Source organism: Gossypium hirsutum, chromosome D09 (genome assembly GCF_007990345.1).
Source record: "Gossypium hirsutum isolate 1008001.06 chromosome D09, Gossypium_hirsutum_v2.1, whole genome shotgun sequence".
Classification (NCBI taxonomy): Eukaryota; Viridiplantae; Streptophyta; class Magnoliopsida; order Malvales; family Malvaceae; genus Gossypium; species Gossypium hirsutum.
Genome location: NC_053445.1, coordinates 34,214,513 through 34,286,601, shown reverse-complemented (window position 1 = coordinate 34,286,601; position 72,089 = coordinate 34,214,513). Strand labels below are relative to the sequence as shown.

Sequence of the window (72,089 nt, the reverse complement as noted above, 5' to 3'; positions counted from 1 at the left end):
ATTCTGACATTGTCTCACTAAAATTAAAATATCTCATAATATAAAATTCATTTGCATGCACTGTTTCTTTCATATGAAAATAGGCTCAATAAGATTTTGATTATATATCTTATTAACTCTCTAATTCCTTTCCCATTAATTTTGGTGATTTTTCAAAATCACATCACTGCTGCTGTCCAAAAACTGTATCATTCTAAATTTTTACTCTTTTATAATTTCTTGGTATTAACCAACATTTAAACATCCATCATACCAAACTTGTTTTTAATTAGCCATTTCAATAGCAAATCATTAGCCATATCATATGAACACACTCAAAATGACTAAGTCCCTATACATGCCATAACTTTACACGTTTCAAAATCACATAATACGGAGATGTCTATAGATAGTGTGAGACGAACTCCGACGTCCTTGTGATCCTCGAACTGACTTGGTGATACTATAAAAATAAGGAAAATAAAGAAAGTAAGCATAAAGCTTAGTAAGTTTACAAGTAAATAAATAACAACATTTATCATAAACAATCATACTCATAAATTTCATCAAACATTAGAATCTTTACTCGCTTCTTTACTTACTCACTTACTTGTTTACTTACTTGCTTACTTAAATAACTCATGATTATAACTTACTCCCCCCTTGCTGAAATTTCTTTCTCAACTGATAACTAATATATTCTCAATCCTTATAACTCATCTGAATTTATTATTATGCTTTTATCTGAACTTTCATGTAACATGGTCTATTTACTAGCCCGTTGAATCACTTGGAATACTAAGGATACTCGGGTCTCTTGTCTGATAATACATGCCAAAGCTATGTCCCAGACATAGTCTTACATGGGATGTTTTCTGTACTGCCAATGCCATATCCCAGATATGGTCTTACATGGGAGTTCTCATATCGGTGCCCATGTCATGTCCCAGACATGGTCTTACGGGGGACCTCTCATCTCGGTGCCAACGCCATGTCTCAGGCATGGTCTTACATGGGACCTCTCATAATCTCAATGATGCCAATGCCATGTCCCAGACATGGTCTTACATGGGATCTCATTCCTTTAATGTCATGACATTTGTATCTGAAACATTCCCAATGTTTCAACGGGGTTTTTATCACTGATTCTCTGTCACCTCATACTTAAGTCAACATTAGATATTTTCATGAAATAAATACATAATTGCTGAAAAATAACAACATTAATAATAATTATCAAAATATTTCATTTATTTACCGTAAACTTACCTCGGTACAAAATATGATCAAATCTAGCACTTTAGTCTTCAACCTTTTTCTTTCCCTGGTCTAACTCTGGATTTCGTTCTTCTTGATCTATAATAGAAAATTTATCTTATTTAATACTCACATTCATAAAAACAATCCTTCACTCAAACTTTAGAAAAATTATGATTTTACCCCTAAACTTTTGCATAATTACACTTTTGCCCCAAAGCTCGGAAATTAAACTTCATCCCTTATTCTTATGTTTTATGACATGCTGAACATTTTCCCTTCTATGAAAACATCAAATTTCCACTCTAACATTTACTTATGAACATTAGGTATTTTTACCGATTATGTCGTTTTACTCGTTTTCACTTAAAATCGGCTAGTAAAAGCTGTTTAACATAATTTCAAGCTTCATATTCTACCATAAAACATCAAAATAAACACATTTCACCTATGGGTATTTTTCCAAATATAAACCCTAGGTTAAATTATTGCTAGAATAAGCGAAATCAAGTTACCGAAACTCCAAAAACGTAAAGAACATTAATAACGGGGCTTGGAATCACTTACTATGGAGCTTGGAAGCTTTAAAACCCTAACTATGGCTTCCCCATTGCTATTATCATTCACCATGGAGAAGATGAGCATATTTTTTCGTCATTTTCCCTTTTTAATTCTTTTTATTACTAAATTACCAAATTGACCCTAACTTAAAAATTTCCTATTTCACTTATCTCATGTCCATTTTTGTCTACCAACTTAACCAATGGTATAATTACCATATAAGGACCTCCAATTTAAAGTTTCATAACAATTGGACACCTCTAACATGTAGAACTCAACTTTTGCACTTTTTACAATTTAGTCCTTTTGACTAAATTGAGTGCCCAAACGTCGAAATTTTTGAACGTTATTTTCACATAATCATTCCGTGAAATCGTAGACCATAAAAATATAAGAAAAATAAAATTTCCCTCATTGGATTTGTGGTCCCGAAACCACTGTTCCGACTAGGCCCAAAATCGGGATGTTACAACATATCTTAGTAGCACCTGATCCTTTCTTCTTTTGTATAGGATCTCCCCATCTAGGATATAATCATTGGCCAGTCTTCTCAACATTCTTTTATCATTCTCGATCTCTTGATCAGGATATTCACGATTCTTTACATATCGTAGTATACCGTGGTACCAAGGGTGGTCATCTTTTTCTTTTTCCTCGATGTTGTAACAATGGACTTGAGCCTCATAAATACTTATCTGTAGGGGTGAGCATTCGGTCGAATCGAATCGAAAATTTTCGAGTTAATCAAGTTTTCGAATCTCATTTTATCATCCTAACTTTATTTGAAGTTTTCTCGAATCGAGTCGAGTGAGATGGAATTCGAATCGAATCGAATATATTTGTTCGAGTTAAATTTTAAAAAATAATTTTGGGTCCTTGTAACCATTGTCACCCATCGTAATAAAATTTGTTCACATTAATCAATTTTTTTATTAACTTTCATCACTTCATAATTTATTTATTAATTTTTTATATATTGGTTAGCTTCTTTGCTTGCTTAGTTGTTTCAATTATCTTCAGATTCTTGTCACTATGTATTTTAGAATTAAAAAATATATTAAATGTAAAAATATGATTTTTTAATAAAAGTTATTTTAAAAATAAAATGTGAAATTAATACCAATATAAAATTTTAACACGAATATTTTATGGCATAATTAATAATTCAATTTTAATATAAATATTTAATATGACTAAACAATTCAATAATATAAATAATATAAAATGTGAAATTTAATTTAATAATATAAATAGTAGATATAAATAAAATTATTACTATTTATGTTTAGTGATTTTTTTTGGATAATTTTGATTTTTTATTTGAGAGTAAAGGGTGAAAAGTAAAAGTTTAGGGGAAAAATAAAAAATTTTGGGGAATAAAAGTTTGAGGGAAAGTAAATAAGCGGAGTAAAATTTTGGAGGGAAAATATTAAAAAAAAAATTGGAGGGGGGAGGGTTTGGGATAAATGGGAGGTGGGATGGGAAGGGAATAAAAGTTTTAGGGGAAAAGTGGGAGGGAGTAAAAATTTTGGGGGAAAATAAAAGGTTTTGAGGGGTTTTGGGAGTAAAATTTTGAGAAAAAATAAATGGGAGAGTAAAATTTTGGTGGGAAATGGATTTTGGGTAGATTGGGGGGTTGGGAGGGGAGGGGAGTAAAAGTTTTAGGGGGAAAGTGGGAAGGAGTAAAAGTTTTGAGGGAAAAGTAAAAAGGTTTGGGAGTTTGGGATAAAAATGTAAAATATTATAGTTTGATATTCGAATTATTCGAGTTATTCGAATTCGAAAACTTAACTCAATTCGAACTCGAAAATCGAAAAAAAAATTCGAGTTGATTTGAATAACTCGATTAACTCGAATAACTCGATTCGTTTAACTCGAAATTCAAATTTTTTTTTGATTTTTTGGAGTCGAATCGAGTTTTGCTCACCCTTGCTTATCTGGATAGGTTTTACATCCTCTTATTTGTTCACTTTGACCATGAAAGCTAAGATAGCCAGGGCGTCAGCTATCTGATTTTCATCTCACCGGAGGTAGCAGAAGATGATGTCATCAAACTCTTTAATTAACTCCAAGACCAACCTCCTATACTCGATCAACTTGGGATCTCTTTTCTCCCATTCACCTTTGAGTTGATAGATCACTAATGCAAAATCTCCATATACCTCCAGTACTTTGATTTTGGGTTCTATGGCTGCACAGATGCCCATGATGCATGCTTCATATTTTGCCATATTATTCATGCAATAAAAATCCAATTTACTAGTAAAGGGATAATGACCCCCATTTAGGGATACCAAGACTGCCTCGATTCTGTTACCTATAGCGTTTGAAGCTCCGTTAAAATTTAGTTTCTAAGGATGTCCTTCTTGAGCACATTATTCAGTAGGGGTGCCCATGATGCATGCTTCATATTTTTCCATATTATTCGTGCAATAAAAATCCAAATTGCTAGTAAAGGGATAATGATCTCCGTTTAGGGATACTAGGACTGCCCCGATTCCGTTACCCATAGCGTTTGAAGCTTCGTCAAAATTTAGTTTCCAAAGATGTCCTTCTTGAGCGCATTCTTCAGTAGTCACAACATACATCAGATCGTTATTCGAGAAATTAAAGTTCAAAAGCTCGTAATCTTCTAGAGCTCTATTGGCTAGAAAATCTGCTATTACACTCCCTTTTACTGTCTTCTGGTTTACGTAGACTATATCAAACTCGAAAAGTAGAATTTGCCATCGGGCCATCCTTCTATTTAGAGCAGTCGACTCCATCATGTACTTTAGAGGGCCTATTTTTTAGATGAGCCAAGTTGTGTGGTACAACATGTATTGTCCCAGTCTTCGGGTTATCCTGATTAAGGTGCAACGCAACTTCTCAATTGGCGAGTATCTTGTCTCACATTCAGTGAACTTCTTACTGAGGTAGTATATCACTCTTTCTTTCCTTCTTGACTCATCATGTTGGCCAAGCACGCATCCCATGAAATTCCCAAATACTGCCAAGTACAATATCAATGGTTTATCTAGACTAAGTGACATCAGTACTGGGGCATTGGACAAGTAATGTTTGACCTTATCTAAGGTCTTCTGGCATTCTCCATCCCATACACCTGGATTATGTTTCTTAAGAAAATGGAAGATGGAGTCGTATTTCTCGGTTAGTTGTGAAATAAACTGGGCAATGTAATTTAATCTCCTTAAGAAACCCTTGACCTCCTTTTAAGTACGCGGCGGAGGCAACTATTATATAGTCTTGACTTTGTCTAGGTCGATCTCGATCCCCTTTTCACTGACTATGAATCCTAGAAATTTTTTTAAACTATCCCCGAAGGTACATTTTGCTGGATTAAGCTTTAGCTGAAATTTTCTCAACCCCAAAAACAATTTCCTCGGGACTTGTATATGCTCTTCTTCTGTTTGAGATTTTGCGATCATATCATTGACATAAACCTCGATTTTTTTATGCATCATATTATGAAAACAGGGTTACCATGCTCTTTGATGCGTCACTCTTGTATTTTTTAGTCCGAATGGAATCACTTTATAGAAAAATGTTCCCCACATGGTTACGAATGTGGTCTTTTCCATGTCTTCAGGATGCATCTTTATCTGGTTGTAACTGGAGAAGCCATCCATGAAGGAGAACAGTGAATAACCTACCGTATTGTCTACTAAGGTATCGATATGAGGCAACGAAAAATTACCCTTTGGGCTGGCTTTGTTTAAATCCTTGTAGTCTACACACATTTGTACTTTTCTATCTTTCTTAGGGACGAGGACTATATTGGCTACCCACATCGAGAATTTAACTATTTGTAGGAAACTAGCGTCGAATTAATTTTTGACCTCTTCTTTTATTTTTAGTAGGACGTCAGGCCTCATCCTTTGGAGTTTCTATTGAACTGGCTTGCATTCTTTCTTTACAGGGAGCCAATTTACTACGATATTAGTACTTAGCCCAGGCATGTCTTGATACGACCATGTAAAGACATTTTTGAATTCTTGGAGTAACTCGATGAGGTTTCACTTTGTCTCTGCAGTGATGCAAGCTCCGATCTTCACCTCTTTATTTTCTTGTTTGTCTCCTAAGCTCACAACTTCTACTGACTTGTTGTAAGGTAGAATTTGTTTCTAATCTTGTTCTACCATCCTTAACAAATTAGGAGATAGGTTACAATCTCAATCATCTTCAAAGTCCTGAGGTTCCTCTGGACACATATATTGCTCAAAAGGAGACTCTGAGTTAATAGCAGCGTCGCTCGTATCATTGATATCTAGAGACCTATTATAGGAACGAAGGAAGACCCAAAGAACAAATGAATCTAATAATAATTATCTGTGTGGTATGAGTATGAATGGAATGGAAAGAATAGAAGAATATTTGCCAAAATGAGACGCAAATGTGCATTTTATTAAAATAAAAATAGTGGACATATGCCTATTTCACAAAGGATTCTTATTGCTCCCAGGCTTAGAGCAATAAATGTGTTTTAAACATTACTCTGAATTGGTTCTAAAAATTATAGGGATTTATTCCGCAATCCAATTGTTCAGAACACTTCTGAAGATATAAGAACGAATGCCTAACAGGTTTTCCCCAATTCCTTCTTTGGATATAACATTGATGCTCAAGTTCCCTAATATTTCTTTCGCAGTTTCTTTTCTTGATGTCTTTCGTTCAGGATAAATGATTTTCCCTGACACGAATGTTTTAGATATATGGATAAAGGTCATCGATTCCCATTTGACCTCTCTCCCACTCAGTCGCACTCTTCTTCTTTCTTGTTTGCTCTTCAACTCTTTATTTCTTTGCCTCGCATTTGACTTGTATCCTAAGCCAAAGTGGTTTCGTTTGTCCATCAGCATTGGTGCCTTGACTTTCCCTTGGAGGTATTTCCCGAGTCCCCTTCCAAGTAAGGCTTATTTTCCAACCGTCAACTGCAGACCATCCTCGTAGTTTTGGATATTTTGGGCACTGGGATCTTATTTCCTTCGACAATGAAAGTTGTGTTAACAAATTCCAGTGATCGGAAGGAACATTCTATTGCCTCTTCATTCGCTCATATGTATGGTGCGTCACTAGTTACGGATGCAATGATATCGTCTTCAGCGTTTATCGTCACCAGTCAACCCTCTGTTATCAACTTCAACTTTTGGTGTAGTGACGATGGCACTGCCCCAACTAAGTGAATCCAAGGCCTCCCCAATAAGCAATTATAAGAGGGCTTGATATCCATCACAAAAAATTCTATCTCATACGTGTTCAGACCAATTAAAAGAGGTATCTCAATCCTTCCCATTACCTTCCTTTCTATACCATTAAATGCTCTCATTATGTTTTGGCATGTCTTCATATGTGAGCTGTCCACTGGCAATCTATTCAGTGTGGATAGAGGCAAGACGTTTAGCGTAGATCTATTGTCAATTAACACCCTTGGCAACGTATATATTTTTCAGCAGGTAGTGATGTGTAAAGCCTTTATGGATCACATGCCTCTTAGAGGTATTTCATCGTAATTGGAAAAGATAAAATTGTCGGCACCCAGATTGTTAACCAGACGGTCTAGCTTGTTCATAGAGATATCATCAGCGGCATAAGTTTCATTTAACACCTTCATCAGCGCGCTACGATGTGTCTCTGAGCTCAAGAGTAAAGCTAGTACTGATATGCGAGCTGGTTGCTCGTGTAGCTGTTCTACAACACTATACTTGCTATGTTTTAAGAATTTTAAGAATTTCTTAGCCTCGTTCTCAGTTACTGGCTCGTTAACAAGTGATTCAAGCTTAGCCGTCTTTTATTTCTTTTGCTCAGCTGCTAGTGTTTTTCCTTTAGTGGGCTCAATTTTTGCACTTGCAAGGTCATAACGCCTTCCACTATGCATGTAGAAACCGATATCTTGGCCCTCTTAGTGCTAACTGAGTTATCTTTTCCTGGGATCATCACGTTGCAGTCATAGTTCCATGGAACCCTTTTGTTGTCCTTATAGGGAAAAGCCACGGGTTTTTGAATAATGACTCTCGGTGCAGCTTATGTTCCTGCTTCATTATTTCTCGACCGTGAAATAATCACCACCGGGTGGTTGACCTTGTAGACCTTCTCCTTCGATCCTTCCTCTGAGGCGCAGATGTCTCCTCCTTCTGAACCTTTGACATCTTCAAAGAATTTTAGCTCATTGTTATCCATCAGACTTTGCACCAGAGCTCTGAATTCAATGCACTATTGGATCTCATTACCTTCTTCAGTGTGGAACTCACAGTAGCTCATCATCCCTTTAGTGGGGGTTTTTACTTCCGCCACATTAGTTTTGGTCTTCTTTCCTCCACTCTCAATTATCGCTTTCACCCATTGATCTGAATGACTGGGTAATAGGTTTCCTGCTACATTAGGTCCCGACGGATCATCGAACCTTATGATCCCCATCTTGATAAACCTTTCAATTAGCTTTTTGAATGCAATACAGTTCTCAATTGAGTGTCTCGTTATTCCTGCATGGTACTCGCATTGAGCATTCGTATCATACCATTTTGGGAACGGAGGTTGCATGGGTTTCAAGTAAAATAGGGATACCACATGCGCATCAAATAAATTTTGATATAACTCCCTATATGTCATTGGGATGGGTGTGAATTAGAGTTTTTCTGTATTTGGTCTTGAGTTAGATTTTTGCCTTGAGAGGCCTTGATGGCTGGTTGTTACGGTCCTTGGTTGGCCTACAGTGACCGGTTTTGAATAACCTTTATTATACATACTCGCATTATTCACTTCATTTTATTTCTTTCTTGGGGCTGATCTTTTGGCGTTTTCCCCTGCGTCTATTTTCCCACTCTTTACTACATTTTCAATCATCTCACCAAACATTACTAATCTGAGAAGCTCTTGGTAGCACTTCCCAACATATGGTTAATGAACGGAGATTTCAAAGTATTAATGAAACGCATTGTCGTTTCTTTCTCCAGAAGAGGTGGTTGGACTTGTATTGCCACTTCTCTCCATCTTTGAGCATACTGCCTGAAGCTTTCACTTTGTTTCTTTTTCATATTTTGCAGTGTAATTCTGTCGAATTTTATGTCGGTCATATGGCTATATTATTTCATGAAAGCCTGTGTCAAGTCTTTCCAATAGTTGATTTTGGCGCCGTTTAATTGGTTGTACCACTTGGAAGCTGACCCGATCAGACTATCTTGGAAGTAGTAGATTAATAATTGGTCGTTATTGACGTATCCCGTCATTTTTCGGTAGAACATTGTGATATGGGCTTCAAGACAACTAGTCCAATTGTAATTTTCAAATTATGGAGTTTTGAATTTTGGTGGGAGTACTAGGTCTGAGACTAAGCTCAACTTCTTAGTATCATCCCCGCAAAGGTAGTCAACATTCTCTATAGCTCTAAATTTCTCCTCCAACCACTTGTACCGATCTTCTAGCTGTTTCGACAATTCTGCTCTTGCTTTATCCATTTCAGCCATGTCGTCTAAATCAAGAACAACTGGGTTAGTCAGATTATCCCCGGGATTAGAACCTGAACCTGTTGGGTAGTTCACCGGTGATGTGGTACTGGCTTGATATTGTTAAGGTCTTCTGGTAATGGGTACCCTTCGTGGATATGTATTTGGTTGGGCTTGGACATTTATCGGGGTAAAGCCTGGGGGTAGGTAGGGTCTTTATTATCATCCCCCGAGTTAACCACAGTGTTTTTCCCTTTTTCAATCCCTTCGGTCAGCAACTGGTCAACTTGCTTATCATACTTCATTGGGATTCTTGTATTTGATCCCTCATGTCTGGCTGTACTTTAGCTAATTGTTCCTACAGCTGCGCTTGCAACTGATCTTGTATGTCCTTCTGAATTTGTTCTAATCTTTCTAATTTTTGATCCATTGATTTGGTTTTGTCGCGGGTACCGTAACGATATTCAATTGGTCGATTGTTGTTGGTTTCCAGGGTAACTGTTATAATTTTGATTAATTAGGGTCTTTTTATGAATCTTAATGCATATGATGAAATGTAATGCAGATGAATGAAATGAATGCGAAAAGAAGCATTGATTCCGATTCAATTCCATTAGAACAACTTTACTAGAAAACAAATCTCTTTACATAAAACGAAAATTTTACATATACAGCCTTGCCCTAATACTCAAAGCCTTGACTTTCCTAAGAAGTCTAGCTAGTTATCGGCCCCGATTTGACTCTGACTTGTATCTCAAGCTTAGCATGTCAGACTGAACTGCTAGAGTTTGTAAATGATCGGCTACTTCCCGTACTTGAGTCACAGCTTCGCCATGATGTGATCTCTACCCCTAATCTGACCTTTAGAGCATTGGAGTTGCTCTTTCCAGTGTTCATTTTTCGTTTCAAGAACCTCACTCGAAGTTCACAATTTTACAGTGCGGTCTCGAACTCTTCTATCTTTCTCTTCAGCTCTTCAACATTATTTAGGCTTGCTTTCAACTCAATCATGGAATTGCGACTTCGATATTGATGCAGTGACCTTTCCAATTCTGCTACCCGAGCTCTTAACCCAACCTTTTCATTTCGGCTTTCTTACAAATCCCTTTCTAGAGCATATTCTCGAACTCGAGCATCTTGGAATTTCTTTTCCCCCTGATCAGCTTCAATATTTTCTTCTTTGATTTCTTTTCGCCATTGTTCCGATGTTTTACCCAACTCGACAGTCCTCATCGACAAACGCAACTTCTTATAATCTATTTTTAGACTGTTCAAGTCTTCCTCAGCATTGTTCTTTCCTTTTCTCATTTTCTTGGCTTCTAATTTCTAGACATCAACGTCTAAACCTAACTAAATCTTTTCCTCTTCCAACCTTTTTATCTTTCTCCCCAGCTCCGAACTCCTCTTTTCAAAGTCTTGCTTTACGATCTTTAGCTCAGACAGGATCACTTGTAAGTGTTCCTCTATTGATCGAGTGTTTTCTTGATTTGACACAGGGACATTGTCATTGACTCTTTTACCCCACCACCAATCATATTCGGAGGTCGTTATAGGATTTGTGATAAATCTTTTCATTCTGTGGGTTTGGTTCCAAGCGTTCAATATTTCATGAACCTTCTTTTTGTAAGTATCACTCTTGTACGTAAACTCATACCGAGTCAACCCTTACATTGCCGATATAAACTGCCTTGACATATACTACCTCAATACTAGTAAATGGGCATATCCAATAACTCCCCATATCCCAAGTAGAGGAACCCAGTCGAAGTCTCCACATCGATATAAAATCTCATTAGGGATCATCCAAGGGGCTCTCCATTCGACGTCTTCATCTTAGAGACTCTGGAGAATTGTCATCCACTTTTTCTCAGAAATGTTGTCTCGCTGGTGTAGCCACGAATTCTTTCAATGGAGAGTAGTTTTCGGAGAATATTTGATAAGAGACCTTTTTTACCTTCCAAAAGTGGCTGTGAAACTAGGCTAGCAAGAGTTGTGCACACCTGATAAATTTCGGCATGCACTTAAAGATCTAAAAATTTCGGCCAAAATTGTCGGAACGAGTGTGACCCTTTTGTCAAGCCAGTCAAATAGATCTAAAACTATCTCATCTATGTGCCCTAATGCTTTGGGGAAGATGACCAACCCAAAAATACTCAAAGAGGAGACATCGACCCTTTTCTTCGTATCCGGATGTGCCAAGATTAAATCTCGTAAACTTTCCCAGGGATACATTTACTATCTCCATTTTGTTTAATCTGGGACGCGACCCATTGCTCACTCATCCCCGTTATGCTCATTAGCCTCTTTAAGAAAGTAGAGACGTTGGCGGCTCTTGAATACACTTTATTGGCTTGGATCTTCAGGAAACAGAGCAAAGTTGTGTAGCCTTCTACGATGGGCACCAAATCTACCTTCCCTAAAGTAAAGTAGCTATAGGTGGGATTCTAATACTGCGCCAAAGCTAGAAATAAGTGCTTATACTTTGACATTGAGTAAATAAGGCAAATCATCATAGTTACAATAGAATAACTGCTTGGTTTCATCATCCCATTAATCTCATACCTCTTTCAACTCTTGGAGATTATTCTAAGCCACACTGATGCGAGTGAAATCCTATAATTCTGACACGTACCCCTTCGTCAGACTGTCACCCTTCTCTTGTTGTGTTTTCTCAGACCATATCTGGACAGTCGTATTATCTTTCACTTTATCAAGAAATCAATTTTCAATGACAAGCTCTCTATTTAGCAACTGAATATGAATCAACACTCTTTTCTATGATGAAAATGCAATGCAATCACAGCCAAAACAAAACGAAACAGGTCAGTACATTTCATACAAAGCTAGAATTTAAAGCAAGCAAGAAATAATAAATAGAGCACCCATTCGGGCGACCACTAGAGGTTTGGTATGGTTCTACCTAGGGTAAGCTCTTAAGGCTCATTATATACAGTTCGGTTCTAAAATAAGGGTACCTGAACCAGCAGATTAGTCAATTCCCACCCATTATAGGCTCATACGAATCGAGTTCAGTTCAGGGGAATAAATTTCCCTATGGCTATACGGAGATGAAGATTTCACGAAGACGTAGGTACGGATGTATCCCGAAAGCGATTCACTATCCTATACGGAGGCGAAGACCTCACGAAGGAATAACTTCTCACTCTTACTTAAAAAGGGCAAAATCCAATGATTATGCAATGCAATATGCGAAAAACACACAAAAAGAAACTTTCGAATCAATAAAACAGATATACTAGATTGCTATTTAACCTGATATTAAAGACAAAACATGAAGGATGAAATACAATAAAGGGATCGTTAATTTAAACCAAATTATCAATTTTCGACAAAAAGACCAAAAGTAATCAACTCGCGGCTTGACTCTATTATTTAGTTTCGCTAGTGGAGTCGCCAAGCTGTCGAAACCTTTTTGAAATCGACTTTTATTTTTTTTAAAAACGAAAAAAATAGAATTGCCACCAATCACTTTCAGGAGGCGTGATCGGGTCACCTCGTAATTTGATCGTTTTAATAAGAGGTTTGATTTACTAAAACAATATTTTTTTGGTCTATAAATTCAGAAAATGAGTTTGGGAGTCGGTTACGCACGAGGAATGATTAGCACCCTCGTTACGCCCAAAATTGGTACCTAGTTGATTACTTATGTCTTTAGTGTCGAAAATTGAAAATTTGAAGAGAATTTAAGATGAGACCCCTTTGTATTAAGATATTTTAATAGAAAAGGCTTTATTCCGAATTAATCGAGAAGAATGATCATGCCTCGTGAGTTAGGACACGACGCATTTTGTTTTCGAAAACCAGAATAATCGTTGTTTTAATTGTTACTTAAATCTCATTTCAATATTTTTGAAATGGATATTCGACTATTTCGGTTTTAGAATGAAGCCATATTCCATAAATTAGAAACACGACTCTTTTAATTCCAAAATGATGAACATTGCCTCTTTTTATGTACTTTTCGTACGTTAGATAAACGACAATATATTTTTTGATATACGTTTAATTTATTTAAGCATAGTGTGAAAATAAATGTATGATGGCATGGTAATTAGTAAGATAAAACAAAATAATTATGGGTAAAATAAAATGAAATTAGAGAGATAAACGAATCAATAAATGAAATAAAAACGATTGAAAGGTAAAATAAAAATTCCATGCTAGCGAATAACAACTATGCAACCAATTTTTAGTAATAATGGTAACAATCATGTCGTATCCATTATCGTATCACTAATATGCATAATAATAAGGTCAAAAAGCACATACAAGGAATATAAATAAATTTTAATTATGGAAGAAGGTTGAAGAAATAATAAATAAACAAATAAAATAATAAATAAAACAACTTATAAAAAGGATTGAAATTAAGTAGACTAAGGATTAAATTGAAATCAGAATGAAATTAAGGGGTATGAATTGTAAATAATAAAAAAGAATTAATAAAACAAAATAAGGATTAAAATGAAATGCACGAAAAGAAATAGGGGCTAAATAGGAAATTATCCCAAACTCCCTAAGCGCGTTGTTCCATAGGGACCAAAATGAAAGAAAAATAAAATTAAGGGTAAAATTAAGAAAAAAAAGAAACGAGACTGGATTGAAAAAAGTTGCAAAAGCGAAAGGATCAAAGGCTCAAATATCCACCCAAGAAAAACACGCGGATCCTAAGGGTGGTTCGGGTTGGATCTCGGGTCGGCCCCAAAACGGCATTGTTTAGCTTCAATTATATAAGTTAAAAATATTAACAAAAAAATTATTTTCATCTGCTTAAAAAAAAAAAGAGGTTCCTTTTCTTTTTTTCTCTCCAGCCTCTCCCATGTCCGGCCAAAGGAGCCACTGTGCTCCATCGACAGCCACCGGTCTCCAGCGACGGGCTCTGCCGTTCCTGGTGGCAAAAAAAAACCTTTTGGTTTCCAATCGTTCTTGACGAGGATTCAGGCGCACCCCAAGGGTTTGACAACCCTCTAGGCTAGAAGAGGCTACGACAACGGCAAAAAAAGGTAAGGACGTTTCGTATTTTTTATATATATAATACTCAAAAAAATAAATATATATGCAAAAAAAGAAAACCTTTAGAGAAAAAACTGTTGTAGTTTATTTTTGATTCTGTCTTCTCTCCTTTTTTTTAATACATGTTTTTTTGTGGCTTTTATAGCTGAACGTTACATCAGATTGCTATTTTTTTGCTATTTATTTCTACTGTTTTTACTCTATTTTTTTTGCAACTATTCTTTGCGTGTTTGTCTCTATCCTTGTGTTTCCCTTTTTTGCAGGTGGTGGTGGAGTCGACGGTGGGTAGAGAGGCTCCCGAGACGTCAGACCTCGGGTAACGAAACCGCTGGCAAGGTGGAGGCGGCGGCACGTAGAAACCTTAGGGTTTCTGTCCTTCTGAAGACATTTAGGTTTTTGGGCTTATCGGGCTTTGGGTAGTGGGTTTTAAATTTGGGCCTAACATTTGTAAATGGATTGTTTTTGGATTTTGATATCTTTTATTTTTATTATTTAGTTTGGTTTATTTTTATACGAGCCGGATAAAATTGGCCCTTTACATTCGGTATTTTATCAAACTCTCTCCTAATATCCTATAAAATTATTTCCACATATAGAAATCACATCTTTTTCGTAAATATAAACATTAAAACTTATTTTCTATTAACAAAGCTTATTACTTATATAAATTAATAAACTTAATCACCAAATAATCTTTGTATACACTTATAATGCCAAATAATATCGTTCCTTGCAAGTAGGCAGTGGTGTAGCCAGGGGTTGGCAAGGGGCTGGTCCACCAAAAATGATTTTTTTTATTTAGGTCATTTTATAATTTATAAAATTTTAAATTAATAATAATAAAATTATATTTTGACTTTTCAAAATGATAAAAATTTGATTTAATTCTTTAAAAATTATAAAGGTATAGGTTATTAAAATTGTGAAATTGTATTTTTACTATCGTAAAAATATACAATTTAATTTTAGCCCTCCTTAAAATTTTTCTGACTTTGCCCTTGCATGCAAGAGCAAAATGTAAGAGGAGCTAGAGGGGGCACTGACCCCTCAAAAATTAGAAAAATTGTTATTGAGACTTTTACAAATTTTAGAAAAATGTACGTAAGATCTATAAAAGTTTTGAAAATTTTAATTAGATCCCTTAAATTTTTTTTTGAAAATTCTTAATAAATCTAATTTTTTTTGAAAATTTTAAATTAAACCTGAAAATTTTAGTTAGATGATCTAAAACTTCATGTCACGTACCGCCATTGTTTGCAATTAGACTTTGGATATATTGCTCTTGGCAGCAACTATTGACAACACTTTTACTTAATAACAAATGTAGTACATCTCAAAAAGGACTTTTGGGAAAGTTAGTAGGAATTTTGGGTTTGTTTCACTGTTGTGATGTTTTGGAGGCTCAATTACAAGTATTATTTTTGAACTTTTTTGAGGAACAAAAATGCTACCTCTTTCTGTTGAAAAAAAATGGTATACTTGCACCTAAGCATGCCCAATTAGTTGCTTAAAATATTCAAATGTTAAGAGTTTTAGTCCGACCTTTAAAGAAAACTAATGCCCAATTAGATCACACCACACCAGCTGTTTTATTTTTCTTTTCTTTCATTTCCTTTCATAATTTTATTTTTATTAAGAAGATTAAATGTATTACTATTAATTATTTTTACTTTCTTCTTTAGTTCATCTTTTTCGCTGCATTTAATATTAAATAAGTCAACCCTGCGAATGAAGTCTTAGCTCAGTTCACAAAAATGGAGGCCCTAAATATTGAATACTCAGGTTTGAGATCTATCATATATAATTTTATATGTAGGCCTCCAAGTTTCTTCTTGTGCGACTACCATGAGTAGGTTTTAGTTTAGTTAGTATATTAACTTTAATTTGGATTGTATCAGTTCTTAATTTGTTTATAATGTAATGATTTGATTCTGTATTGTGATTACTCATATTGTCCGTTTATAATAATTTGATTCTTGTAATTATTCATATCGTACTTGTTATATTTCAAAAACAAGCATGAACCTCAATTTTCTATGTCCATTGGATTGGTTTAGCGGAAATTTTGGTTGCTATTTGGGTTGGGTGTTAGGGCTTGTTCAAGCTTTAATGGGGTCAACAGTGGTGGTTTATGGAGGATTTAGAAGGCAGTTTAGGGTGTGGGATGATGAAGATTCAATGGGATGAATTGGGGTTTTGGTTTGGTGTTAGTGGTTATGGATTTTTTGGAGTGGAAATTTTGGTTGCTTAAAATTTCTTTTGAGTGAAAATGGTGGATGGGAGAGAAAGGAGGAAAACGGCAGAGATTGTGAAATGGTTTTCCGGGACTGCCTTGAGACAAGACAAATTGGTTAGAATTTGGGGTTATGATGAACACCAACTTCACCTTTGCAATGGAATGAAAAGCAATAGAAATTTGGTTTAGTACCAAGTAGATTATTAGCTCTGGGCATGGCTTTCATTTCATGTGAGATTGATGGTCAAATGGTCTTAGGTTTGCAAATTTTTGAAGAATGATGATTTTTTTAACCAAAAGCAATTAAGAAAAACAATTAATAATAATTTAAAATTTATAAATTCTTTCTTTCTTTCTATATATTAGATTATATATTTTATTCTAAATTTTTATATATTTATTTCTATTTTTCTGAAGAGTTTATATTTTTTTTAATAAAAGATTTTTTTTTCAATATTTTGATCATATTTGTTCTTTATCTATACTAGTCGAGTTAAGACTCAATCGACATGTTTCACTAATTTTTTTATATTTAATTATTCTATAAATTTATTTACATCTTATTTTGTTTGTATTATGAAATAATAATATAGTTTGCCGTTTTTTTGCTTGCAAAATTAGTGTTCACATATTTAGTTCGTTAAGTGTTTTTGTTATATAGATAATATATATCATATATATAAATAGGCTTAATTGACAAATCACACCTTAAACTATACCCGTTTTTTCAAATTGGTACTTAAATTTTTTTTTGGTCAAAAGTGTCCCTTGAACTATTCCACCATTACCCAAATCAAACCAAGTTTTAACACTGTTAGAAAAAAACTATTTACCAATCACATCGTGCCACATAAGCACTTATTTTTTATAAATATTAATATTAAATAAATAATAATAGTTTCTCTCCCCGTCTTTCTCCCCTCTCTCTCCACCCCCCACTACTCTCCCCCCAACACTGAGTAGAGAATTAACACAAAATATCATAAATTAAAGCAACTTAACTGCAAGTGTGATAAGTCAGTTGTAATATTTTTAAGTGTTATAATGGAACAATAAAAATATTCTAAGGATCGAACCCGAGAGATATCGGGCGATAAGGTGAATGACAATGATAACGCTTGCAATTAAGACATTTAACTAGCTAATCACTATGTAACACCCTACACCAGTCCAGTCACCGAACCCGAGCTATAGGATGCTACAATAGAAAATTGAAACATTCACAAGCAATTTATTCAATAATAATCAATAATCAATAAATACAAGTTAATTCCATGTTAAACATGCATTACAATCAAAACTAAGTCTTAATCGAGTTTACGAAAGCCTTTGAACAAGTTCAGAACTAAATCAAGACCAATCTGAAACATTTACAAAATAAAAGATACAAATGCAAAACATGGGACACACGGCTGTGTGACAAGGCAAAGACCGTGTGGTGCAGGAACATGGCTGTGTGACAGAGCTCAGATCGTGTGGAATGAGACACACGGCCATGTCTCCAGACCATGTAACTAACTTATATCGTGTGGACCTAAAATGATCCTGAATGTGTAGCACATACGGCCGTGTCAACCACCCGTGTGTAATACACGGCCGTGTGGTAACCCGTGTGGAACATAAATAACCTGTTTCAAGCAATTTCCATACCATTCATACCCAATGACCTATAGTGCCATTTAACACCATTCGGACCGACTCCAAAAAATGTACATTACAAGACCAAAACATCAATTTACTAATCATACAAACAAACAACCAATATGCCCTCATTGGCACCAACAATTCAACCATTAAACAATAAGGAAACTTTACCGTTCTTGAAAAATTAATCATACCTAAACATTCATATGCAAGCATTACTTCTTTAACTAGAATATAAATAGGCAAAGTTCAAAATATAACTTAAAACTTTATACCAATATCATCAAGCAAAACATACTATAACTACCAATGCCTTCAATCATTTCCTATCACAACCCAATTACACCAAATGTAAACATTTAACTAACATACCAAAGTGACTTTGCCATTTCATGCTATCAACTAAACAAATACTTAATACTGTTCATGTCTTTGCCATAATCATCTATGTGCTAAATTACCATATGCATATATTAAAATATTTATATTTATTCAAACACAACCGTGCCAAACCACAAACACAAGCTTTACATTTCAATATTTAATCCTCCTAAGTACATGCCATAAATAACCAAGCTCGAAACATCAAAAGTCTACAGAATCGGGAGACAAAAGGTGTATGTTTCTTGCTGATCTGATCGACATATTCTAGACAGTTCAAAATCTATAAAAAAATTAGTAACTCGAGTAAGTATATAAAATACTTAGTAAGTTCATACAATATTAACAAATAATTGCCCTTAACCATTTAACAATTACATGGATCAATATGAAACAAATTCACCTATCATAGCATTCAAAACATCAACCATATGAGATTTAGTCCAAGCCACATATATAATTTCAAAAGGTAAAATACCAACTTGAATTCAAAATTCATCATGAATCAATTTTTCAATTTATCACTTTGCAACACTTTCATCATTAAAAATTTCATCATATATCTTTGTCATATTCATTTATATCATGACATAGTTTAACAATTCCAAGTCAATAAGTAATGAACATATAGATATTCAGAGTTCGTATTTCATCCACATTAACAATACAATTTAACACTGTATATCCTTTTATTATTCCGATGGAACTTTGTAAAAAAAACTCAATACACGAGTGTGGGAAACACTTAATGCTCATTCGAGCTAGTCGACCGGTACAGAAATATATGTGCCAGGTTACCCTTCCGGGTTAAATCATTGAAAACATAGAGAAATAGCCTAGCCAGGATTATGTATACATGTAGGGTTACCAGTCGAAGCTAAACCTTTACAACATCAACAAATTTCCATTCCAGGCTAAATATGTGTCACATATATATATCTAAGTCCGCAAAAAATGTTGGAGCTCGGTCCAGAATGGGAATCATTCAGAAATCCCATGTATGAAACTTTTACTTAGCCCACCAGAACTATCTCAGAATTCAATTTATTTCACATGGTCCAATTCCATTTCAGCAATTTATATATATATATAATTAACAACATCTAATAATGAATTGTAACAACAGATAGTAGTATGAACTTACCTGTCAAAGTAGTTTAACTATCAGAGACTAATCAGTAATTTTTCCTTTTACTTGTACACCCTCAGTCGATGAGATTATTGATCTAAAGTATATTTTAATTCAATTAAATCAATTTAAACCACATAAACAATCAAATTTATTCATTTAAGCCCTTTTAATCACATTTTACAAATTTACCTCTAAACTTTTACATTTTATTCAATTTAATCCCTAAACCTGAAACTATAAAATTGAACACAATTAAACTTAAACCAAGCTAACCAAATTTCCTATAATCCTTGAACAACCCATATATTACTCAATTTCACAATAATTCCATGTAATTTTACTAAATTAAAAATTAAATCTTTAATCATTAAAATCACTAAAAATTTCTTTACAAAATACTACTATTTAACTATCAAGCTTACAAAACTATCATAAAATTTTAAAAATCTCACAAATTCAACAATGACACATTTCACAATGTTTAACAGTTTCACGAATTAACACTGGGGTTAACTTGACATAATTGCAACGATCACAAAAACATAAAAGTTACTAAAAATGAGTCCCAAAAATACTTACATGCAAGGAATAAAAATCAGTTGAATTCTCCAAGCTTTCATCCATGGAGTTTCGTTGTTGAAAGAAAAAAAATGAAAGTGGAAGGTGTTTTTGTTTTTGTTAAAATAATAAACTAAAATGACAAATTAGGTTCCACTAATCGTCCATCATCTTTGAAAAGGGTTTATTTGCCACTTAGACCCTTGAACAATCATTAATTAAACCATTCAACTAAAAAAATCAATACCAATTAACTTTTACAACTTTTATGGTTTAGTCCTTTTTCCTTAATTAACTATTTAATCAACAAAGTTTCTTAACCAAACTTCAATCCACTTTTATAATAACTCTATAAATATTTAATAAAAATATTTAAGGACTCAATTTATAGAAATGAGGTCCCGATACATCATTTTCTAAAACCACTTGACTTTAGGGACAAACCACTTAAACTTAACTATTCACTCAAATAACAAAAATTATCAAATCAAAATTTAATTTAATATAATACTATATTTGACTCATAAATATTAAACAATAATAATATCTATGGATTCATTCGTCGAATTTGTGACTCCGAAATCATTATTTTCGACACCATTGAAAAACAGACTGTTACACACTGAGTATTATATTACGACAAATCATCACCAAAAGTTATTTACACTAAACTACACCTAGGAGGACTAAATTAAATAACAGACAAAAGTAAAAAAATATCAATTTAATTAGATAAAGTGGTCAGTTGATATCCATGTTTCTAGTTAATTCTTGGATTAGGGATCTAAATTGCTCAAACACCTAATTGGTCCGATTTTACCTTTTGGTCAATATTTTACCCAATTAGACAATTTAGTTTAGTTTAGTTTATCTCTCGACCTCACTAAACTAAATCGAGACAATCAAATCTGTTGGCAATAGGTTCTCCTTTCGGTCTCTCCTATCTAAATGTTCACCTAGAGACGTTAATTCTAGGTTTTGAAGTCTATTCGATTTAGTCCGATTTTTAAAATAACCAGGCAACATTTCAATCAACCAACCACCATAAAATTTAGTTCCTATTCAACATTAACATACAAATATCAACCAATTTCATGCTCATATGATTCATCAAAGATAACATAAAAGGGAAAAGTTAGAGGTTCTTAGTTGCAACAACTCATTTTTCAGTAGTACTGAAAATGGTGGTTTTAAAACCTATTTTTACGATGATTGAGTCCTTAAATATTATTATTTAATATTTTTTAGTTTATTTTAGAAGTTTATTGAATTTTGGTATAGAAATTTATTCAAATTGATAATTAATTAAGGTATAAGGACTAAATTGTAAAATTTTAAAAATTATCACTATGAAATTTTAATTAATTAATGGATAAATTAAGCAATTGAGTCATTAGGGATTTGGTGTATGGTAGTGGAGGATGATGAAACCCACTAACTTAGACTAATTTGGTTTAAATTTAAGTTAATTAAACTTAATTATTGTAATTAATGATTAAATAAGCTTAAACATAAGTATAAAAGTCAAACATGCATAATTAGTTTACTATTTATATAAATACCGAAAAGTCAGGGGGATAGTGTGATGTAGCTGTTGGAATATTTTCAAATATTTATAGTATCCCAATAACTATAAATGAATGGGTGTAATTAATCAAAAGATAAAACTTTTGGTCATTGGTCAAAAGTTATATCATTTGATTTTTTAAAAAAGAATTATAACTATTCAAAAAATATTATTTGAATAGTTACAAAATTAAATGAATAATTATTATTATTTATTTATTCATAAAGACACCTATTGAAAGATGTCTCTATGAAGAGACATGAAAATTCCTATAAATAGGAATGAGATTTCATTTGGAAATCATATCAACAAATTCTAATATTATTTCTTCTCTTCCTTCATTTTCTAATATTATTAGATTATTCTATAAAGTATTGCTGCAGAAATCCTTTGTAGAAATTGAGTTTTTGTTATACATTACTCAGTGCATAGTGGACTATTCTCGTCAGTGCAAAACGCAAATAGTCATTGGCTTCATTGTATCCTCGAGGTTAATTTGCTTGGAACTCGTTTGCACACTGAAGATAAGTGGGGGCGAATATAACCTTAAAGATAGTGGCTTGATACACGCCTTGGAGCCTGTCCTATTTCTTCTTTTTCTTTTCGAGTTCCGATCGTGTGTTTGAGTTTTTTCCTTACCGGAGTTTTGTACTAACAATTTTAAGGTTATATTTCATGATGACTACCACAACACATGAAAGTGGAACACTAAGGGAGTTGGCTTCCAACTTTGTTAAACTTGATCGTTTTGATGGTGGCAATTTTCGACGATGGCAGAAAAAGATGCACTTTTTGTTATCAACTTTGAAGATTGCTTATGTTTTGGATACTCCAAGACCTGAAGAGAATGAAAATGAATCTGTTGCTGCAACCCGAGAAAGACAAAAATGGGACAATGCTGATTACATGTGCATGGGCCACATATTGAATGGTTTATCTGATGGTTTGTTCGACACCTACCAAAACGACGTCACCGCTAAAGAATTATGGGACAAATTGGAGGCAAGATACATGACCGAAGATGTTACAAGTAAGAAATTTCTTGTCAGTCGTTTCAATAATTATCAAATGGTTGATGGTCGTTTTGTTATGGAACAATTTCGTGATATTGAAAAGATGCTGAATCAATTTAAGCAATATGATATGAAAATGGATGAAATGATTGTGGTATCCTCCATAATAGACAAACTTCCTCCATCTTGGAAAGACTTTAAAAGAAGTCTAAAACATAAGAAAGAGGAAATATCTCTTGAGGCTTTGGCAAATCATCTTCGTATTGAAGAAGAGTATCGAAAACAAGATCAGAACCTAAATTCTGAAAATGCCAAAGTACATGTTACGGAGGAAGTACAGACTACTAAACCATTCAAGAGAAAGTTCAATCAGACTGATAGAGCACCTAAGTTCAAAAAGAAACAAAAGGGCTCATGCTATCATTGTGGAAAGCCGGGACATTTCAAGAATGAATGTCGATTTTTAAAGAAGAAATCATCTTCTAAGGCTGATAATAACGAAAAGTTCGTTGCAATGATATCTGAAATTAATATGGCACAAGATGATAATACATGGTGGATTGATACCGGAGCAACCAAACATGTGTGCAAAGACAAAAGCATGTTCACAAAGTTCACACAATGTGAAAATGACAATGTCTTGTACATGGGAAATTCTTCCACCACAACAATTAAAGGCAAAGGGTCTGTTGAACTACAATTCACTTCTGGAAAGGTTTTAACCTTAAATGATGTATATTATGTACCAGAAGTTAGGAAAAATTTAGTGTCTGGAAGTCTGTTGAATAAGTTTGGTTTCAAACTTGTTTTTGAGGCAGATAAGTTTATTTTGTCTAAGGGAGGAATTTTTGTGGGAAAAGGGTATATGTATGAAAGCATGTTCAAACTTAATATTATTAATAAGAATAAAAATACTATTTCTGCTTATATGGTTGAATCATTTTGTTTGTGGCATTATAGATTAGGTCATTTGAATTATATAAAATTGAATGACATGTATAAATTAGATTTAATTCTTGTTGAAAAATGCAATACCTGTATGTTGACTAAAATTACAAGAAATCCTTTCCCTAAGGTTAAAAGGAAAACAAAATTGCTTGATTTGATACATAGTGATTTACGTGACTTGCATAATACTCCTACATTAGGTGGAAAGAAATATTTTGTTACTTTTATTGATGATTGTTCTAGATATTGTTATGTATATTTATTGCATTCAAAAGATGAAGCGCTTGATAAATTTAAAGTTTATAAATCTGAAGTTGAACTTCAGTGTGAATCATTTATCAAGTGCTTAAGATCGGATAGATGTGGAGAATACTATAATCCAAGTTATTTGAACTCACTGGAATTGTCCATCAAGTTTCAGCCCCTTACACACCACAACAAAATGGTGTAGCTGAAAGGAAAAATAGAGTCTTGATTGAAATGGTAAATTCAATGTTATCATATTCAGGTCTTGGACAGGGTTTTTGGGGAGAAGCTGTTCTAACAGCTTGTCATATATTGAATAGAGTTCCTAATAAGGAAACTAAAATAACCCCCTATGAACAATGGAAGAAAAGGAAACCAAACCTTAATTATTTAAAGGTTTGGGGTTGTAGAGCTATTGTAAAAGTTCCAACACCTAAACGTAAAAAGTTAGGTGAAAGAGGAATTGAATGAATATTTATAGGTTATGCGCATAATAGCAAGGCATATAGGTTCATAGTAATTGAACCAAATGATTCAATTTCAATTAATACGGTTATTGAATCAAGAGATGCTATTTTTGATGAAAATAGATTTAATTCTATATCAAGACAATTACAACCACAACAATTGATTCATTCTTCAAATGAGAATGAGATTCCATTGAAACAAATTGATAATAATGATGAATCTTGTCAAGAATTAAGAAGAAGTAAGGATTAAAAAGGTCAAAGATTTTGGACCAGATTTCATTATGTTTCTTGTAGAAGGAAAAGGTGAAAGTATATGCAATAAGATACCTTATTGTTATAATACCGAATTTGATCCTATTACATTTGAAGAAGCAGTGAAATCTCAAGACTCTGCTTTTTGGAAAGAAGCAATAAATGATGAAATGGATTCAATAATGGGAAATCAAACTTGGATCTTAGTTGATCTTCCACCAGGTTCCAAACCAATAGGTTGTAAATGGATCTTCAAAAAGAAAATGAAGGTCGATGGAACCATTGATAAATTTAAAGCAAGGTTGGTAGCAAAAGGTTTTACACAAAGACAATGTATTGATTACTTTGATACCTATGCTCCAGTAGCAAGAATTGCTACAATTAGACTATTAATATCACTTACCTCTATATATAATTTGGTTGTTCACCAAATGGATGTTAAAACTGCATTTTTAAATGGTGAATTGGAAGAGGAAGTGTACATGGAGCAACCAGAAGGATTTGTTGTTCTAGGACAAGAGCATAAGGTATGTAAGCTTGTTAAATCTTTATATGGGCTTAAATAAGCACCAAAACAATGGCACCAAAAGTTTGACAAGGTTGTTTTAGCTAATGGCTATAAAATAAATGAATCCGATAAGTGCATATATAGTAAATTTGATAATGGAAAGGGTGTTATAATTTGCTTATATGTAGATGACATGCTCATTTTTGGCACGGATTTGGAACAAATAGAAAACACAAAGAAATTCTTGTCAAACAACTTTGCTATGAAGGATATGGGTGTAGCAGATGTTATTCTTGGGATTAAAATAACCCGAGATGAAAGCACTATAGCTTTATCACAATCACATTACATTGAAAATGTGCTTAAAAAGTTTGATCTTTTCAACTGTATACCAGCATCTACACCCATGGATCCTCAATTAAAATTAGTATCTAATGCTGGTAGGAAAATTGATCAATTGAAATATGCAAGTCTAATTGGTTGTCTTATGTACATAATGACTTGTACAAGACCAGATATTGCATATGCTATTGGAAAATTGAGTAGATACACAAGTAATCCAAGTAGTTTGCATTGGCAAGCTTTAAATAGAGTACTTAGGTACTTAAAGAAAACTATTAACTATGGATTGTGTTATAATGGATATCCTCCAGTTTTAGAAGGGTATTCAGATGCTAGTTGGATTACAAGTTTGGAAGATCATGCATCTACTAGTGGGTGGATCTTCATTCTTGGTGGAGGAGTCATTTCTTGGGGTTCCAAGAAACAAACATGTATTACTGATTCCACCATGGCAGCAGAATTTATTGCATTAGCCGCTGCATCTAAAGAAGCAGAATGGTTAAGAAATTTGCTTTATGATGTACATTTATGGCTTAAGCCAATTTCACCTATTTCTATCCGTTGTGATAGTGAGGCTAATCTAGCAAAGGCATATAGCCAAGTATATAATGGAAAGTCTAGACACATTGGATTAAGACATAGTTATGTCCGACAATTAATCTCTGATGGAGTGATCACTATTAATTATGCGAGGTCAAGTGAAAATTTGGCAGATCCTTTGACAAAAAGTCTTGCTAGAGATGCAGTAAAAAGGACCTCAAAAGGGATGGGACTCAAGCCTATTAATTAGAGTCACCCATGATGGAAACTCGACTCAACGCTTGGTATAACGTCAAGTCTTGAGTTCAATGAGACAAAGTACATCATTAGTATGTGACTGTTAGCACTATAAATAAATCCATCCTAAGATTAAAGTGCTAGGTACCCGTAATGATAAGGGAAGGATGAGTAATGTACTCTTAATGGACCCATAACATAAATATGTTAGAGTGTTATAATTACGGGAACACTTTTGATGGGATCTACCTATGTGAGTGGAAGTGTGGCCGCTTCTAGGAGCTTAAGGGCTTGGCTCTGACAGCACTCATGAAAAGAGGACATAGACACATGGCTATAATAGTGTCCCTAGATACTATGCATTGACTGATGTTGAAATCATTGTGTGAGATGTGTTCAGTTAATCAAATGGAATAGTTGGTTCAAAGCTTAGTCTACCATACAATTTCGATTAACTTTAACATGTTTTCACTAAGTGAAGGTTCAATCGTAAGACACCTTTATTTATGCAAATTGATTTCCAAGAATATCAAAATCTAAATATTTTGAAAATGGGGGGAGATTGTTGGAATATTTTCAAATATTTATAGTATCCCAATAACTATAAATGAATGGGTGTAATTAATCAAAAGATAAAACTTTTGGTCATTGGTCAAAAGTTATATCATTTGATTTTTTAAAAAAGAATTATAACTATTCAAAAAATATTATTTGAATAGTTACAAAATTAAATGAATAATTATTATTATTTATTTATTCATAAAGACACCTATTGAAAGATGTCTCTATGAAGAGACATGAAAATTCCTATAAATAGGAATGGGATTTCATTTGGAAATCATATCAATAAATTCTAATATTATTTCTTCTCTTCCTTCATTTTCTAATATTATTAGATTATTCTATAAAGTATTGCTGCAGAAATCCTTTGTAGAAATTGAGTTTTTGTTATACATTACTCAGTGCATAGTGGACTATTCTCGTCAGTGCAAAACGCAAATAGTCATTGGCTTCATTGTATCCTCGAGGTTAATTTGCTTGGAACTCGTTTGCACACTGAAGATAAGTGGGGGCGAATATAACCTTAAAGATAGTGGCTTGATATACGCCTTGGAGCCTATCCTATTTCTTCTTTTTCTTTTCGAGTTCCGATCGTGTGTTCGAGTTTTTTCCTTACCGGAGTTTTGTACTAACAGTAGCTTCGACCAGTTTCCAACCTTTACGAGCCTCCGAGTACTATAAAACAGAGAAAATAAGATAGAGTAAGCACTTAATGCTTAGTAAGTTCCTATAACAGGAAATTAGTTTACCGTTCATTTACTTATATAATAAACATGCATAATACATTCAAAGCAATTTGGCAATTAGCCTAACACATATAACCTTAACAAACATGTTAGTCATGTATTTCATGTAAACAACAAGAACAAGGGTGAGCTCATCAAGTATCGAGTTTCCAAGTATTTCATGCATATACAGATAATAGTTTTATTTTGATTTCACATGTTCTCATGTCAGAATTTCACTCGTTGAATCATTTGAAATCTCGACGGATACTTGGGTAGCACACCTGAAGTGTACAATACTATAAATCTATCAATTCATATCCGGGAGTGTTTTTATGAGCACTTAAACAGAAAGCTCTCTCTCAAGCACTATAACAGGAAGCTCATTGAGCCTTGTAACGGGAAGCTTATTCGGGAAATATAAAGGGAAGCTCACAAAGAACTTATAACGGGTAGCTCCAAAGAGCAATTAACGGGTAGCTCTGAAGAGAAATTAACGAGTAGCACCAGATAGCCATATAACGAGAAGTTCAAGCGAGCATTAACGGGAAGCTCACAAAGAGCCTTTAATCGGGAAGCTCACGAAGAGCTATATAACAGGACGCTCATAAGAGCTGCGGTGTGCCCACAACACATGTAGGGTCACAACTGATCGGGATGCTCCGAAGAGCATTTAACGGGAAGCTCGCAAGAACAATATAATGGGAAGCTTGAGAGGGCTTGTAACGGGATGCTCTTTTGAGCTACGGTACATCCGCAACATATGCAGGAACACTACCATTTCAGGAAACAGAACCCTGTATCCATCGAATCTCATTATCCAAACAAGACTTATTTCTTTATCAGGGATTTTCAGTTATGAGATCAATTACATACACATATATGACATTTTCACAATTTACATATTCAACACTCAATATAAGCATATAAATATACACAATTAAGTTACACGAACTTACCTCGACAATTGTTCGTGACTTGTAAACTACTAATCCGATACTATTTCTTTTCCACGATCTAACTCCGTTTTTGATCTATCAAGATCTATACGAGTAAATTTAACATCAATTTAGTACAATTTACATTCAATTCAATCCAAGTCACATCTTAGGCAAAATTATCGTTTTGTCCTTATACTTTTAATTAATGACGATTTCGTCCCTAGGCTCGAAAAATGAAATTCATGCAATTTAAATCCTTATCCCAAGCCTAGATATTTTCATATATATTGATAGCAGCCCATGAAGTCCATGAAATTTCAGAATTTTCCATGAATTCAACAACTTTTCAACTTAATCCCTAAATCATGATTTCATCCAAAATCCTTTAATAAAATACCTTTAAATATCCATCAACATCTCAATTTCATCATATAATAACTAAAATCATATAAACTTATCAATGGTATCTTCCAAAACTTTCAATAAAATCAAAAACTAATGAAATGGTTAGTTGGATCTAATTGTAAAAGCCCCAAAACATAAAAATTTCAAGGAAAGAGCAAGAATTAAACTTACATGAAGCAAATATTGAAAACCCAGCTTAAACCCTCTTCAATGGCTGTTTTAGATCTGAAAAATGATGCTGAAAATGTCTAGAATTTCAATTTCCCTTTTATTTCACTTAAATTTGGCAAAATTTATAATTTCCCCTTATTTCACATCAATTCCTTGATTTTTCTATGCTTATGCAGCCTCAGCCATCCCGTGTGGGTCCAATTGCCCTTTTAGTCCTCCTTTATTTACTATTTAGGCTATTTAATCACTATTTCTTTAATTAGCAAGTTTTGTACCTTTTTTTCAATTTAGTCATTTTTAATTAATTATCTACCAAAACATTAAAATTTTCTAACGAAACTTTAATACTACCTTAATGACACCCCGAAAATATTTATAAAATAATTTACGGCTCGGTTTATAGGACCGAGATATCAATACCTCTTTTCTAAATCACTTAACCTAATAAAGCCTTATAAAACACAAATTACTAATTCAAAAATCTTTTAAAAACCACATTTGGCTCGTAAATATTAAATAATAAAAATTTACAAGCTTATTTGCTAGATTTGGTGGCCTTGAACCACTGTTTCCGACATCACTGAAAATCGGGCTGTTACAGGTACTTTACCAAATTATCATGATTTAGAAACGACAAAATGCCAATTTGATATTGGTACTAGTATAAGTATTGATACTTATTCTCAATGATCAATACTTTATGAAGGTATCAATACAAATTAACTTATGTCCAAAATTTTGAAAATAGCAGAATGCCAAAACGATATTAATACCCAATTTGGTATCGATACTTCCTAATAGGGGTATCGGTACCTTATTCCAAGTATTGACATGTATTTTACTTGATTTTTGAAATACTGAAGCTGAAAACGGTATCGTTACCTGATATTGGTATCGATTCCTATTCTCAAACTTTGAAAAGTTTTCAAATTAGTCATTCTTCATGCTCGGGTCATTTTAAGAGCTTTTGTAAGCTCAAATGAGTTTTAGTTTTGATTGTATAATGTAATGTGTATACATTTATAACCAGAATCGATGATTAAGTGTAAGATCAAGTTTATTACACTTACTTTTTATATATATATATATTCCATAGTAGTGCTGGGAAACAACTATTTAATGCAAAGATTCAAGTTTTCTTTTTAAAATTTTAAAATTTTTACTATTTTGATGGATATCAATAATTAATTTAAAATATTAATTTTTTATGTTCTTAATTTATATTTATAATAATACAAACTACAATAATTTAAAAGTTAAATATTTATTTTACTTTATTTTCATTTTCATTTTCATTTTCTTAATCATATTATTACTGGAACATTACAAATTTTGTAGTAAACTTTTAACAGATAAATGTAAAATATTAAAGTGGATACATATAACCTAATCCGTGCGTCGCACGGAATAAAAAACCAATGTATGTTAGGGGTTTTTAAAAAATACCACAAGCTTTAATAATCACAAAATACATACATCTATTATAAATGGTTACACAACAATCCCCCATTAACAAGTATAATATACTTTTTATTACAATAAAGTGCTAAGTTTTAATGGGGTCTAAAATATTAAAACAAATAGATGATACACATGTGATATACATATATTTTTATATATTCATATATATATGTATAAATGTATGTATGAGGACCATAGTGACCAAAAATGAAGTGTTTTTGGTAACCAAGTATATGTAATCAAAAGCTATATTCTTCCATTTTTGATACAAATTAATTTAGAGACTTTGACTTACAAAGGAATTTCAGAGCTAAATTAGGTAGCCTCCATTGATAAAATCTCAAGTTCAGCCCACCACAACGGGGAGAGTCTTGGGGTAGCTTGTTCCGGGGCGACTTGAATCACTTCTCTCAATTTCGTGATTATATCTTTCATTGTTGGTCTTTTCCTTGGATCCGTTGCGATACATTCTTTGATAACCTCACAGATTATCTCGAGCTCTTCGTTTTTGAACGAATCGAGCGTAGGATCAGTCATCGAGCCGAAGTTCAACTTATCGTTCAAGTATTGGTCCGCCTGCAAAGTTTTGATATTAGTTTGCCTTAATGCAAAACCTATGCCTTTGAAGTTATATAAGGTGTCATTGGGAAACATACCCATTTCTCGATTGGTCCTTGTTCTTCAGAACAAGGAAGCTTTCCGGAAATGATTTCGAGTAACAATAATCCGAAGTTATAGACATTCGCTTCTAAATCAACTAATGGTGGCAATTCAGACGAATGTTGTGATTCAGAATCACTTGAGGTCTCTGACTTTGATGTGGACGGTAAACAGCCAATTTCTCCAAGCTGCGGAAGTTAAAAGATGAATGAGAATGAGTGTTGTATATCAATAATAACATTATGAAAATTTCCCAATTCAAACTGAAATCGATGTACCTTTGCAGCATAATCGTCCGTTAGATAGATAGAAGATGAACTTAAGTTTGGATGAGCTAAGGGAGGATTTAGATCATGGTGCATATATTGAAGACAATAACCAACACCCATGATGATCCTCACCCTTGCATTCCAATCAAGATGTTCCATTTCTTTAACTGTAAACAAAAAAACTTATATTTTAATCTCTCGAAGAATCACTATCGAGTAAAATATTTGCCGTGAATTACACATGTAATCGACAATATTACCATGCAGATGCTCAAAAAGGGTCCCATTTGGAGCATATTCAAACACCATCATCCTGTTGAAAGGTTCATCCTCCTCACAGTAGCCAATAAGGTTGACATAGTTCTTATGGTTAATTCTTGACAATTTATCGATCTGCAGTAAGTTCCGATAGGAAAGAAAACAACAATCAGGAGATTTTAAAGTATAAAATTTCATGTACAGGTTTCATGACCATAAATAATGACAAACCTTTCTCCGATAGGCTTTCTCCGAGTTCTTGGACCAGTCTTTTAAAGATGAAATGCCAGTTGCAGCAACAGCAATCTCAACTCCGCTGGAAAGTGTCCCTTTATACACTCTACAACCTCCAATTGTGTCGATTATATTGCTAAAATCCTCACAGGCTGTTTCGAGTTCCACTCGGTTTAGGCTAGGCACTCCTGCATATTGAATAACAGAAATTATGGGTCTTTTTGGCAGTATGAACAAAAACGAACCAGTGCCAATTTAGTAGAACTGGTCCGGACATTATCTAAGATCGAGGCTTCTCATTGTATGTAAATTGAAATCTGCAATATCTAATAAAATGTTTTAAAGTTACCTGTAACAAAAGCTTTCTGCAGCTGTCCACTTAATCCAGTTTTCCAAGGTCCGATTGTTTTCGCTGCTCGTTTATGACACAGGAACAAAAATGCCAAAAATGCAAGCAGGATGACCACAACGGGAATGATAATGAGATATTTCCATATATTCCCGGAACCAGATTCTGAAGGTTCTTCAGGAGGTGGCTCTCCAGGCTTTGTATCAGTCTCCAGGGTAGGAGGCGTTTCAACTGGTGGTGATGGTGATGGTGATGGTGATGGTGCAGAAGGCTGTTTTGCCTTCGGCACAGCAGGGAAGCTCCCACTACTTCGGGTAGTCGGGAGAGAAATGATCTGTTCGTTAGACGACATACCAGTAGCAGGCACAGCTGGGAGGTTCTTTGACTGCGCAAGCAGCCTACGACGTGCAAAAGAGGCAACATCCTGCATGCTATTGGCTATCTGTTGCTCAGATGAACCTGCTTTTAGCAAAACAATGTCATTCATTTTACTGGAAACCATACTCGATTTTCCAATGGACTGAGATTCGGTAAATTGTATTTTACTCACCAGGCACATCACTGCAGCAATCGTCTTGATGCTCGGCCAGTGAGTCCTTTTGCCTTGTAAGAAGGTAAACCACGTAAACAAGGAGAATTTAAGAAATAACATAATCAACAATGCGAATAAGACATTAAAAAAAAGATATATGATAAGTTCGTACTGTGGTAATGGCAACGCATTGAGGTAACGTATAAGTGTGCCTTTAATCGGCATGAGCAATGAACCCATTCTGCTCAGTTGTTTCAAACTGCTCTGCCATAGGCTGTCAACTTAGGCAATTAAGTAATTAGGAAACTAGAAGGCTATAATTCTTAATACGCTTAGTTAATCATTGTAAAACAGGAAGAACGTTTAACAGAATCGAGTCTGATATCCTAGCAAAACGTAACCAAGTTAAATTCCTTCATAGAAATATCAAACAGAGGTTATCTCTCTATCTTTTTGCCGAATACGAACTCAAACAGCAGAATGAGGCAGAAAATGAGTGATTCCACAAATCCAGAATCGTCATAAGCACTAGAACTAACAGTTTAGTTGCCAACAAAGGCCAAAGATTTAGGCATATCAAATGGTATTAAAGGAAGATAATATTAGACCTTATAAAACTAAGCATTAAACGAAATTTTAGGCCAATGAACCTCGGAAATGAATCTGCTTTTAGAAACATATATTGTCAAGTTCATGCCATATGCATAATATCAACAAAAACACAATGGGATAAGAGCTATGATGGTGTTGAAGCATACATACTGCATTGTAGGTGGATACATATAGTTATGGGATAAGGGGAGAAGATTGAACAACAATGAATATGGCTCTTACCACAGTCCAAACTTCCTATTTATGCAGCCAATTCCGGTAGCTGACGTCGATGTAAGGTTTTCATCATATTGCAGTTCGGAGAGCAAGTTTAGTCTCCCAAGATCCGAAGGAATGCTGCCCTCCAACTTGTTGTCACAAAGTAACCTAAGGTGTAAGGTAGTTTAGTTAAAGCCAAAAACAAGGACAAAGCAAAACGCACAGAATAAAACATACAAAACATGACTTACAAGCGTTTTAGAGACAACATTTTTCCTATTTCTGCTGGAATTGTTCCGCCCAAGTCATTTTCCCTCAAATCCAGTAGCTCCAGCTTCGTAAGCTCTCCGAACTCTTTTGGAATGGCACCGGAGAAATGGTTTTTATAGAGCACACTGTTAAATATCAGCAGCAAGAAAAACCCCAAGTAAGCACTAAAAATATGTTTGAATATATGTCAGATATGAGTATCAGACACGAGTACAACAAGATTGCAACAGACCTGAGTTCAAGTAGATAAACAATTTCAGATAAAAACATAGAAAAACCCACGTATTTAACAGCAAAGATGATGAATCCTTACAGTGATCTTAAGTTGCTTAATTTCCCCAGCTCTGGTGCCAATGTTCCTTCCAAAGAAAGGGCACTCAAATCCCTAAAAAGCAAACAACAAAAATGGCATTAAGAGATTCATCCATTCACAGTTTACACCATAAACAGGTTCTAAACTAAAAAATCTGTGATTAAGCTCATTACTCAATTTGTTAGGCCAATGACATGCAAAACTCTAATTTACTATCCAATGAAGAACAAGTACAAAGAGTACATATATGTATGTATGTATATATAAGAGGGACTTACAGCATTTGCACTTTACCGTCGACACAATGAACTCCCCACCACAAGCATGGAGAGCTGTCATTGGAATTCCAATTTGCAAACGCACCATAAGGATCAGAGTCAATTCTGGCTCGAAATTCTAACAAAGCCAAACCTTCATCTCGAAATCCAATTAAAATCAAAGGAAAACAAAGTAAAACAATAGGAAAACGAAAAAGAAAACAAATGATTGAATTGAATATGATTCATAAATGAAAATGAAAAAAAAAAAAGAAAAAAGAAAAGAAAAGAATCAAACAGAAATACCAGAAGGAATTACCATCAGAGTTAATGGCCAAAGACCCTTCAATCATGAAACTTGGAATCAAGAACAAAAAGCTCAACAAATTGAATCCAATTTGTTTCCATCTATCCCCCATTTCTTTATAAGCCAAACGCTGCAATGGCCGAGGTAGCAAAGACATCTGCCAACAGCCACAACACTATACGAAATCGCCAGGTTTTTTTTCCCCTTAATACAAAACACCGAACTCTTTCTAAAAACTCACTCTACAATAAACAAAATGACACACCAACACCAAAAGGGGAAAAAACAACAAAAAAGAATCTCTACGCTCCTTTTGGTTGAACAAGAAAACTTGAAACAAAAGCAATCTTTTTTATCCTTGTTTTTTTTTTCTCTTTTTAATGCTGTTACAAAAATATACTACAAACAAATGTAAATTCGCCGCCTTCGGTGACGATCATCATATCGGGATCCCTCATTTTTTCTGTTTTAAATTTGATCTTACAACACCCTTAACATGTACATGTTAATTATCAACTTTTGAAAGCTTGACTTCTCCTTACAATCTCCACAGAAGCTGAAAAAAAGAAAAGAAACAAAAGCAAAAAACATGAGAATGACTTTGAGAGCAAGCAATCTAATAAAGGCAAAAAAGGGTCTACAAAATTATATATGACACACACACTCTCTGTCTAAAGCTATAGCTTTAAAGGGTGAAGAACCCCTTCACCCCCAAATACATAAATCACTTGAAATTTGTAACCTAATAATCCCTTATTCTCATAATTCATTGGTTTGCCATTATAGCTTAATATTCACCTCCGGCAGCAATTACTAATTCTCTCATTACGGGGCAAACAGCTTGACACGAAACGTGCTCTATTGAGAATCAAACCCTCGACTTTCAGGCTAAGATACGAAATGAGCCATCACGATGCAACGCTTCGTGGTTGCCATTAGCTTAATTTAATCATAATAAACTATACAGTACCAAACTTCACCACCCATATTGTAGAAATGCAATGTAGTATCATAACAATCCACAATATGAAAGAAAAACTGCAATACCGACATCACCACCCGTATCGTAGAATTACAATGTAGTATCATAACAATCCACCATGTTCATAATTCTCATTAAAGCTTAATCCAATACACAAAAAGAAAAAAAAGGAAAGAAAAACACTGCAACACCAATTTCACCACCTTCAAAACCCAGAATTGCAATGTAGAGATATGATTGAATATAAACAAAAACCAAAAAAAATGAAGAGTTGAATTTACCATAAAAGGTGCAGAAAGATCAAAACTTTATCCCTGGTTTGAAGCAGTTGTTGCAATGATAATAATGGGATTCTCTCAGAAAAAATGAAAAATGTATTTGATAGGTGGGAGGGGGAAATGGAAGGTAATGGTGGAGAAAGAGGTTTTTGATGGGAGATTTGAACTCAAAAGAAAAAAAAAAGGCAGCAAAGAAAAAAATATGCAAAAAAATATATTTTGAAATTAAAATTAGATAAACAAAAAACAATTTAAAAACAAAAAACCCAGATTTTTTTCTATTACTGCCCTTTTTTCCAGGATGATCTCAGAGCAGTAATTCCATCTCTTCGACCATCATTGCTCTTTTTTTCTCATCAATGGAGGCTTTGTTGCATAATTCTTTTTCTTTTGTTTTTATTTTTGTTTTTTCTTAAAAAAAATTTCCAGAGATTTTTCTTTATTTTTTTTTAAATTTTGTTTTTTTTTTATTTTTAATTTTTAATTTCTATCCTTAGCTGGAGCTTGAGGGCCCCACCAGCCACCCCTACAAGCTGTGTTCTGTTTTACCCCTTTTTTTTTACCCCTCAAAATTTTTTTAATTAAAATTTTGCTATTTTTGATTAATTAATTAATTAAAATACGTAATAATTACTGTTGTTGATAAGTAATGGCGGGAAGGATTAAGGGGGATGACTAACTGTCAACTGTGGCCCCCACAAAAATTAAAATTTTTATTTTGAAGAACGGTGGTGGTGGGCCCCACTTCCGTTGTTGTCGGACGCGCTTTTTCTATTTTTTTAAGAATAAATTATCTAATTAAATATTTTTTGTTAAACCTTTGACTGGCCCACAATTTGCGTGCTTCCCTCTTTCTAGCAATGATTTAAAGATATAATTTTTTAGGTCAAATTTTGGTTTTAGTCCATCTATCATGTTCATATTTAATGTTTAGTCCCTACTTTTTTTATTTTAGATAATTTGATCCTATATTTTTAGGATGTAATTAGTTAGTCTAAACAATTAATGATGATAATTATTTTAATTAAAATATTTGAGTTTTTCTTTTAAATACATTTTAAACTCATCATATTGACATTGATTTTTTATTCGAAATGTATTTTTAAGAAAAAATTTCCAATTTAACATTTCAACCAATTAAAAATTTTTCTCTTTTTTTTTTCTCCAAGCCATTTGTTTTACTCAGCGGCTATGCCAGTCCCCGAGCTGGTTATTTCCCACATTTTTCCTCCCATTAACCCTTTATTTCTTTCTTCTTCTCATTCACTACACATGTCTTATCTCTTTTTAGTTTGCAGATCTATTTTGTGAGTATCTTTGTTATCATCACAAGTTGTGATGGACAGATGATGATGTTTGTCGTTAGCTAAAACTCGACTGGCCACTAGTAGTTTTTCTTAGAAAGTGAGTGGTTCTTCGTCAACTTCTTAATTTGTTTCTGTTTTGAGAGTATTTTAGAATAGTAAATGATTTCACGTGTTGATTTGGATTCATGTTGTCTTAAGTTTTATATGTTTTTTATTTGTTTTTTTCCATTGTTTAATAAATGTTCAGTTTTAGAAATTTTTGTTTGCTCTTGTAGCACGTTTTTTAATATTGCTTATGCGTGTAATCTTAGTTTTACAAGTGATTTAAGGGATGATTTTGTTGTCGTTCTCTCTAGTTTGGTGAATGCTTGATTCTTTAATCAATTTTTGCTCGCCACTTTGGACCATCTCGGCCTGATTTCTTTATCATATTAAGTGCTTGCAATCACTCCAGATACATCGTGCTTGAGTTATGACAAAGCCAATTGTCAACGTGTCATAATGTTTTATTGATACTGAGGATAAAGCCTTTATTGTGTTGATGGAGCTTTTCCTTCACCATCTACAAACTATTTTTTTCTCTGAATTGTATGGTTCAATTCATTGAATTAATTAATGAATTTACCTTTAAAAAATAAATTTCAACGAATTTAGTTAACAGTGTTAACTGTTTATATTAAATAATGATACTATAAAAAGTAGAGGTACCGGAATATGTCAAAATTAAAATATAAGGACTAAATATTAAATTGAAGTATAACAAAGGGATTAAAACTATGATTTGACCTATGCTTTTTTATTGGAAATTTGAGAGTCTATAATTAAAAATACTTTCGAAATTCTCTCTGTTTCTTTTGGTGGCCTCCCACGATTTCTTTGTTCAATTTCTCTTTTCTTTTTCTTCTTTTTTTTTTCTTTTTTTTTGCTTATTTTAAATTTTTAGGGTTTAAATCTTTATAACAAAATTTAGAATTTAAGTCTTATAAGTACTGAGATTCAAAATAGTTTAAACTAGGAATACAATCCTGTGATGTAAATGTTTTATTTTTAATTAATTAGTTAAATTATGGTTTAACAAAACTCGATTCGATTTGAAAATATCGAATAAAATTTGAATTTTGAGTTGATCGAATAGAGTTATTTGAGTCAACTCGAATAAGTAATTTGGGTTTCAAGTTATGACCGAGTTAAATTTTACAATTCGAATAACAATAGTGTAAATACTCTTTTGGTCACTATCAATTTCGAAAACGAACAATTTGGTCTCTCTCACAACAAAAATTATAAAAAATTCAAAATAATTTTTCAAAATTAAAAACATTTATAAAAAATCCAAAATTTATATTTTTAAAAAATTTATAATAATTTTAAAAATTTTAAAGAAAGTTACAATTTTAACATTTTTCCAAAATAATAATTTTAGAACCTAAATAAGTTGATTAATAATTCAAGTTTATTATGCTAAAGTATCTTCTTCTTTTTTTACTTTGAAAAAGTTTTCAAATATATATGGTTTCAAATTTATGTGCTCCAACATGAAATTAGTTATACTGAAACAAAATTTTAATTTGACATGTTTAATCCTTTAATTTAATTCGAACAATTTCACTCAATTCGATTAGACACAAATTTCATTTTACTCGACTCAATTCGAAAAAATTTCAAATCAAGTTAGGATGATAACATAGGACTCGTCAACTCGATTAACATAAAATTTTTTCACTCAATTTGATCGAACATTCAACCCTAAGTTAAATCGTGTACTTAAACATCAAGCATATATTTTGATAAGTACTTAATTTAAATGTTTCTTTTATGAAATGTTATTTTATTTTTATCGAAATTCATAATAATATTATTTTTATGAAATATCATGCAATTAAGGTTAGCATTTAACAAAAATGGAAGAGAAGTTAAAAAATATAGCTTAGATAAATAAAATTAACCAAAAAAAATAACGGAGATTTCAATCGATTAAAAATTTAATATTGAATAAAAATAATATGTTAATGAATTAAAATTTTAATTTTAAAAAGTAAACTTTTAATGGGTGCTTAATGACAACAATAAATAAAAACTAAAATATTATGATTTAAATAACATTCAAAGAAAACATAAAAATATATAAACATTTTCAAAAAATATAATAATAAATTTAAAATTTATATTAATATTAACATTTCGCTATGTTTCACTAAATGACCAAAATAGTTTAATTATATAACTTGGGTGCTTAAATTATAATTTTTTTATTTTAAATGATTAAAATAAAGAAAATTATAGTTAAATGACTATATGTGTAATTTATCCATCCAAAAAAAAGCAAGCCGAATGTCAAAAAAGGAAAGTCGTAAGCCCATCTTTTTAAATATATAGTGTACAGGCCCACATTTGCCCGGCCCGCGAGAAAATTAAAAAATAGAAAATAAACCCAAAAAACAACAAATAGTCAGTCCATTTACAACAGCCCAAACCCAATTTTCAGCCCAATGAACCCACAAGCCCAAACAAAAAATAATGGCCTAAACGGCCCGAAACTTTAACTGGTTTCAGCAGGAATTGAAACCCTAAGGCGCCGCTGCCTCCATGTGCACCTTCAGCACGCACCACGCCCGAGGTCTGCCATCGCCAGCCAAGCCTTGCACCAAAACGGCAAGCCACTCCAACGCCTGCAAAAGAAGACCTGCAAACAAGCACGAAAGAAGGACGAGCAGCATAAAAAGCAGAAACAGTAAAAATAATGAAAAATGTATTCTCTTCAGCTTTATAAGCCCAGAAACAAAACAATGTAAAAGGGGGGGATTTTGGTATAAAAAAAAACAAAGTTTGAAACAAAGAAATAAAAGAACAGAGATCGAATTCTGAGAAAGTTTTTAGGTCCGAATCTTTCGTCTTTTTTCATTATTTGGTTTTTATTTCATTTCATATATGCATTTTATAAATCAAAAATAAAAAAAGGGAAAAGTCTTACCTGCGCCGTGCCAGAGGGAGGGGAGACGAACGGTCTCTCTTCGTTTTTCTCGGGTACGGGCTCATTTCTCACGGGATTCGGCCTTGAATCCGTGTCCTAGAGGCGAACGGCTTCAAAAGGGACCAAAATGGTCTGATTTTGTGCCTCCGACCACCGTGTGCGGTGGCCGACGAACGGCAGCCCGATGACTGGAGACGGCCGGAGCCTGGCCCGACTCGAAAGGTTTGAGAGAGGAAGAGTTTTTTCATTTTTTTGAAAGGTTGAAACGTATTTTTGGGCAAAAATTTTAGTTTTTATAAGCGTATGAAACGGCGTCGTTTTTGGCCTAAGCTTCATATGCCAAAACAGCATCGTTTTCAAGCAGAGCCCGACGACCCGATCCGATCCGCTGGTAGATCCGCGTGTTTTTGCGACTAGGGTATAATTTCTTCCCTAGTCCTTCCATTTTTCAAATGGTTTCCTATACTGTCTTTTTTTATTTTTCTATTTTGCCACATGATTTTGATTCTCTTTCAATTTAGTCCTTCATATGCTGACCTCCCTAGGGAATGACGGGTGTGTGGATTTGGGTTTTATTTCCCATTTGGTCCTCGTTGGTTGTCACGCATAGCATTTTGGTCTTATTTTTATTTTATTTGTTACTGATTTGCCCTAAAATTCTGTCTAGTTTCATTTTAATCCTCCTTATGTTATTTTAATTATTTTATTACTAAATTAATTATTTTAATACTGTTATTATTATATAATATTACTAATATTGTATTATTATTATTATTATTATTATTATTATTTATGTATACTTTTTAATCCCAAGTTTTATTATATATATACATATCTTTTATAATATATACATGCACATATTTTATAATCCGTACATATCCATACACATATATTTCTTTTATATTTTATAACTTCAAATATATATATATATGCCTACATTTTATGGTATATACATACGCACATATTTCTAATTTTTATAAACATATATGTATATATACTTACATATATTTCATAATTCATATATATATCTATATACATATATATATTAATTTACATACACATATATGTATATATGCATACTTACATATATTTTTATATTGCATAATTTTTTAATATATATATACATATTTTTTATTTTCATGAATACATACACATACTTATATGTTTTTTTTATATTTTCATATAATTTATATATATACCTACATATTTTTAGATATATACATACTCATGTTTTTACGCTTTATAATTTATATATGTACATAGATATGCATATTCGTTTTTACATATATATATATATGTATATATATTCACACATTTTATAATTTACAACTTAAATATATTGATATACATACATAAATATTTTATCTTTTATTATTTGTTATTGTCGTTTTATTTGACATTTATTTATTCATTTATTTATGTGTTCGTCATTATTTTTAGGAAATGCTTTAGTTCCCTTTTTAGTACTTATTATTTCATATATACTTGATTTTTTAAGTATTTTATTTTATTTATTGTTGCTCATATTAGTTATGCTTGTATTATCATGTCCATTATCATTTTGTTACACATATTAATATTGTGTTTATTCCTACCAGTTTATGTTAAATTAATTTTATTTAATGTAAATCATGGCTTTAAAATAAGTAAAATTTCGTGTTTAGTTTCGAGAGGATTGAGCCTTAACGTATTGAGTTCCAATTTTCTTCGTTGAATCTAAATAATCAAGACTACTCTTTAAAAAAAATAAATAAAAAGCTCATTATCGAGAATTCAATATGTTGTGTCCTAATGCATTGGATATAACACGTTGTTTTCCCGAGATGAGGATTTTCCTAAAAAATAATAAAATAAATAAAGGCAATATTCAATGTTTAGTATTTTGAGAAATTGTGCCATAACGTATTGGGTTGCAATTTTTTTTTCATATGACTTAAACAACTGAATATCCTTTTAAATTTTACTGTGCAAGTTTTTAGACAAGCTCATTTCTGAAGAGGTAAAATATCGTGCCCTAACTCATTGGGTGTGACACTTTCTCTTTTCGAAATAAGATCTTAACGAGTATCTTGTTCCATATAAGTTTTAAAATAAAGGGTTGTATTTTAAATCTCTTCAAAGCTTTCAATTTTCGACATTAAGACATTAACTAATCAACTAGGTACCAATTTTTGGGCGTTGCGAGGGTGCTAATCCTTCCTCGTATGTAACCGACTCCCAAACCTGTTTTTCTAGATTTCGTGAACCAAAATCGTTGTTTTAATAAAATCAAATCGTTTATTAAAAACAACCACTTTTCGAGGTGGTCTAATCACACCTCATTAAAAAGGATTGGTGGTGACTTCCATTTTCGTTTTCATTTTTCAAAATCCAAGTCGACCTCGTTTTATCCAAAAAAATGGTGTCAACATATAGTATAGATTTTTTTTTATTTCTCAAGGCATCTATGGAGTAAGTTTAGTAACCAATCATTCGCATTCTATAAGCCCGTTAAGGGGGTAGATACTAGTCACGAGTTTTAAAGCTGCTCCATACTCAAAGTGAGGATCTAAGCATCAACCATCGGCTAGGATAAGAGAGACCATTGCCATCTCACCTAACTCTTGTGGTTGTATAGTCGTATAGATTTAATAAAACTTTTCTTTCAGTATTCTCCTTTAGTTTCATGTTTTAAAGCTAAGACATGAGTACCTATAGCTATAATATATTCAAATCTGATCTTTTTCCTTCGAAATCTATATCTATAGTAATCTATTTAAAGCTTCCCTTAAAGCTTAGGAGAGCTGAATTTAAGATTGTAGGATGCTGATTTTGTGACAATTAGGATAAGAAATTAATCTTTTTAGGTATAATTATGGTAATGATTAATTTTTTTAAGTTTTTATTGAAACATGCCAATAAATCGTTTTATATTTGTATTATTTTGATAATATAAATATTTTTTTTGGTAAAGTAAAACAATATAAGCGAGACAAAAGGACATTCTAGTTTAATGTGAACAAATTAGAATCTGTCATAAGCAGTTCCTTAATCAAAGGCAGATGTTCTTCCAATAGATGAAATTTCAATAACTCTGGATTTACAATTTTGGCCAAAAAATTTGCCACTATATTCTGCGCTTGAGGAATATGTCTAACACAAACCTCCCAAGATCGAATAAGCATGTGATGCATTAGTTGAAGTTCCGTCAACCTGCTATTCACAGCACCACCAACAAGACTAATCTCAATCAACAAAGCGTTACCACACTTCAATTCCAACTTCTGAAATCCTTTGTGTCCATGCTAAGTGAAGTCTTTCAAGCATCGCCCTTACTTCAACCTGAAATATTGTACCTTCTCCAATCAACATTGAAAAACCACATTGTCACAACCCATTAGCATCTAGAATAACACCTCGAATAGAGGCACAAGTCCTTAAAGAGAACACAGCACCATCAGCATTTAGTTTAATATATTCTTACATGCTAATAATTATTTTTATATATTTAACTCTTGTCAAATGTGTATCGTGTTTATATCACTTTCATGTTTATTTTTATATTAACTAAACAATTATTTTTTATCCATTAAGTTTTTATATTTAATTTTATATATAAATTACATAATAAATATAATAAGTATTGTAGGATTAAAAAAGTTAGATTTAAATTCATTACTTTCTAAAAAAAGAAAAAGTTAGATTTATGGTCTATTAGTCCAAACTCGAAGGCCCGTCCAAATTTAAGAGGGTTGAGTAAAAATATTATGATCGAGAAATGGGGTTGAACAAAAAAGATTAGGTCCGTTTGACTTTCATATTCAAAACCTGAGGCCGACTTGACTTGTTTTCATGTTTATAATATATTATTTTTCATTTGGTTTATATATTATATTATTTATATCATATAAAAATTTAAATATATTATATTATAATGTAAATAAAAAAAATAAATATTAAGTTATATATGTTTAGAAATTTAATATATGAAAAATATAATTGCAGTCAAATATAATTAATTAATAATAAATAAAATTAATTGTTTTTAAAAATAAAAAATTGGACAAACTTAAACAAGCTTGGTTTAATAATTTAGAAATATAGGTGGATTTTTTTTTGCAAAATTTGAGGCTTTTATTTCGAGTGGCTTGAGTTTAAACAACTATATATAGTGTTGGCACCTTACATAGGCCTAACCTGAATCTGACTCAACTCGACTCATGAACACTTTTAGATTTAAAGAAATCTCAACTTATAAACTTCATTGTTTAATTTTCAAATTCAATATTTTTTTGTCATTAATAAAAAAATTAAAGTAGATATTAATGACAAAAAATATTGAATTTTGAAAAATAGTTTTTTTTAAAAAGATAAGGTTCATATAACGAGGTTTGCTTTAAATCTAAAGATGTTTATGAATTGAGTCAAGTCAAATTCAGGTTGGGCCTATATATAGTGTTAATGTCATATATAGGTGTTCAAAGATTAATAGTAACTATTATAAATAAATATTAACAACTCTTAAATTTAGAATCTTTGTTTAAAGATTTAGGGTTTAACTAGGGTTTAGAGCTTAGGGTTTAACATTTATTTATAATTAATTAAAAATATTAATAGTGTATGAAATATTCACTATTTATTTTTTCAATATTTTAAATTTTAATTTATCAAATTAACACCTCAACAGTCACTTCTCCATTAAAACAAATAAAGCAATTCTTCAACAAAGTTATGTACAATTCTTAGAAGAAGTAAAAAACCCAAAAATAAAAAATTACAAACAAATACTTGAAATGTGGTTGTTTACGCGCACACACATTGTAGCTCACATAATGGAGCAAGCATTGGGATTTTCGTCGCTAAATATAGAGCTGGCTCGTTCACTAATAAGAGTTTCGTACGGCGGTGGCTGATAATAACCATGATCGTGACCGTCGTATCCATGCCTGTAATAGTTATACGAAGACGGCCACGGCGGCCCCTTTGAATCGGTTTGGCAATATTCGTAGTAAAATTGGTTCTGAGGGTTGAATGGATATGGCCATAGCTCGGCTCTTCGTCCCGTTTTCCTCACTGTTTTAAGTATCTTCATATGGTCAGATGCTGCCCAACCCATTACACTCACCTTTTGATTCTCCATGTCTATCTCGATACTGTCGACTCCTAAAAAAAAAACACATAACAAATATAAAGCCATTAAATAGGATTGAAAAAAAATCGAAAACCGGTTCCAACAATAATGTTTGGTTCAGTTTTGGTTTGATTTTAGTTTACGTATTACTTAAATGTATTCATAGATAATGGATGGTGTAGATTTGAATATTGATTTACTTTTAGCATGTATGGGTATTCTAATTGCAATTCGTATAAGTTTTGAGGCGAATTTGAATTTTTAAATATCTATTATTCCGTAAAAAAACTATTCCTATTAAGAGTTAAATTATATTTTATTCTTTTTACTAAAAAATGGACATATTAGTCCTTGTATATTAAATAAAAAATTAAATTGGTCTTTTATGTTAAAAACTTTATCTATTTGTATTGTTAAAAACTAGACAGTAATACATGACTTGCCACGCATACCTCATGCTGATGTACAGTGACCAATTTTTAACAATTGAAATGGATGAATTTTTAATAGAATGACCAGTTTGCTCTTTGATCTAACGTATAGGGACTAATTTGCCTATTTTTTAGTAGAGGAGGCAAAATATAATCTAACTTTTAATATAACGGCCTCTATAATACTTTTACCTCCATTATTCAAATCCATATTACTCTTTACCCAAAATTTATAATTCATCTCTACCCCGTAAAGCAATTTCCTGATTTTACCCCTCTTACGAGTAAAGAAGTTGAATATATGTATGTATGTATGTATGTATGTATGCATATGTATACCTTTGAGTTTTCCAAGAGCCTTCTTTATCTTAGCTACGCAGCCTTTACAGTCCATATGAACTCTCATTTCTACCATCTGCAACGAAAAATATACATGTTAATGTTACAATACATTACTAAAAAACTTTAAACACAAATGGGGGATTATATGCATTATTGCATGTAGATCCATAGAGAGAGTTGTAATGACTAACCGTCATTTTTGAAGGATTTTGAAGTTCTTAAACTTTCTCTTTGAAACACATTTGCATACACGTATATGTATGTATGTGTATATATATATAGGGAATTGAAGTTGGTTCTAAATTAGAGACAAAACTTGGGAAAGGATTCAAAGGAAAAACCCTAGAAGCTGCTTCGAAATAAAAAAGAAGCCTATATATTTGGCAAACCCAACAGTACAAGCTAGCTTAGGAAAATGGTCTAATTCTGTTTTTAGTCCTTCTATTGTGCTGAAATTTGATATTTAATCACTCTTCTTTAATTTGACATAATTTTGATCTCTTTACTTTTATAATGTATTAGTAAGTCCAAGTTATAACACCATAAGTTTCCACCACTAAAATTATGAAGTGAATCTTTTTATCATTATTCTGTCACACAATTAAGGTCACATGAAAATCTAATAAACCTATTCAACAAATAATAAATTTACATGTCAATTGGATGCTTGGGGTTTCTTTTTTGAAACCATGTATTTTAATGACAGTAGTTAACTATGTTGTCGATTTGAACTATTCATAATAGAACAAAGTAGAGGATTAAATTATGTCAAATGAAAGTAGTGGGATTAAAACCCAAGTTTTTACATAATAGAGGGGCTAAAATCAGAATTAGAGCTTAAGAAAACAGTTGTCAAAACATCGTAGGAAAAATTCCTCCGCGTAGATTGTTGGCTTATGATTGCAAATCTTGACAAGTAAACAAACCAAGCTAAGCAATGATTTATTTAATATGTTGGTAAATACGTACGTATGTTTTCTTCCTCAATTTGGTCTAAACTCATTAAATCTTTAGTCATGGTCAGCTATTCCTTTTAATAAAATAAAATTCATAAATATGAATAAATTCTCAACTTTTAATTTATAGCTAATAAATTTTTAAATTAACACAATTTCTTTTGTCAAATTATGATTTTGATTGGATTTAATTTATGTATTTTAATTTTACATAATTTAAACTTTTTTTACTTTGATAATGTATTGGTTTCTTTTTTTGGTAAGCCCAATGTATCTTCAAGTCACATTGGACTCAAGACTAATTCTTATTGGGTTGGGAGTGTTTAAGCTTTTAAGGTATAAGCCTCTCAATAATTGCGTTTCTTGGGGTTCGAATTTGTTTTCTTACCCTTACGAAGTTAAGGTCACTATCACTTCAACCAATAACTTGTTGGTATTTTTATAATGTCATTAGTTAGTTTATCTTATCATGCATGTGGACTTACCATAAATAGAATTTGATAATTTGTTTTTGAAAGACATTGTTCTATATAGGGATGGTAAAATTTGAATCGTCCCATGGATTCCAAACCGATCCGCTTCATATGGAGTGGATTTTTTTTTTGAAATGTGGATGTGGGGCGGGGTGGGTGGTTTTTTTTTATAGATAGTGGGTATGGAGTAATTATAGTAATTGCTTGTCCCGCCCTGTCCGTTCTATTATATAAAATTACCATTTATGTTCAAATATTTTTTTGAAGAATTACGTTTAAATATTTACTTGACTTTAAAAATATTGAAAGTATTAAATATAAATAACAAAAATTAAATTGAAGCAAAACCGGAATGGATGCATCCAACATTCATGGAGGTGATAATGAATTTCAAAATTATACATCTATAATGGAGTAAGGTAGATGGTAGGACAAAATGTACTACCTGTAAAGCGATGACGGATTTTAATCAAAGCATTTAATCTTATATAGATATAATATATATAACTTTTAAAATAGTAATAAATCAATATTTTAAATTCAAAGCTGGAATTTATTCTTCCATAACAATTTCCTTAACCGTGTGGATCATTGGATGATTAGAATAATACGTGTTGCTTAAAGCCTGCATGTAAATTTTATTAAAATAATCATTGTTGTTATACGTGTGCAACAAGAACAAGCTAACGATTCCAACATTAATCGGTCCTAACATCAACTTGTCTGATTTTATGCATTGGTAATTAAAATAAGTACTTCAAAATTTGATTATTGTTATGTTAGCTCAAGAGAATAAGTTGTCATAAGAAAATAAGCGTGAAACCCAAGTAAGTCCAAGAAGATCTTCCTAGAGCATAAACTCTGATGCCTCGCATAATGTTTTTCTTGTCTTGCCAGTCCATCAATCATTCTAGCCTAAGGAAACTTCCAACCCATCTTCCTCCTAGGTAGATGTTAACATTTGACATCGTCTGTGGGAACCGAGCCAAGAGCCATGGATTCTGTCATTGAACCTAACCCTATTGATACCCAAGTCAACCCTCTCAACAATAAGAACAATCCTTCTGATATTGGAACCAATCTCCCTCACAATATCCGTAACCCTCTTAGTGCTGAGAACTTCACAATTAGTATCTTCACTACTACTGCCACCAGAATTAGCCGCACTACTACACAACCAGAACCCCAACGTGCCTCAAGCATTGGTTAGAATACTCGAATCTAGTGATGACGCTACCACTATTGAACCTTTTGCTTCACAAGTTTGACCCTTAGCTCCACAAACTCAACCCTTTGTTCAACCTCTGTGCCTTAAGGTAGTTTCTGGCAGAGTATATGGCAGCTTGACTGTCCCCAACGTGTTAGAGTATTTTTATGGCTGGCGGCCTAAAAACAAAGTGCTAACAAATGAGGTACGGATCCGACAGTATATGGCAATTGACTCTTGTTGTACGGTGTGTAGCTTTCAAGTCGAATCCATCAACCATGTTCTGCGTTTTTGTTTTTCGGCGTTGTCAGTTTGATCACAGCTTATTCACCCTGGAAACCTACAAGATTTTTTGAGTTTGCCGTTGAACGAATGGATTCATGTTAACATATCAGACCCCATTCGGTTTTCAGAGGCACCAGATAATTGGAGGTTGTTTGGCGCAATATGCTGGTGCATTTGGAAACAACTAAACAATGAGATTTTTGGCTCATCTTTAACGTTTGAGAGCTGCGTTATCAATAGAGCTCACAGACTTTATGATAATTGCACATGTAGAGCCCAAATATGCTCGGGCCCAAACAAATAAATGGGCCCAAAATTAACCAATAACCCTAGCCCCAATACAGACCCTAGCCCAAAAAAAAATCAAATTGCTGAAACCCTAAATCGGCCTCCCCTACATGCGCACCGCTCCCACGCCCAACAGTCATCCTGGCGCTCCGCAGATCGCGCCACTCGCGCGCTTCCATCGTACACGTCTCCTCTCTAGCGTACCTAGCATGAAGACCACAAGCCACGAACAGTAGAGATAACAAGAAATATAGCAAGAAATTAGATAGTTTTGTTATTTTTATTTTTATTTTAGTTATTTTTATTTTTCTCTAATATTCGGTTATAAAAACCGATTTGAAACACTTTGAAAAAGGGAAAAGGGAAGAAAATACAAAGAATACAAAACATTTTTTTTTGAAGATGAATCGAGTCTTTTTTTTATTTTGTCTATTCTTTTTTTAATTTATTTTTGATTTATTTTTTCATTAAAAATATAAAGAAAAAAGGGAAGAGGAAACTTACCTTTTCGCTGAAATCGCCGAGTTGGTGCCCTCTCCGTCGCGATTGGAGACTGGGCATCGACAGAGGCCGTGGATATAAGGCTGTGTTATGGTTTATATTTCTGTTTAAATAGTTGAAAATAATTAGTTGAGAGCTGCGTCTTTATTAATTGGTTTAATGATACGGTGAGTTTCGGGTTGGACAAAACGGGAGTGTTTAGTAAGTTGTTAGCTAAAAACGGTTATTTACTTTCATTATATTACGTGTAACAGAAAAGGGGGAAGGCATGAATATTGAAGATTGAATTTCAGCTATTCTGCTCTCTAGCTCTTTCTCTTCTTATTCTCTCATCTTCTCTTCGATTCTATTTCTTCTCAAAACAAACGTTCGTCAACAAGGGTATCAGAGCTTCAGTGATCCTCATGGCCGGTGAGGGAATCACCACAAGAATGCAAAAGGAGCTGGGTCAGATCCAAGGTGAACTTCTGCATATACAATCAGAGTTTTCTCACTTGGATGCACGAATCGATAGTAGATTGAAGGGTTTACAGGAAGACATTAAATCAGACGTACGTACTGAACTTCGTTCTGAGCTCCATTCTCTGTTTGAGCAGCATTTTGGTCAGGGACCTCCAGTGGCAACGGGATGTGCGGGTAGTAGTAAAGGAAAAGGTCTTCTGGGATCTCCACCTGGATTCCCGACTCAAGAGCATGTGGTCGTATCTCCAGTGGCGGAGCTAGGTCACTCTAACACCTTTTCACGAGCAATGTTAGCAGAGACGGATCGGTCCTCTTTTAGAATGTCCTGCCCGTTATTCGATGGTGACAACTTTCGCGGATGGTGGTCGAAACTTGAGCAATATTTTGAATCCGAGGGGATCGGGGATCATGCTAAGGTTCGGCTGGTGATGCTTCATCTGGAAGGTAAAGCTCTTGATTGGCATCACTTCTTTGCTAGAAGACATGGGGGTTTGCATCAATTGTCATGGGAAATTTATGCACGGGGGTTGAGGGAGCGATTTGGATTGGATTCTTTCCTTGATCCTATGGCTGAGTTGGTGACTCTCAAGCAGATAGGTACTGTTGATCAGTACCATGATGGATTTTTAAGCTTATTGAACCAGTTAAACTTACCTGAAATGTATGCTTTGAGTATATTCCTGAGTAATCTTAAGCCTGAGATAGGTCAATATCTTCGGTTCTTTAAGCCTCAGTCATTAGTGGAGGCTTTCAACTTGGCCAGGCAAGTGGAAAACATTGTGTTTGGCACAACTAAACAGAACATATCTACTATGGGAGCCAGTGTGGGAAGACCCTTACTCCCTGGGGTTAAACACTTCAGAGGAAATGGCAACCTTAGTTCGACAAATGAGTCAACCAATGGTAAATTCAGCTCTAAAATTCCTTCCAAATCACTATCGCAAGCTGAATTGGAGGACAGGCAGAAAAATGTCTTTGTTTCTGGTGTGGCCTTAAGTATACATCAGGACACAAGTGTTCCAAATCCCAGGTGTATCAGTTAGTGGTGGAGCCCTTGGAGGACAGTTCTGCTGAAGCTAAGAGCCCCTCTCAAGAAGACTTTCAGGACTGTTCTGAACAATTAGAAGCTACGAAGGTTGGGTCGGGAAGTTCTACTCCGGTGTTATCACTGCATGCTTTGCATGGTTCACAAGGTCATAACACCATGAGGTTTTCCGCAGTCATTGACCAAATGGAGGTAGTAGCCTTAGTTGACTCAGGCAGTACACACAATTTCATTGATTTTAAGGTGGCTAAACGTTTGAAGCTGACTATCGAACCTGTCCCTAGTTTGAAAGTAATGGTGGCAAATGGTGTCAGACTGAATACTCAAGGTCTATGTCAGGCTGTGCTGTGGGAAGCTCAAGGATATAGGTTCATTACTGATTTTTTAGTACTTTCGGTCAAGGGGTTTGACTTAGTACTTGGAATTCAATGGTTATTGTCCCTAGGACCAATTATATGGGATTTTGCTAAATTAACCATGCAGTTCCAGTGTGGGAACCAGACATGCAATCTACGGGGTATTATACTTGGGGCGATGCAGCTTGTTTCGAGTAGCCGATTCTCCAAGTGCATGAGCTTGGCAGGTAATGGTCCTTGTCCGGTGTTGTTGACTTCTGGTGATCAAACTATCCTTACATTGCAGTCAGTTCCATCGTCATCCAAATTGCAAACACTTCTGGAAGATTTTGATTATGTGTTTCAGGTACCTACACAGCTTCCCCCACCTCGACTACAGGACCATAAGATACCTTTGGTGAATGAAGCTCAGGTGGTCAAAATTCGGCCTTATAGATATCCCGCAATACAAAAAGCAGAAATAGATAGACTCGTTTAAGAGATGATGCAGGCTGGAATTATTAGAGATAGCAATAGTCCTTTTGCTTCTCCGGTAGTCATGGTCAAGAAGAAGGACAGAAGTTGGCGACTCTGTATAGACTACAGACAACTGAACCAGCTAACGGTTAAAGATAGATTTCCAATTCCCATCATTGAAGAGTTGTTAGATGAACTGGGACAGGCAAATTTTTTTTCGAAGCTGGATTTGCGTTCTGGTTATCACCAGATTCGAATGAATGAGCGGGATATTTTCAAAACAGCATTCCGAACTCACGAGGGTCACTATGAGTTTTTGCCCATGCCCTTTGGCCTGACCAATGCACCTTCGAGCTTTCAATCCTTGATGAATTCTGTTTTTTGATCCATGCTGAGGAATTCGGTGCTTGTATTTTTTGACGACATTCTCGTATATTCGCAGGGGTGGACTGATCACTTAAGCCATCTACGTGAGGTTCTGCAAGTACTTCGCGACAATCAGCTTTTTTTCAAAAGTCTAAGTGCAGTTTTGGAGCCACACATGTGGAGTATTTAGGCCATATCATCTGTCAAGGAACTGTTAGCATGGATCAAACCAAAATAACGAGCGTACTAGATTGGCCCCCTCCACGATAGGTCAAGGAATTGCGGGGATTTCTTGGACTATCTGGGTATTATAGGAGGTTTATACGAGGCTACGGGTTAACAGCTAAACCCCTCACTGCATTGCTGCGCCAAGGTGTATCATGGCAGTGGACAAAACATGAACAACAGTCCTTTGACCAACTCAAGTCAGCGGTTTGTCAAGCTCCAGTCTTGACTTTGCCGAATTTTCAGGAGCAGTTCTGTGTTGAAACAGATGCCAGTGGGTAAGGAGTTGGGGTTGTTCTTCAACAGCATGGCAAGCCAATCGCTTTCTTTAGCAAAGCTTTGGGAATCAAATACCAAGCTCTATCCATCTACGATAAGGAGATGATGGCAGTGTTATTAGCAGTAAAAAAGTGGCACTCTTACCTTGTCGGCAGGCCCTTTATTATCAAAACCGATCATCAGAGTTTGAAGTTCCTTTCTGAGCAACAAGCTATTACGCCGTATCAACAGAAGTGGGTCGCTAAAATGTTGGAGTATGATTACTCAATTGTGTATCGTAAGGGGACCCAAAATGCAGTAGCCGATGCGCTATCAAGGAAACCTTCAGCATTAGATCACCAATTGTTCCAATGTGACGGTAGTCAAGAGTCAAGTTGGTCTACAATCTGGGAACGTATTTTAAAGTTGTACGAGACTGATCAGAAACTCTCTCGACTTTGTGATCAAGTACGTGTTCAACCACAGTCACACCTTAAATATTCGTGGCATGGCACCTTTTTACGTAGGAAGAATAAAGTAGTGGTGGGCAAAGATGTAGCACTACGTAGACAGATTTTCGACATTTTCCATGACACTGCTTTGGGTGGTCATTCTGGTGTCCATGCAACTCGCAAGCGAATATCGGCCATATTGTATTGGAAGGGACTGTCCAAGGACATTCATGCTTGGGTTCGTGAATGTGTGACTTGCCAAAGGTGTAAGGCAGATAATGCGGCATCTCCGGGCCTTTTGCAACCGTTACCCATTCCTGAACGAGTTTGGTCAGACATCAGCATGGATTTCGTCGAAGTATTGCCACTTTCCCATGGAAAATCAACCATCCTTGTACTGGTTGACCGATTGACTAAATATGGTCATTTCCTGGCATTGTCTCACCCATTCACAGCTCTTACAGTAGCGCAAGAGTACTTTACCCACATATACAAGCTTCATGGGATTCCGGAGTCTATTGTTTCGGATAGGGACAAAATATTTTTGAGTCAATTTTGGCTAGAGCTGTTCAAACAAATGGGGACCAAGTTGAAGCGATCTACGGCCTATCATCCTCAAACAGATGGGCAGACGGAGGTGTTAAACAAATGTTTGGAAGGATATTTGCGCTGCATGGTTGGGGAAAAACCCTCAGCTTGGCTATCGTGGTTACCTCTAGCTGAGTGGTGGTATAACACGACATTTCATTCCGCAATTCAAACGACCCTTTATGAGGCGCTCTATGGACAACCTCCACCCATCCATCTACCTTATGTGTTTGGTGCATCTCCAGTAGCTTCAGTTGATTGTACTTTACAACACAGGGAGATTATGCGCAAGGTACTTAAGTTCCATCTTTCTCGGGCTCAAGAAAGAATGAAACAAATGGCTGACAAAAGACGTTCTGAGAGGGAATTCAAGGTGGGTGACTTAGTATACCTGAAGCTACAGCCATATCGCCAACATTCCTTGCGCAAATTCAAGATCCAAAAACTGTCACCTCGCTATTGTGGCCCTTTTCCTGTGGAAGCTCGAATAGGCCAAGTGGCTTACAAGTTATCTTTACCTTCATCGGCTTGAATTCATCACACATTCCATGTTTCACAGTTGAAAAAACATATTGGCTCCACTGTGAGCACCCCCACTTTGCCTCCAGTAGCCTCGGATGGTGCTCTCCTTAAATCACCAGTTAGAGTGTTGGAACGGAGGATGGTCAGACAAGGGAATCATGCAGCAGTGGAGGTCTTGGTTGAATGGGTAGACACTTTCCCTGAGGATGCTTCATAGGAGAAGTTGTCGGAGCTACAACGCCGGTATCCTGCATTTGATCCTTGAGGACAAGGATATCTTCCACGCTGGGCAATTGTTATGGTTTATATTTCTGTTTAAATAGTTGAAAATAATTAGTTGAGAGCTGCGTCTTTATTAATTGGTTTAATGATACGGTGAGTTTCGGGTTGGACAAAACGGGAGCGTTTAGTAAGTTGTTAGCTAAAAACGGTTATTTCCTTTCATTATATTACGTGTAACAGAAAAGGGGGAAGGCATGAATATTGAAGATTGAATTTAAGCTATTCTGCTCTCTAGCTCTTTCTCTTCTTATTCTCTCATCTTCTCTTCGATTTTATTTCTTCTCAAAACAAACGTTCGTCAACAGGCTGACCGGCGGCGCTCAAGGGTTTGGAGAAACCCTAAAAGAACAGATTTTCTTTTTGCCTCAGAGAAAAGAGAAATGAAAAATAGGTTTTCAATTTTTTTTTTAAATTTTAAGAAAGGACAAAACAAGTGCCGTTTGGTTTTGCTCCGCGCATATCAACCTTAAATAGGAGATTTGCGCTACTAGTCCCTCCTGGTTGCGACGCGCTTCAATCAGACCCATTTTGTTTTTTTTTTAAATTTGGGCCGCATGTTTTATTTTTGATCCAATTCGGACCCACGCTGCACAGCGTTTTGGGAGGAAGGAACAATTTCCATTTTAGTCCCCCATTGTTGCTCGCGCGTCCAATTTAGTTTTTTTTGTTTATTGCGAATTCGCCTCCCCTTTTCTGTTTTAATTCAATTTGGATCATTTTTTTCAATTATTTTATTATTATTTTATTATTATAATACCATTATTAGTATTATTATATTACTTACTATCATTATTACTGCCGCATTTTCTATACCTATACATATGCGTACTTTATATAGGCATATTTTTATATATATTTTTTCTAAGCTTTTGAAATTCCGTATATATTATATACATACATATTGTTTTATAGTTTATATACACTTACATTTTATACTTTATTTTATATATACCTTTATATACATACAGATTTTCACACACATATATATTTTTTCATAGTTTATTTATATATTATATTTATATATATATATTGTTCTTTTCTTGTAAATATATACGCCTATACATACATTTTCATTTTTTTTATTTTCTATTTTTTTACTTTTATATACTTTATATTTTATATATATATGCTAATACATTTTTCTTATCTTTGAAAATGTATACACATCTGTATGTTTTTATACTCTTATTTTATTGTCATTACATATATACATGTATATTTTTAGGAATTATTATAGGTTTGTTTTATATTTCTTCACTTACCTTTTCATATATACTTATATTTATGCGTGTTAAATATGTGTGTACACATATTCGCAAAGCTTGTATATTGTACTTGTATATATATATTTGTTTTAAATTAAAATATTTATTTTATATTGTACATTAATTTTTAACATACCCTTTGGAAAATAAATCTTGGTTTTGGCGATATATCAAAATCATTTTTTTCCCTTAATTCAAGGTTTATTTTGAATAAAAGTAATATTCGAAGTTTGGGATTTTCGATGAAATTGAGCCCTAACGTATTGGGTTCCGATTTTCTTTGTTAATCTTAAATAACCGAGGATATTCTTTATTCAAAATGCATAAGTATAAAAATCATTTTCGGAAACTTAACTTGTTGTGTCCTAACGTATTGGGTGTGGCATGTTACTTTCTCAAAATGAAGATTTTCACATAAAATAAAGTGATATTCAAAGTTCGGGGATTATGAGGAATTGTACCCTAACGTGTTGGGACTCGATTTTTTTACATGACTTGAACAATTGATTATCCTTTTTCAAATCGTTTGAGTTGATTTTAAAATCTTTTTTTTACCTTCGACACTAAGACATTAAATGATCAATTTGGTACCGATTTCGGGCGTTACGAGGGTGCTAACCCTTCCTCGTGCGTAACTGACTCCCGGACTCTTTTCTCAAAATTCGTAGACCAAAATAATTTTTAAGGTGAGCCGATCACACCTTAATGAAGGATCGGTGGCGACTCCAGTTTTATTTTTAAAGTCGACAACTAAATTTTTGTTTTTCAAAAAACGGTTTCGACAGCACAAATCGGGTGAAATTTATTAAAATCAATTCAATCAAATTCTCAATTTTCAAGTTTAGAAAATCAATCAACTTGTGACGAATATTTGGCTGGGATATAGACATTTCTGGTCTGAGATGACTGCATAGCGTTTAAAAAGTTATTTCTTAACTTTGAAATGCACTTTAAATCACTCGATTTCGAGTTTAGGAGCTCAAGTTATAATCATTTTATTGAAGATTATGCTAGCAGAAAAATTACGAGTTTTGGACTTTAATTCTAATTTGAATCATATTGGGTTCGAGTTTAATGCTTAATTTTGATTATACGAGTCTGATATTGTATCTATTAGATTTTATTATTTATTTATACCAAAATTTAGGATATTTTTAAATATTTAAAATTGTTTAGGAGTTTATATTTCATAGTCAACAAAAAAGTTTAATTCCACTGAACTTTCTTGTTTAGATTAATTAGAATTTCATTATACTTGAGAGTTTTATTTAGACGTAATTATTAATAAAATTTTTAACTCTTGGAGTTAACTTCTTTCGTGCAAGATTGTTTTTTTGTAAATTTTAAAAACGGTTTTTCTTCTCAATTTTCTGTAAGTAGTTGTGATAATCTATTTTTCCTCCTTCAATTTGCTAAGGATTATTTATTGGAAGGTTAATTAGAACCATTAATTGAATTTGTTGAGGTTTATATTTCAAAGGGTTATCTTCTATTCATATCCATTTATTTATTCAATTGATCTATTCATATCCATTTGTTTATTCGATTGATCTTTCACCTTTTAATTTATTTTTTCCTTATTTATCTAATTTTGAATCTTTTTTATTCTTGAATTTCTTTGTTGTTGATTTTGTTTTCTTTATCTTTTTTTTTTGGGTTAAATCCAAATTTTTTTTCGAATCGCGCTATTTAAATAGGATCTTGGTCTGCTTCCCCTATCACTGTGTTGAGAGGTGGGCTTTAGGTTGGTCATAGTTCATCTTGTGGAAGGATTTATAATAGAGTAAGTGCGCTGGTTCAGTGGGAAAACCCCGAAGTTGGTTAGAGCATGCAGCAGCCGCTGGGGGGAGAGACCATACTGGAAACTTGGTTAGTTGGGTTTGTGCGCCGTATGGCGCTTGCTTGGTCCTTGAAGCGGAGATATGGGGGGCGTATGATGGGCTATCGCAGGCTTGGGAGCTAAGGCCTAGGAAAATCATCTTGGAAACGGATAGCATGGCGGCGGTACAGTTGCTGCGAGGACAGCTAGCTGATAAGTCTAGCATAGCCATAGTTCGAGAAGTTAGACGGCTACTGAAAATGCAGTGGGAAGTGAGGATTCAGCACACGTAGAGTGAGGGCAATCGAACAGCTGATGCGCTCGTTGTGCCTGCTCTCCAACGTCCCTTAGGTCTGCGTCGTATGTTGCAGCCTCCTGATGTGAGTCTCACCATTTTGCATGAGGATATGAGTTGTAATGGAAGACCACGTTTAGTGGTGATGTAAAAGTTCTGATTACTCTCTTCAATAAAAAAAATAGAGGAAGGGTTGCAAATATTAGTACTTTAAATTTATTAAACATAACCTGTTAAGAATGATATATAAATAAACTGAATTAAGTTCATCAGTAGGATCAATGACTTTTGGCCAAATTTTGTTGTTGACCACCAACCGTACATGTCTCATTGGCTGAATAAATTGGATTAGTTAAGAATTTTTTATTGTGCCAATCATGTAGGTTAAGGATATAGTGAACCTGCTGGTTGGCCCAATTTAAGACCTGTTTTTGAGCTTATCCAGACGGGCAGGTCTATGTTGGTTCACAATCTTAAATTTGAAAGGAGAAAAGAATATAAATAGTAATACTTTTTAATTATGAAGAGACCTAATTTGCACATTTGTCATTGTATGGATCATAACTGGGTTGGCATCTTATTCATTATTTTTCAGTATATTAATTACTAGATTTATCAATTCAGCCATTGAGGTAGGGTTTTGATTTGGTTCAATTTGAGATACATCAATTCAACTTGTTGAAGGGGTGAATTATCTATTAAGCTTACTTGAATATTTATTTGAAATTTAAGAAAATTTAGATAAAAATATTAAATTTAAAAAATGAGTTTGAATGAAAATATTCAAAATATTTACAATATGAGCTGAATTTAATTTTTAATATTTGAATTCTAAAGTTGACAAAAAAATTCATTTTTAAGTTGGAGGTTTATTATTTCCTTTTTAATTTTAGAAAAAAATTCTAGAAAGTGTTGAGAATTTGGCAAAAAGTCTAAAATTGGCAATTTTATGTTTGGGTGAATTTAAGTTGGATCTATTAAATTTCTTCAAGAGTCAAGTCATTTATTCAAGTCAATCTAGAAATTTATCTAAAATTTAGGATCGGTTTTAAAAAACGCTAAATCTAAAAAAAAGGAAATTGAACAAAAATATTAAACTTAATTATAATATAATCCAAACTTGAACTCCAACCTTTAAAATAGATATTCATTTTCAAGTGGGGTTTTTTTTTTAAAGATAAACATCCTAAAAATGAAACATTAACTATATAGAATGTATGAAATGACATTTCTTGAGTAAATATTTCAGAAATAGGTCCCATGAAGAATCTAATTTGTCAAATTTAGAACATATATAGTTTCACAAAGAATCTCTGAACCATGAGGGAAAATCCCCCCCAAATTAAGAAAAATGGTGATTTGCATCCAAATCCCAAAGATTTGCTTCCAATGGAATGCCCCCAATTGACAGATAATGCACAACCTTTTTTTTTTTCCATTGAAGTGATTGGAAAGTGAACACTTTTAATGTAGGTAGGACCTCTTGATTTGGATATGATTGCCCCCACTTTGCGTTTGGGGTGGTTGAAGTCTTAAAAGTATGTGGAATAATTTAAATAGAATGAGAGTTTTTTTTTAATAAAAATTTTAGCTTAAATTTTGATTTAATATGTAATTTAATATATGAATTTTGATTTGGTATAATTATATATATGAAACTTAAATTGCAGTTCATATGAATACATATAATTTTGGTTTTGATTTAATTGTACACGTTTAAAGAAATTAATAGATAAATTTATTTTCAATAATTATTTGTGTATACAATATATCAACGTAAAATGGTGTTAATTCAATAATGTTCCCAATAACTTGTGAAAATTGAATCAAATCAAAATTTTAGTTATAAAATTGCACAAAATCAAAGTTCATGTGTAACATTACACATTGGATCAAAGTTCATATATAGTTTTAATATTTATCCCTAAAAATTAAATCTTATACATTCATTTGGTTACTTGATGGATGAATCAAGTTAAAAGTTTATCATTATAAATTGATTCCCCCTCTACCTGTTAGGATTACACACAAAAAAATACACATAAAAATTATAACCTCCGTCACTTAGGGTTGGTGTAATTAATGGAAAATGTCAAAAGGGAGAAATCAATTTATTGTAGTGTTCTTCTTCGTCAAAACCTAATGACTAAATCCAATTTCGCATCATGTATTTCTCAAACTTGAGAAAAGCATATTACCCTAAAAAGTCCTAAAATTATTGTTTGTGCAATATTAAGATTTTGATTTGCATAAAGTTAAAAGATCAAAAGATTTTACATAGAGTACCATGAATTCGAATTAAAGAATATATATGATTTTCTAAATGAATTTATAATTAATTAGAAATTCATACTAACTTGAAGTTTATTGGAGAAAATATTTATTGTTTGTTGTTACCAAATCAATTAAATTAAAATTGCTTCTTTTCTAGTTTATATATTGATAGAGTATTTTTATGATTGGGTTTGTTAGATGTGATATTTTTATGTTAGGTTATTCTTATTCGCAAGATTACATAATATGTTTAATGTTGTTTTGCAAATTAGGATACACTAAATTATGAGTTTTAAGGGTGTTAAAAGTTTTTATCCTTTAAATTTTTAATTTGGTATTTATGTGATATAAATAATTTGTTAGTTATTAAAGTACTGATAGCAAAATAAATTTGTATTTTAATATATTTATTTTTTTCTAATTATCAGATAAAATGCTATTAAATTTGGATTTTTTTATCAGAAATAAAGTTAGTGTGTTGAATTCAAACTCTTACAAAAAGGGGCCTAAATTGGAACAAAAAGTAAGAGGAGGGTTTGATTGAAGATTCAAGGATGACCGGATAAAAATTGAAGGGTTGAAGATTTTTTTTAAAATGTAACTGGATAAAGATTGAAGGATTTTTGATATTATTACAACTCTGTAATTAGTTTAAATTTAATCTCTATTTTAAATTTGATTTTTTAATTTTAAATTATTTAGTGATAATATTTATAAAAAAATCTAACTAAATTTTAGCACTAAAAATATATATAAATGCTTAGTGGCTATAGCCAATTGAACACACACTTAAGCTTTTGCATTTAATAAATTTCCTTTACTTTCTTCCTTCCTGCGTCAATTCCCTCTACTACATTCTCTCTTTTACTTTCAACCTTTTTGGTTTAATTTCCTTCTAAGGTCCTTTACCTTTCCACTTTCTACAATTCCATTTAATTCATTTTCAAAGCATGATTTTCTCCATTATTAACTAAACCTTTTTTAGCTTTAGCCCGAAAATTGCTCAAACAAAACAATCATGAGATACGAACCCGCTCAAAAAATCTCTCAACCCAGTATTTTCTATCTCTCCAGTATATGGGATAGTACAAATTCGTTCCTTAAAGTAGATTTAGCTTCGATTCAAAAAGTGCACATTGGGTTGGAGTTGTTTGATGTATAGTTGGGAAGACAAATCGATCGTGTTGTGTTCGAATTCCAACGAACAAATTGGCGTGTCTAGGTGGGAAAAGCCAGTTGGATTTCGTCAAGGGAGATAGAGATCGGATTTAAACGACCCACGCAGTTGAGGTCGTTGATTCAAGTTGGGTTTTTCAGATCGCAAGGCTGTCGAAATCTTAAATTGCAAACACGTGTATTGCAATTAGAAATTTGATAAGAGTCGAATTGTAGGTCGTACCGAGATCGACTACATAAGGAAAAGTTGGCGATTGGGACATTCTTGGTCGCTATAACCAGCTTATTACTTGGAAGGGAAAATTTATTTTAAGGATCGATTTAAGATTGGAGTACACCAAGGCTAAGGTTAAGATTAAAAAATATTTTATTTATCCATTTATTTTATTTTCCTAAATTTATATTAGCATTTTCGAATCTATTTTTATTTTATTTTTCGTATTTCCTTATTTTATTATCTTAATCAACTTAAACACCTCATTTTTATTTTTATTTTTAGCATTTCTACGCACAAGTCGTGGGCACGATTATAACCGCAATAGCAATTCTGGTCACAAAAAAATGCGAAATTAGATAGCCAGTCCCTGTGGATTCGACCCTACTGCTCTATACTGTTAATTACTGTTATTTGATGGTTTCGACGCCCATCAAGTACTCAAATTACAATTTTTTATAAATACCAATTAAATTATGCATGCTTAAATTGTTAATATTCATATAATTAATTAATTAATTACGATGAAAAAAATGGATAGTTAATTTTCACTACTCATTAAAAATTTTGAAATTTATTTAAAGATAAATTATTTATTTTATGAATAATGAAAATTATAGTGATAAATTAATTTTTTTGTTAGATACATATATATTTGAACATCCAAAGACAACATGTATATTTAATGAAAATTATTAATTTGTCTGTTAAGGTTATTAGCATTTATTCGTGATAGGATATTGTAGTATCTACTGAAAGGAGAAGTAGGATATGTTTGGATTGTTTGCATATTTGAATTCAATATTTGAGCATTTATGTATTATTTTGCAGCTATTTCTCCTAATTTGCAAGCTTCATTTGTTACTTTATTTAATGGGTTAATCTTCTTTGGATAAAGTGAACAAGTCAAGCTCTATTTAGGTGTTTTGGATCTTAACTTGACACTATTAGAAGATAAATTTGTTGCTATTACTAACACAAGTAGTGAGGAAGAGATGTTATATTATAAACAACGTGAATGATCAAACAGATTAAGCTTTATATTTTTGTGAATGATTATTGCCAACAAGATTAAGATCATAATTTCACAAAATGAAAGTGAGAAAGGATGTCTTATATTTGTGGAAGAACATTTTTGTTTTGCTTAGAAGTCACTCGCTAGTACTTTAATGGCACAACTCACTATTAGACCTAGTGTCCTTAGTGCAGTATTTTCGTCTATGCATATGTAATGGCCTAAATTCAAGGTTATCGGAACAGTGGTTTCGTAGCCACAAATCTGATTTAAAGATAAATTTATTTTAATATTTTTGCGTCAATATTGATATGATAGGAAAATCGTATGAAAATATAGATAGAAGAATTTTACCGATTTAGTGGTTAGTTAGAAAAAGAAATTATTGAAGAAATTGGGTAAAAACAATGTATCGAGACCTCGATTTCGTAAAATCGAGTCAAAAATATTTTTATAAATATTTATGAAATGTTAGTAATATGGTACTAAAATTTCGTTAGAAAATTTTAATGTTTGGGTAGTTAATTAATAGAAAAGGACTAAATTGAAAAAAGGTATAAAAGTTACTAGAAGGATTAAATAGCTCAATTGTTAAATGAGGAGGGACATAAATTGTAAATAAGCCAAAAGGAGATATTTTGGGCGGCATAAGCTGAGAAAAATCAGGAGAATTAGTGAAATAAGGGTCAAATGGGAAAATAACAAATTTTACTAACATAAAAATGGGACCAAATTGGAATGTCTAGAATTCTCTTCATATTTTCTTCATTATCATCAGCCAAAAACATCCTAGGGGTTTATTCAAGATGGTACTTCATAATTTTTGCACCAAATCCAGAAAATTCAAATGCGAAGCTAGATGGAGGAAAAGAAAAAGTTCGGGATTAGTAGATTTTTATTTACTAACAAGTATCGAGGTAAGTTCGTGTAACTTGAATTATACTCTTAAATGCTTGAAATGTTTGTTATTGATGTGAATATGATTTGAATGTTAATTGCATGAAAATTGATGAAACATTGATATATTTGATAAAAAGGGGAAGAAATCTCGATTGAATGGAAGGAAAATTCGATGGATCTCTGAAAAGGAATTGACCGTAAAAAGGATCTAGCTCGGATGGGTGATCCTATTCTGTATATCCCTCCCGAAGAATATGTGGAAAATGGATTTAGCCCGGACGGGTAATCCGAATTAGGATCTGAATTTAGCCCGCTGTAAGGATGAGGTTCGCGGGAGTGTGCTCTCTGAAATGGAAATGTGCGCACATGCATATGAATTGACGGACCCGAATCTGTATACTTAGGTGTACCCCTGAAAATCCATCGAAATTCCAAGTAGTTCAACGGGATAAATATGGAAAAATAACAAGGGAATGAAAATCATGGAATTGATGAGTTCATCAATCATGGTATATATTATTGATACATGGAAATTGTTGGACTAATTTGAATGTTGAGTTTGTGCATGTTAAGGGAATAATGTATTGAATGGGTGTATGAATGTTTATTGCATTGTATTGAAAATATTAGGTAAGTATAATTCTTGTTACATGAACTTACTAAGCACAAAGTGCTTACCCTGTTTCTTTTTCCCCTGTTTTGTAGTGTTAAGAGCTCGGAGGTCAGATTCGGTCAGAGATGTATCACACTATCAACCTCAATATTTCGGTATATAAAGAAACTTTATTTTGGAAATCAATGGCATGTATAAGCTAGTAAAGTAAATGTTAATGTGAAATGAATGTATGGTTAGCCATTGGTATGGCTAACAAATTTTGGTTTTGGTATGTGATGAGATTATCTTATGAATATGTTAGATCTATCTTGAAAATATGTTGAAATGGATTGGTTGTGTTGGATTAGTCTCGGTTTAAAATTGCAGGGAAGGTTAGAAATTTATAAAAGGGTTATATTGAGTTTTTAAAAAAATATAAATAAATAAAAATAAAAAAATTTCTTATGATTTCAATATAGTCTCGGTTTAGTCCCGATGTATGTTTTGGGCTTCGGAGGTCCATCCAAGGGACGTCATGACATGTTTTGATAAATGAATAGTATTTAACTCGTAATAATGGAAAATTAATTCGGTAAAATATGGTAATGCCTCATACCCTATTCCGTCGACAAATACGGGTAGGGGGTATTACAGCATATTTGTATTTTTCAAAGAAATTTGTTCCAAAAAATATTCATTAATTACATTAATACCCCTTTGTATATTGTCCTCAATAGTTTTGTACACAAAGCAAAATGGAAGTAAATATTAGCTCACTGATTATCAAACGTTTAACTAATATTAAACGGAATTGTGTGGTTGGATTGTAAGTTGGAAACACAACTTATATTAGTAGATCATCTAAACATGTCCTTAGTCTAATCGAAAATGAGCAAGCCGATCAAAAGTCTAAGCCGATCAATTGTCTATCAAGTCCAATTGAGGAGATATTTTGTCTTGGGCATTGCAGCGAATGACTCTTAAAAGATATTGACATAGATATGATTGATTGGACTGACAATACATCAAGTAGGACCCAAGTAAAATATATCTTGGATTCGTTTACGTGTTTATTCACTTGTGATGTTCATGGTACAACATACATTAATCCTGAGTGAATGATAGACTATGTATGTGTGACTTGAATACTTTGATGTAAATGAAAGTCTAAATTCAAATAGATAAGAAACTGAAAGTTGGAACGTTGGGTATGACTTCTGCAGTATCTAGCATTATTCCACAATAGTGAAATTCATAGCCTAGCTAAAGGGTAAATGCTATCTTCTCATCGTCATTACATGATAGATGAAAAGTAAACGTGACTACGAGTCATTGGTCTTTATGATAAATGACTTGACTATTATTTGATAGTAATTGACTTTTCATAAAGAAAGATATAATGGTTACCGTGAGATAAAATGAGTTTGCATTGAAAGAATAAATTTATCCCAAAGAGATTAATGATATCCTATAAGAGTAATACAATTATAACAAGTTCATTGGATTAACACTTATTAAGTAGCTTTTGTAATAGTATATATAATAAGGGGGAGTTCAATCATGATACTTTAGTGAAACAACTTTGTGACTAAATAAGTTTATAATTAATAGGCGAAAAGTGGAAACTTAATTATAAACTATTTGAGGCCTAATTATATATGTCCAATTAGTCCTTCCGTTAGCTCGTTGAAACCATAAATAAATTGCATGTGAAACCAAATGAAAAGAAACGAATGGAAATGATGAAGTAAGAGATATATATCATATTTGCAGTAAATACGTTTTCTTTGAATTATTATTTAATTAATTATAATTAAATAATTTAAGTTTAGAGATAAAATTAGATTAACTGATCATTGTGAGATTTGTTGAATAAGAAAATTAAATATATTTACTCATAGATTCTATTACAGTAAAGTTGTTATGACTTTAACGAAAACAGAATTGGATATTGAGAAAATTATTTAACTGAGAAACTAATTTAGTTAACTTAATCAATTGAATTAATTATTGATTAAATAATTTTTATTTTTGGAAATAAAAAACAAATATTGGGTTAGCTTGAATTATAAAATGTTGAGTCAAAATTACAATAAGCATATATAATCGAATCTAATACATGAGAGGCCCAAACATATCCCTTATGCAACATGAGGGGCGACAACCCTAGTAAATAAACTAGATTTGAGGAAAAATCAAAGTTTTAAATTTTTTTTTCCAAAAAAAGAACTTGGTTGTAATATTTAAGATAATAAACACTTAATCAAATTTGTATATTTTTGATTTGTCTCGGATGAATGCTTCGATTGTGTAGTCTTCTCCGCTATCCTCAAGTTAGCGTTTCTCAAGTGTAGGTTCGCTTCGAATAGGAAAATCTTCCACGAAGTTACTAGTGGGGTAATTTTGTAATTTCTCTAAACTTCTAAGCCAAATAGTAAATAAGGAAAATATCTCTAAAAATTTTCTGAAATAATTTCTTTAGAGAATATTATTTCAGAAAATTTTCTCTCTACAACCTTTTCTTAAATTCAAGTGTGTGAAAAATAATTACACATGGCTCTCTTTATGTAGGGAGAGTTTAGAGAATTCAACTATGACTAAACTTAATCACTTTAATATTAAATTAATATAATACTATCAAGATAAGTATTAAATTAAATTTAATATTAAAATTATGAAAATAATATTATTTTTGGATTATTATTAAATTAAATTCTTTCACTACTCAACCACCAAATAATCACCCCCAACCACCGAAATATCACCGTCGTCGCCTCTAGCATCGTTGTGTCTGGTGGTGCCATCGCAAGTACGACACCTTCACAGCACCCCGAGCTGGTTCCGCTATTGCCGAATCGATCCAAGCCAATGATGACTAGACTGGTCTGGTCCTACCACGGGTTGGACTGTCGACCCGGTTTCACATACTAGGCCCGGTTCAACCAGTTTTTGGATCTCGATCTCAGATTCAATTTTTAAAGTTTAATTACCCATTGGGCTAATTGTCTAACTTGAAAATTAATTTTCAAAAATATCATATTAATTTTAATTAATTTGATTAATTAAATTTTACTTGATCGAAATTAATTTTTCAAAAATCAATTAGATTTTCCAAATTAAATTTTCAAGAAAATTCATAATAAAATTCTTTAGTTGAACAATTCTCACGACCGCCTAATTTAATTCCACATCGAATAAATCGACTCAATTAAATTATTTTCAAAGTTGTAGAATTTTCTTTTGATTCAAATCCAGTTCGATCGAGCTTTTATTGAGCTAGCAGAGGGACCAATCAAACATATACAATTAGGCTCTAGTAATTGCAATTATGTCCAGAAGCATCGTTCTAATAATTTGCAATTACTTAATCATGGAATCAGTTCACAAAAAGTACCATGATTGAAAACTCCTTATTGTATACTATTTACGAAAGCAATTCATCGAATTGCTTTGTCCAATAAACTCGTCATGTGTGCGTTACTCTCGTATGATATTATTGATTCATTTGAGTTAAATCCATTTGCTCAATACAATCTTATTTTATCTCATTTTCACCATTGTGTCTTTTTAATGATTAAAATGATCATTGTCAACAAATGACTATGATAAATTGCTTATTCGAGAACAAGCAACCCATGGTCACGTTCTATATTTATCAATCCACGCAATGTCAATGTGAGGACATCGCTAAGTCTTTAATCAAGCTATGAATTCCATTGTTGCTGGTAAAGTCATGTCATACACAAGTTATGTACTTAACATACCGGCTATGGCCTCGATCATCTTTAGAGCATAAGTCTTCACTTATATCAAAGAACATGAGTTACATACACATGGTCAGTGGCTAACTCATCAAGATTTAGGTAAATCACACTATAAACGTCACAAGTGAATTCACAAACAAATTCAAAATTAATTCATCTTGGGTATAGTCCAATGTATCATTCTTCCAATGAATACATTTATATCTCTACCCATGGAGTCAACTACTCCGATAGCCAAGACTAGCCATCTCTCTAATTGAAATTGTAGACGATATAATAATCCTTCTACGTATTTGAATCAAATGCTAACTTTGATTCTTTTACGAGATAACAGACTCGTTTAGATTATCTACTGAAGTAAGTTGTCTTTCTCGCAATGTAAACGCTCTTACAATGCCACTTATCATCAGTTTGAACTTAGACAATCAATGAGATAATATTTGCTTGTCACAGTTTCATTATGTATGCAAAACATGAAAGACAGAAACACAAAAAAACATAATAGTAAAATATGAAATTAACTTTATTTATTTATTCATCGTTCAAATACATAGAAAACAATTAGATGTTTACTACAATATGGACACATTTCCTAATAGGAACGTCTAGGATTCATCTCGCTCAAAGCACATGTATTTTTGGGCAAAAATTTATTGTTATAAATATTACAAATCGACTCAATTTTCAAAATTTTAATGTGACAAAAAACCTTTTATAAACTGGATTTTTTTCAATAACAAAACCCCCAAGTGAGGATAACTTTCATTGAGGGTCTAGGACCCAGCACCCCTCAACAAAAAAGCATATAAGACCTAGGTTGATGGTTCGATTTCCACAGACGCACTTTTCATAATTAATTTCTAATAAGACCGATAACTCTCCCATGAGCTTACAGGTCATATCTACATCATATTTACATCAACCGAGGCATTCTTTAACTCCATGAACCCTTCGAGCTCTCTTCAAAATAGAGAAACAAAACTCCCCAAATAAAACAATACTTTCTGTTGAGGATCCGATACCAACCTCCACTCAACATGGTTTATGTACAATATTGACATAAACCCAACCCAAACTCGTATAACCTCATACATAAACACATTTTACATCATGCAATCATATTGGGGTATTTTGATTAGAAATTCCTGAAAATAAAAGCTTGCTGAAAACAACTAATGCTACCATGTTAACTATACTGTCCCCCCACAAACCCTTTTTGGTGTTTCACAATGTTTCCCCCCCCGTTTCTTAATGGTATTTTTGGGCTTTAATTAGAGTTCCACAATTTGCATTCCTGGTTAGTTTCCGGAATTCCATGTGCCCCCAAATGCCTCTGGTTTCTACACGCCAATTATTGAGAAAATATTTACTATTTTTTATAATTAAAATATCATTAATTTGTTTTATAGTTATGAATACTTTTTTAAGGTTAATGATTGTTGGTCTTTCTCACTTATTAATAGTATAATATGTCTTATCATTAGAGTCAATATTTATTAATAAATTTTTATTTAATTTTATTTTCAACATTTCATTTGAAGATGACCATATATTGATTTGAATTTAAATCGAAATTCGTAAATATACTTTAGATTTTGAATTTTTTTTATTATTCTTCAAAATATTATTATTTAAATTAAAATGAAAATTTTCTTCCAATAATTAAATGATAAAGATTGAAATCTTGTTATCTTATTTCTCCTAATATAGAGGGGAAAAAAACAATGCTTTTGCAAGCAATTGAGAAATATATAATATTTGTAAGACCGTCACGGGTTTAGAATTACATCAATTTGTACTTTAAAAAATACTATTATTATTATTATGCATGCAATTTCTCCACTCCAAAAAGGTTGAAGCATGTGCAGAATGATAGTATGAGGTTGTCAGCTTATGCCCGTGACATGCAGCCGGTCTATTGAACGTAAAACTACTTTACAAAAACCCTACTGCTACATCTATAATCCAATCCATTCCACTTTAATGTAAACTTGTTTGTTCAATAAATATACCTAAATTAAATGCATTCAATATTCTATTTTTTAAAAAATAAAACCCCAATAACTTACAACGCAAAACACAAAAATTATTTGAGAAAATACTTAGTTTTTGATGTTGAATTACGGGAAATTTTGGATGGCCTCAAAATTTTTTAAAGAAGAGCTCATAACAAGGTCATAATTCAATATGATAGTCTGGAGGTAGTTAGTTTGATTCAAGACAGTGCATCGAACATCTCAAATTCTGCTCTAATCAAGAGGATCTAGCATCTTTTATCTCATGAAAATCAGTGGCTAGTAAGACATATATCTAGAGAGTACAACTATGTTGCGGACGCCTTAGCCAAATTAGCTTTTGGACGAAAGGAAGACATGCAAATTGAGAGATTCAAAAAATCCTAAAAACAGACAGAGTTAAAATGTGTTATTTCAAAATGTTTCCATGTAATTAATTGCTTATCTTAGTTTCGATTAAATTACTAAAAAATTTCGGTTTTTTTAAATTATCAGAATAGGCCAAGTTTTGGAATATTTACGAGTATAGGCTGATTTAAGGAAAACGCTTCCAGCTGGAAGCGCTTTCTACGTGTCACCAATAAAATGCTTCCAGCTAGACGGTTCCCCCTGTAACAGATACTTTTCCAACAATAGTCGTTGCCCCCTCCCCCCCCAAAAAAAAAGGTCTAAAAAAAACACCCTTACTCATTTCTCACAATATTCTCTCAAAATTCTCAAACCACTCTCAAAATTCTCTCAAATTCTCTCTTAAATTTATTACTTAAATTCTATTTATATCTAAATTAGATTCTCTATCAATACTTTCTAAAATATTTTTTAAAAAAATTAATTTGTGTTCTATATAATTAGCAATGGTCGGTTCTCTAATCCGTCATGATAACAAGTACATTTCCGTCATTTAATTACAAATTGTAAGAATAATTTTTAATAATTTTTAACTTTCTTTATTTTTTTTATTTCATTGTTATATATTAACTTAATATTTTGTATATTTTTTACGTAAATAGGCGGAAGATCAAATTTTACAATGTCATATTCATAATCTTCCCAGTCCTGCATCATTGTTGATTGAACCATACTTGAGAGAAGTCAGTTTTTGGCACATGACCCTTGTAGGCCGGGGGTGTAAGTTGGACCTAAAACTCGTAAGAGCGTTGGTGGAGAGGTGGAGACCCGAGACACACACATTCCATTTTTCATGCGGCGAGTGTATTATCACTCTGGAGGACGTCCATTTACAGTAAGGTTACCTATGGATGGGTCGGTAGTCACCGGGTCTGTTCAATTTGGTGATTGACGAGACGTATGTAGTGAATTATTGGGTTTGGTTCTGGAGACGATTTACGGAGGTCAGATCGAAATAGCTTGGTTACGAAAAAATTTTGAGACGCTGGATGAGGATTCAACTAAAGTTGAAAGAGAACGATACGCTCGAGCATACATCCTTCAGATCATCGGGGTTATCCTAATGTCGGATAAGTCATGAAATCTCGTCCATCTAAGGTGGCTGTTGAAACTCATCGATTTTAGAGGAGCGAGCGAACTCAGTTGGGGGTCCACCGTGTTGACGACATTGTACAGGGAGATGTGTTGGGCGACACAACCAGGAAAAATCAAAATTGGTGGTTGCATTTTACTACTGCAATCATGGGTGCGGTACCATTTTCCATTTTTACGTCCTCAAGCGAATTACCTATACACATTCCCATTCGTAATAAGATAAAATCCAGTAGATATTTTTATA

General features: G+C 33.0%; 2 protein-coding genes and 1 long non-coding RNA gene across 5 annotated transcripts; 1 reads left to right on the top strand and 2 right to left on the bottom strand.

Moving 5' to 3' along the window:
• The first annotated feature begins 14,039 nt into the window (after positions 1–14,039).
• LOC121220827 (uncharacterized) lies at positions 14,040–14,758 on the top strand. The gene is made up of 2 exons (XR_005918040.1): positions 14,040–14,260; positions 14,534–14,758. It is a non-coding gene; the product is annotated as an uncharacterized lncRNA (long non-coding RNA).
• Positions 14,759–30,600: 15,842 nt separating this feature from the next.
• Positions 30,601–36,649, bottom strand: LOC107891767 (protein MALE DISCOVERER 2). 3 transcript variants are annotated; one of them, XM_016816661.2, is made up of 14 exons: positions 36,131–36,649; positions 34,880–35,423; positions 34,582–34,720; positions 34,304–34,375; positions 33,972–34,115; positions 33,745–33,888; positions 33,083–33,184; positions 32,929–32,981; positions 32,379–32,837; positions 32,027–32,217; positions 31,798–31,930; positions 31,547–31,704; positions 31,265–31,456; positions 30,601–31,184 (listed from the first exon to the last, which is right to left on the bottom strand). In XM_016816661.2, exons 2-14 carry the CDS (start codon positions 35,022–35,024, stop codon positions 30,924–30,926), a joined length of 2,193 nt encoding a protein of 730 aa, XP_016672150.1. In that variant the 5' UTR covers positions 35,025–35,423; positions 36,131–36,649; the 3' UTR covers positions 30,601–30,923. The 3 variants fall into 3 exon arrangements, with proteins under 3 accessions (XP_016672150.1, XP_016672152.1, XP_016672151.1); XM_016816663.2 differs by having other exon boundaries at positions 34,867–35,423; positions 36,131–36,648; XM_016816662.2 differs by having other exon boundaries at positions 34,582–34,714; positions 36,131–36,648.
• Positions 36,650–45,056: 8,407 nt separating this feature from the next.
• Positions 45,057–46,632, bottom strand: LOC107892938 (heavy metal-associated isoprenylated plant protein 28). The gene is made up of 3 exons (XM_016817958.2): positions 46,480–46,632; positions 46,286–46,361; positions 45,057–45,547 (listed from the first exon to the last, which is right to left on the bottom strand). The coding sequence occupies exons 1-3, from the start codon at positions 46,483–46,485 to the stop codon at positions 45,210–45,212; spliced, it is 420 nt and encodes a 139-aa protein (XP_016673447.1). The 5' UTR covers positions 46,486–46,632; the 3' UTR covers positions 45,057–45,209.
• Positions 46,633–72,089: the final 25,457 nt, after the last annotated feature.

Bases quoted from the DNA above. Each gene is read 5' to 3' on its own strand.
- LOC107891767 (XM_016816661.2), bottom strand. From the start codon at position 35,024: ATGTCTTTGCTACCTCGGCCATTGCAGCGTTTGGCTTATAAAGAAATG. The intron at 34,721-34,879 runs GTAATTCCTTCT...TTGGATTTCGAG, and splicing joins TTTGGCCATTAACTCTGATG to ATGAAGGTTTGGCTTTGTTA. The intron at 33,185-33,744 runs GTAAGAGCCATA...CTAAGTTGACAG, and splicing joins AATAGGAAGTTTGGACTGTG to CCTATGGCAGAGCAGTTTGA.
- LOC107892938 (XM_016817958.2), bottom strand. The intron at 45,548-46,285 runs GTATACATATGC...TTTTTTTTTTAG, and splicing joins GGCTCTTGGAAAACTCAAAG to GAGTCGACAGTATCGAGATA.